The sequence below is a fragment of the Martes martes genome, assembly GCF_963455335.1.
Source record: "Martes martes genome assembly, chromosome: 10".
NCBI lineage: Eukaryota > Metazoa > Chordata > Mammalia > Carnivora > Mustelidae > Martes > Martes martes.
In genome coordinates this window covers 16,034,707-16,106,795 of record NC_137898.1, presented here as the reverse complement: position 1 = coordinate 16,106,795, position 72,089 = coordinate 16,034,707, and the positions used below count along the sequence as shown (strand labels likewise).

General features: G+C 36.2%; 4 protein-coding genes across 4 annotated transcripts in view; all 4 read right to left on the bottom strand.

Moving 5' to 3' along the window:
• Positions 1-6,582: 6,582 nt before the first annotated feature.
• On the bottom strand, positions 6,583-7,518 carry LOC308351577 (olfactory receptor 4P4-like; the record flags this gene model as incomplete). The annotated part of the gene is made up of 1 exon (XM_080817377.1): positions 6,583-7,518. One exon carries the CDS (start codon positions 7,516-7,518, stop codon positions 6,583-6,585), a length of 936 nt encoding a protein of 311 aa, XP_080673503.1.
• A 24,080-nt stretch (positions 7,519-31,598) lies between these two features.
• LOC308350747 (olfactory receptor 4P4-like) lies at positions 31,599-54,501 on the bottom strand (the record flags this gene model as incomplete). Its single annotated transcript, XM_080816251.1, has 2 exons — positions 31,599-32,379; positions 54,332-54,501. 2 exons carry the CDS (start codon positions 54,499-54,501, stop codon positions 31,599-31,601), a joined length of 951 nt encoding a protein of 316 aa, XP_080672377.1.
• Positions 43,229-44,164, bottom strand: LOC308351574 (olfactory receptor 4P4-like; the record flags this gene model as incomplete). The annotated part of the gene is made up of 1 exon (XM_080817375.1): positions 43,229-44,164. The coding sequence occupies one exon, from the start codon at positions 44,162-44,164 to the stop codon at positions 43,229-43,231; it is 936 nt and encodes a 311-aa protein (XP_080673501.1).
• A 17,562-nt stretch (positions 54,502-72,063) lies between the features above and the next one.
• Positions 72,064-72,089, bottom strand: part of LOC308351576 (olfactory receptor 4P4-like) — a gene marked incomplete at both ends in the record, with an annotated part of 936 nt that continues 910 nt past the window's right edge. The window contains one exon of the mRNA XM_080817376.1: positions 72,064-72,089. This exon is cut by the window's right edge and continues 910 nt beyond it. Coding sequence (XP_080673502.1) covers positions 72,064-72,089 — 26 coding nt within the window.

The following is a 72,089-nucleotide window of genomic DNA, read 5'->3' as shown; positions in this document are numbered from 1 at the left end:
CTTAAAGAGGATAAATCTACTCTTGAAAATTTATATGTTTCAGTTAAGATTTTGCTTAAACTTTGGGCTCTCTGCTATTGTCAAAGTTTTTAAAAACCTTGATCATAATGAACATAATAAATTTTGGGTTTGCTATGAATGATCATATGGCCTCATTTCATTACTTTACTACACTATCAGTAAGTTTAATAATTTATATATATATATATGTGTGTGTGTGTGCATATATACATATATATTTATAACATAAACTTTTTAAATTCTCCCAATAATTCTGAGAAGTAAGTATTTCTAATAACCTCACTTAAGAAAATGAAACCTAGTCATAGAGAAAATAAGCAATTAGGCCAAACCCATAGACATAATTAATAGAGTCTGACAATCTGAAGCAACATGTCTCATTTAGTAATATACTTAGCAAAACGTTATGTGCTTACCATACTTACTGATACTTAGTGTATACTCAATAGGTATTGGATACTCTAATGACTGAAAAGGGTGCCTCACTGACCCCAATATTTCCATATTTAACTTATGTCAAACTAAACCCAATATAGCCTTAAGTTTTGTGATCCTAAATTCCCAAAGGACAGAAAGAAAGTCTTATATTCCGTCTTCAAATACTAAGAGTGTTTGCACAAATTTAGCTTTCAGTTCTCGCCAGGTATCCTCGATCTGTACGATCTTTGGCATGTACCGTTTTTGTTTTTGTTTTTGTTTTTTTCTTGGATCATCGTATTGGCAATGGATAAGTACATCATTGGTGGATACATCTATCTCCTGAGACTGTTGTGAGATAAAAGGTGGAAGTCACCCAGTACATTGTAGGGACTTGATAAATATTTCTAATTATTTTATCTTTGTTCTGTATCTTGTCAAATGCAGGTTACTGATTATTTAACCAATAGTCAGCAAATGTTTGTAAATAATTAAAAGAAATAGCTTCAATGATTTCAAATGGTCTGTAAATAAAATACTCCATAATTGAAATTATTGTCCTAAGGCTTATTCCCAGAAACAAGGGCAGGCAACAAAATAAACAGAGAAAAGATAAATAGAGACTCAAGTTTTGAGATATTTTCATCTGAATTTTTTTGGTGACCTGTGTAGGGTCTTAGGTTAACCTAATTCTCTAATTCTTGGAGCTTCTTTGTTTGTTTGTTTGTTTGTTTGTTTTGAGGAAGGAGTTATCAATACTCATGATAGGGTTAGTGCAGGAAGTTTATTTGTCCTTTCAATTTGGGCTTCATCACTTTCCTAGCAACCTGTGAATCATTTTTCTTAATCAATGCTTTTTCAGCTTCCCCACTCTCCCACAAGTTCTAAAAATGTTTTGGGTTTCTTTTTAATTTGAAATTTGTTATCCACCTAAGCATTACTTCCCTTTTGCTGTCTGCCTGTCTCTTTAGAATGTCATATGGCACTTTCAATGGGCAGCACTTTGAATTTATCACTGCCTCAACCTCAAAACAAGCTAGTCTATAAAATTCAGAGAAGATGCCTGTATTCAACTTTAACTGAAAGTCAGCTAGCTGTACAGTGGAGGCAAAAGTATACTTAGCTGATCTCACACAGTCAAGCAGGATAATGGGAAGGGAAGAGAAATAATTCACCTCATGTTCTTTCACTTTTTGTGGATCCATTCCTACTTCTTCCTTCTGGTGTCCCCCCTTTCTTCACTGAAATTCTGGTCATTCACCTACTGTTCAGAGCATTTCATGTCAGCTTCTTGAATTCACGTTTCACTCAGTGCAACTCATCAGCCATTCACAGAAAGAAAACTGGTATTATTTTAGAGACAACTGATACCATTCAACCAACATTCCCAGAATGAGTCATATGTTCAGAGCGACAGTTGGAAGTCAAATAGAATAATTTTATATCCAAAGGAATCAAATCACAATCTATATTTTCATCATTAAAATTAGCCCTAGAAATGCCCAAGCTCACATGATTAATTAATGCTTTATAGAGAGTACATTATAAATTATGTTTCTCTTATTCTAGAGCACTATTATTTCTAAGAAGTTTGGATTTACCTTCCCAAATAGAAGTTCACCAGGTTGATTTCCTGTAGATCTAAGTTGACAAAGTGCAGCTAGGATAGGATCCGGATTATAAACAGTGTGCAAGCCACAATTAATGTTGCATGCCATTTAGGAATTTGTCATTAGAAATTGCTCCTGGGCCCCAGGGACCATATTCTCCTGCACTTAAGGAATTCTGTGATGAAAACAAACTTGAGGGCCTAATCCCTTCTCTGATCTTCATAAACTGACAGAAGTTTAGACGGCCTTGGCCCTCATGGTAGCTAATGGTCTTCATCTCTTCTCAAAAACCGTCTTTATTGTAGTCTCTAAGAGAATGACAATGAGTTATAGAGCACTTCCAGGTATATAGGTAAATTTCTGGGAAAATTATACACTAATAAAGCTTAGTATCATTTTGTATTATTTTGGGTTTAAAGAAAAATAAAGATTTATTTTTAGAGAAAGACTGAAAAAGAGCACGATAAGGGAAATGGGCAGAGGGAGAGGGAGAGAAACCTCCAGCAGGCTCCCCACTGATACAGGGCTTGATCCCAGGACCCTGAGATCATGAACTGAGTAGAAATCAAGAGTTGGATGCTTAAGGGACTAAACCACTGAAGTGCCCCTGATTTAGAACATTTTTGAAAAGTTATTTGAAAAAGAAAATTTGCATTTGAACAAAACTTGCATTTGAAATACTTTAAATGAAGATTTGCTGGGTGTCATACACTAAGTACTCCTGTTTAATCTTCATAAAGACTCACTGTGTTCTTATTTGACCCACAAGAAAACTCTGTAACAGCTAAGATAAATACTTGACTAAGGTCACTAGGCACGGAGGGGATTGCAGATCAATGTCAAGAGAATAGTTAGTTCTTAGGAAGGGGAGCAGTGAGGACAGGATGGTTGACTGTGGAGATGATGGCAGTGTTCTAGTTTTTGATTCATATGGAGATTACAGGGGTATTTCCTGTCCAGTCCTCTACCCCAACTCCAGCCCTCATCTCTCTCTCTCTCTAAGTGTCTTTGTATATTCTAATTCATAAGTTAAATATGAGAAGAATACATACCAAGACAACCCTAAAACCATATCCATGGCACTGAAGTGACCCAGGGTAGAGTGTGAAGTTGAGTTTGCCTTCAAAGAATTAACTTGAAAGTGAGTCTAGGTATTTCATATTGGTTCATTCTATTCCCACTCTCCTAAGGAGATCTGCTTTTTTTTTTTTTTTTAACTTACTGAGGAATCATTGAGAAATATATTGTATATATCTATGGTGGACAGTGTGATGATTTTATATGCATATACATTGTGGAATTATTATGAATACATTATTGCCATCACTTTATATAGTTCACTAATGTTTGTGTGGGTGGCAAGAATGCTTAAAATGTTCCACTCTCAGCAGCTTTGAAGTAGACAAAACAATTATTAACTGTCATCACAATGTTGTGGTTACGTCCTCAGAACTGATTCTTCTCCTAACTGGAAGTTTCTACCCTTTGACCTAGGTCGCCCCACTGAAACCTGATTTAAGCCATTCTAATACTTCACTCAAAGAAACCTTTCCCAGTCTAGGTCATATTTTCACCATTATTCCTATTTTCAGCCCAGAACTTCCATGGATGCCCATTGAGCTCCCAGTCACCTCCAAACCATGCCGTCATCTCCAGGCTCTGCTCTGTAGCCCCTACCTCTGAGTCTTTCTAGCTTTACTTCCCCACCAAGGAAGAGCATTTGCTCCCATAGACTCACCATTCTCCAACGTGGAGGTATCATTACAAAAGTCTTAATAGTTATGGTTACACTTAAGAGGTCAATGTACCATAAATGGGTTATGAATCAGAAATGATGAATGAGTTAATATTCACTCATAAAGCACAGCAGGAAGAAAGTTGTTGAAAGAAGACTATGCTCTTGATAAACTGCTGTGATATATTGTAAAAGTCTAGCTGGGTTTATTCACACAATATGTTTTGGATACGTTAACTTTGGATAGAATCTGGGCAACTCCAAAGGTAATTAAATGTGCATTTGCTAGCTGCCTATATTGTATAGTTAAACCTCAATTTTAGCAGTCTGGAAGAATTTATTATAAATTATGTTTCTCTAAATTAACATAATGTCTTCTCTGTGGGTTCCTTTCTTCTAGAAGATGCTTGAGAAGAGAGCATCATGAAGACAGCACCATTGAGAAAAAATATGGAAATAGTCATAGGACTTCTGTTGTAGATGATTAATGTCTTAAGTAATAGCTATCCCATGTCCCCTAGCCACTAATCAATTTCTCAAATGCAATTTCAATTTATCATTTCATATTTAAGTGACACTAATAACTTTACTTATTAGTTTTATATTGTAAATGAAGAATACAAAATGCTAGTTGTTTGCTGATTTGACCAGGAGTCAGACCATTAAAAACTGGTAGACTGACATGCAAATCAAAGTGTATGACTCCTGATTTGATGCTCATTCTTCTCCCTAAGTGCTATTCAGGTTGCTCTTGAGGATGAAGACAAAATATACCAATTATTTATATTCTGACTTTCCTTTAAGTTTTTTATATAGATTGATCACTTATGGTGTTATGAAATTTTTTAATGAAGTAAAACATTTCCTCAAAGAGAACTTGTGGGTAGTAAATATTAGGCTGATATGAAAGTATCTTTTTTTTTTTTTTTTTGCGTTAATGAAAGACAATAGGACTAAGAGTAAAACTTAGCACTCGCATTCCTTTTCTCTCCAAACCTGTAGATATTCCTACACTGTCTTTTACTATGTGGTATTGGTGATGTAGTTTAAGCCATCACAATATTCATTTTTGTCTTAATAATTTATCTACTTTGTAATTTATATGATTCTTCTCGCACATAAATGTGCTATAATTTGCATTTCTTATCATTCTCTCTCCCTTTCCTGCCTCTTCATTTTTTTAAAAAGATTTTTTGATTTACTGTAGAGAGAAGGAGAGCACAAGTGGGAGGGATGGGGGGAAAGGAGAGAGAGTTTCAAGCAGACTCCATGCAGAGTGTGGAGCCTGAAAGCAGGGTTGATTTCATGCCTCTGAGATGACGACTTGAGCCAAAATCAGGAGTTGGATGCTTAACCCACTGTGCCACCCAAGTGCCCCTTTCCCCTTCATTTTATGTTGCTGTTAATTTTTTTATAATTCTATTGCATTTCATTTTCAAATATTCTTCATGTTTTAGAAATAACTCCCCTTGATAGTATTACACCATTACCGATATTCTTTTGAATGTCAATTCTTTTTCATAAAGATCTTAATTATTTGCATTCTACTGATGATAAAAAATATGTTCATACATTGTTTTCTGGTTTTCCTGGGAAATTTTTCTCCAAAATACCTATAGGCAATATGTTCTATTCATGGATGATGGTAGTATATCTTTTAACATAAAAAAAACTGTGTTTTATTACTTCCGTTCTCACTTTAAGATGAAAAAAATAGGGGCGCCTGGGTGGCTCAGTGGGTTAAAGCCTCTGCTTTCGGCTCAGGTCATGATCCCAGGGAACTGGGATTGAGCCCCACATTGGGCTCTCTGCTGAGCGGGGAGCCTGCTTCCCTCCTCTCTCTCTCTGCCTGACTCTGTGTCTACTTGTGAGCTCTCTGTCAAATAAATAAATAAAATCTTTAAAAAAAAAAAAGATGAAAAAATGTATATATACAAGAATAATGCTGAAGGAAAATTTCTATCTTGAAAAAGTTCAACTGACCCTATTCCTTGTCCATCAAGAAAGAAATGGAATGCATTTCTCAGGTCTACGTGACAAGGCAAGCTGATATGTGCAGTTTCTCCCAAATGCACAGTTTTGAGGTCACTCAATTAATTCGGCTCCACTGGAAGGGGATATGCTCTACTACTTTTCTCATCTTGTCTTTCCACATTGGATCTGTGATGTAATAAACACAACAACAGAAATGAAAATTTCTCCCATCCCTTTGTCCCTATCTATGGCACGTTAAGGGAGATGGGATGGGAGGGGGTGTAGCAGCTCCCACAGGGCAAGTATGAGCACCTCTTTTTCTTTGCTTTTTCTTTGGTTTAGAATCAAATTATCTGCATGGATTTTTTCATCACATAATCAATTTCAGATAAGATTTAGATGAATTTCCTACAGAAAATAAAGTTCAATAACAACAAAAAAATTTCTTTTCTTTATTTCTGAAAACCACTTTTAATCTCCCTGTCTACAGAATGCCAAAATGTTGTCAAATCTTCATGTATAAATTTTATATGCAAATAAATATTAAAGTTCACAAGCAGCCTCACAGCTTCAGAAATGCTTACTGTATGTGGCATAGCCACCATCATTCCTTTAGCCTAGAATATTTTTAATATACTTATGTTCCTACCCAATCTCAGTTCTACTAGTAAAATTGTCACCTTACTCATAATTCCTCAGCTTATCATCTCCGACATTCATTAAGTGAAAGGTTTGGTTTCAATAATCTGAATGATCAGAGCTCTCTGATTTCAAGTTAATTTTTGCTCCTGCATGAAGTTTTTAGCATTGATTGAGTAGGACAAGTCAATTGTGTTTTTCTTTTGAAAATATGCTTTGACACCAAACCCTTCTCATGGCTTTTTTCATCTCTGTATTTCTCAGAGTGTAGATTAGGGGATTGAACATAGGGGCAATGATGGTGTAAAATAGAGCAAATATTTTGTCCTCAGGGAAAGTGGTAGGAGGTCGAAGGTAGACAAAGATTAAAGGTCCAAAAAATAGGATCACCACAGTGATATGAGACCCACAGGTAGAGAGAGCTTTGCGTCTTCCCTCAGCTGAGCGTTTTCCTAAACTGAATAATATAACAACATAAGACCCAAACAAGAGAACAAAGGTTACTAAAGCGACCATTCCTGAATTGGCAACCACAAGGACCCCAGTGATGTAGGTATCAGTGCAGGCAACTTTCAGCAAAGGGAAGATATCACAAAAGTAGTGATTGATTTCATTAGGACCACAAAACGGCAACTGGATTGCCATCAATAATTGAGGAAAAGAATGGAGAGCCCCCCCAGCCCAGGCAGCCAAGATTAGGAGATGGCACCTTGTCCTGTTCATGATAAGCAGGTAGCGGAGAGGTTTGCAGATGGCAGCGTAGCGATCAAAGGCCATGACTGTAAGGATGAGGATTTCAATCATTCCCAGGAAGTGTAAGGCAAAGACCTGTAACATGCAGTTATCGTAAGAGATGGTTTTTCTGGCCAGTAGCAGGTCACCAATCAGTTTGGGTGTCACACAGGAGGTGTAGCAAATGTCCATAAAGGATAAGTGGCTGAGGAAATAGTACATCGGTTGGTTAAAAAGGTCACTGCATCGAACAGAGACAAGAATTAGGAGATTTCCCACCAAGACAGAAACATAACAAAATAAGAAGAAAACAAAGCAAAATTTTTGTATGTTCTGGTTATAGGAAAGTCCCAAAAGGATGAATTCTGAGATGTTTCTCTGACTTTCCATAAATTGTCTATTATGTACAAATAACTGAGTATCTGAAAAAGAAAAAAAAAATCAAATATGAAAACATTGACAATATGAACACAATCATATAAGATCTGCTAACAAAATATAAACCTAATTCAACAAATCACAATGGCTAATTTATAAATCAATATTATTACATTTTTTTCCCTTTAGGAATCAAAACTAATTTTGTGATGATTTTTTAATTTTTTCAAATATTCTCTTCAATTAGCAATAATCGCGCCTCGGATAAACCTCATTGGCTACGATACTGCCACTGCGCAAAGCTTCAAATATTCTCTTATTTGAAATACTAAAAATACTTTTGATTAAATTTTGAAAATATAATGATTTAAAAATTACTATTTTCTAACAAAAAATTGTGCCACTATTCTTTATAACCTTTAGATAGTAAGGGCATTAATTTGATGCAGGAAGTTTATTTTACATATCGTTTTCCATTGTGTTCTTTATTCACAGCTGGCTTTTGTTGTAGGTAATGTTCCTTTTCCCCACATGATATGGAACTTCCTCCTAAACTGGCTAGAGACAGAGGATCAAGGATGGTGGATTGCATTTAAAAAAAGAGACACAAAAACACATCTGCTTAAATTGTGAGTTGGGTGATGAGGATTGCAAACAATATTCTTTGAACTATAAAGGTGGGTGTGGGGTGTATATTATAGATTGAGCTTGAGATACCTATCTTGCTAGCTATGTTATAAGGCAAAAATAGTTGAAAATACAACAGAAAATAGATTTCTCTTGCCAGTGAATTTTTGAAAAATAATTCAAAAAATATGTATATTTCTAACTTAAATTTTAGTGTAAAAGAATGTTTGAAGGTAAACTCCATAGCCATTAAACTTCATAATGTAAATAAAGAAAAAAAAAAGATTCTAATGGAAATTGAAGATATTCTAGTCTCCTTTTTTTTTTTTTTAAGATTTTATTTATTTATTAGACAGAGACAGTGAGAGGGAACACAAGTAGGGAGGGGAAGAGTAGAAGTAGACTTTCCGCCAAGCAGGGAGACTGATGCGGGGCTCCATCCCAGGACCCTGGCATTTTTTTTTTTTTAAATTTTATTTATTTATTTATTTGACAGATAGAGATCACAAGTATGCAGAGAGGCAGGCAGAGACAGAGAGAAGGAAGCAGGCTCCCTGCTGAGCAGAGAGCCCCATGCGGGGCTCGATCCCAGGACCCTGAGATCATGACCTGAGCCGAAGGCAGAGTCTTAATCCACTGAGCCACCCAGGCGCCCCAGGACCCTGGCATCTTGAAGTGAGTCGAAGACAGGTGCTTAACCGCTGAGCCACCCAGGAGCCCCACTAGTCTCCATTTTATCATGAAAGCATCAAGTTGTATCCTTAAAATTGTATACAAGTTATAGTTCTCTAATAATTTAATGATTTTCTTATATCTTCATGTATATTGTCACCATTACAGTTGCAAATAATAACTAATTTATGAATCTAAAATATTGCATTCCTTTAAATAATTATGCATAAAAATTGAAACAGATAAATTTGAAAATACTTATCAAATAGTAAGTAAGTCTAATTATGAGAATGATTTAAATACTAAAATACTCATCTACTACCACCATATTCTTTTCAGTGTAGAAGGAACAGATTAAGAGAATCTAAATGACTATCCCATATTAAAGAGCCAATAAACTGAAATATTTATAAGTTATAAGTCCTAATTCTTATTCTTTCAGTGTGGCTTCCTGCAGGAAAGGGGCATGCATCAGAGAAGATAGCAGTGGAGGAATTACCATAATTTTCATCTCTTGAGAGATAGCAGACTCCCACATCACTGGAAAATATACCACAATAGTTCTAAGGATAAATGTGTGGTGGTGTCACATATCTCTGTTTTGAAATCCCTTCACAGCATCGGACTTTCAGATTCCCCACTACAGCTATTACTATTCCAATCTGTGTACTCATGGAAGTATCATCACTCTGGGAGACACTAGTAGAATACCAATTTGACCAGCTTCCTGAGAAAAACATTTAAGCAAGGGAAATACATGACATTAAAAAAAAAAAAAAAATCTTCAAAGCGTTAAACATAAAAATGAAGAACATCATTTGTAACATCACTAAAGCAATGCAGACAGAATTAGAAATGATGGGGAAGAAAAAGTAAGGTAAAGGACAGACCACTTTTATTCAAGCATTGTTGGTACTACTTATGAAGGAGCAGAAGTCTGGCTAAGGGCAAAGCAAAAGGCTGATACCTGGCAATCTCCCTCTCACTCCATTCTTGGGTGGGACCAATGTGATATTCTTTAAGAAAGTCCCAAATATCTTAATGTTAATGGCTTGCTAAAAGGGAAAGACAACCTTGATGCAGGCAAGACCTCAAGACCTCTGTTGAAACCTCCCTTTCCCTTACCTTCCCCCAACCCCATGGTACATAACCTGCCATCCCTCAAAACCCAGGGCAGTATCTCTTCCTGCCCATGGGTCTTGTCCCTGTGCTTTAATAAACCACCTTTTTGCATCAGAGACATCTTAAGAATTCCTTCTTAGCCTTCTGCTACGGACCTCACCTCACCGAACCTCGCCTAGATTCTAGAACTTCACCACTACCACTAAACTTCTAAGGCTGTTGGTCACTTGGAAGCTGTCAACATTCAGCTGTTTGCTATCAAGTGAAATAACGTGAATGGAAATGGGGTGACTTTTGGGTTTCAATCTTCATATTTAAGATTTATTTAGAAGCAGACATCCAAATCTAAACAGATTAGAGGAGATAATCATCAAGCATGAATTTAGATAATTGCCACACCTTATTCCAAAAGTTTTCTACAGTTTACATTCTGTTACCATGTATAATGAAATTTTACCCAAAATAAGGAAGACTGCTTTGGATTTCTCCATTCACACAAGCAGTTCTCACTGGTACAAGACACTGAACCTTTCTCATCTTGAGCTTCAACCTCTGTAAACTCTGATCTAGACCCAACACCCAAGGAAACAATTAGGAGTTTATGAAACAAAATGGCCAGAAAAAATTGAGACTATGTAACAACGATAGATTTTTTTCCTTAAAATGTACAATCTCTCTCTTTGAATGACAAGATTAAGAAGTAAATTGTCCTCCAAGCAGACATACATCCTGAATCAAATCTCTGGAAATAAACAAACACAAAACTGCAACAGAGATTTTGGGAGGACAACAGAAGCAAACGTCAAATGGATAATGTTCTGGTGGCAAGATAAAATGGAACTGGTGAAATCGTTGGCTACCTGGGGGAGTTTCTTAACACTTATTTTTATTTTTTAAAAGATTTTATTTATTTATTTGACAGAGATCACAAATAGGCAAAGAGGCAGGCAGAAGAGAGAGGGGGAAGCAGGCTGCCTGCCACCCAGGTTCCCCTTAACACTTAATTTTAAGAAAATAGTCTTTTTCCATGCTACCAAAATTAAATAGAAAAGCCAGTTTGTAATTTTATAGTCTGCCTAACAGTCCTGTTCTCTCCTTATGAGTTACCACCAGCTTTGTAAAAACACATTCTCCTATAGGTCAACCAGGTAAGTATATACTAGATACATATATTTCTATTGATGTATTCAACACGTGCCTTCCCACAAACTTACTTTACCTGATACAGGTGAATATAAAAATTTGAAGAGATGCTAATTTCAAGGATGGGATTTTCTTCAAAGATTGGACTCTGGAAAGTCACTGGCCGCCTAAAGATTTTCAGTTTAACATGGATTTTTCAAAAACACAAATTCTGTTTGTAATATACAATATAAACTAAACATTGCTTTTTTATGCTCTTGCTTAAATTTCAATACACCACACCAGAAAGTATAATCCTTAAGATAACAGAATAAGTTTCAAATAGATCTAATGAGCCTAAAATAGGTTATAAGTGTGATTACCTGAGCATCAGTTGTGCATGGTCTTCAAGTTTTCAGTTAGTCGGGAATATGTATTGGTCACACATATGCCCCCTTAGTTACATGGTTTGCTAACCCTTCACTGGCATTTATATCTCCAAATGTGAGACTACAAAGCACTGATTCAAACAAATCTCAGTAAATTCTCTAAAAATATCTATTATTATATCTTTCCTTGAAATTGCAGGAAGGAAAGTCCTATCCTTTTGCAAAGGGAGGGGGGGGGAAATAAATATCACTGCAAACTATCCTGATTCACAGAGAAATATGTGTCCCCTTCACAAGAAAGTGATCTAGGATTTTAAATGCAGATATAATTCCCTGACCCCTGTTCATACTTAGAAGTAAACAAGAGCATTTTGGATTATCTGCTAAAGCATCCTACATATCTATGCCCTAGAAGTCAGGTCTTTCAAGTGTATGCATGCAAGTCATTTGCTCTCCAAGAGCCAAATACGAACTGAGAAGAGATTATAAGAACTTTTTGATTTTGAATATTATAGACATTGTGTTCCCAGAAGTAGTTCCTAAAAGATCCTCAGCCAAGAACACTAATCAATTGTCCAAGCTTATATTGCCTAGCCTCTTGGGAATTTTCAGGCTTTAAATTTACTCTCCACTTTTGCATTAGCCAAGCTCTGGGCACTGTGTCTCTAGAGGTCACTATTGTTATTCAGATCCAGAGTAGTTAAAGAACTTCTGCCTGTTCTGGCTAATTTCTTCCTCTGAAAAGCAGGAGGGAAAATTTGTAACCCTGTGAGAGCATTGGTTTGTTTTAGAGAAATCTCTATTTTCTACAGTGGAGAAGGTAAAAGAAAATCAGAGAGAGAAATGTCCAGAGTCCCAACAAGATTCATCAACAAAAGAAACATGAGATGAATAACAATGAACAAGTCAATGACCTGTCACACCACTTTTCTCCTGGACCCAATAGTAATTAACTCTCACTGCTGCAATGAATGGTTGGATTGTTAAGAAGAAAAGAAAAAGTAGCAAAATAAATTAAAAATTAAAACAAATCCCCACTCTTATTTGGAGGTTGGAGAAGGACTCATAGGTTTTGTTGAAAAATATTGGAGAGGATAACCAACAACATAGGTACAGCTCTATTCTCATTACTACCAGGCACTTTTCCTTTGTGTGGTTGCAGTGCTGCAAGGTACAGAGGCTCAGAATCCTGTGCACTGAAATTCAGGTGGCCTCCCTTCTTGGAAGGCAGCTATGCTCACCACTATATGACCAACGCAGGTGGCCTACTTTCTTGAACAGAAAATCCATATATGTGTGTATTCATATGACTTCAGAAAACCAGTGTTTTATAGCATCTCATCTAGAACAACTCACAAAATAAACTAATTATAATACTTATAAGGATTTTTAAATTCCTATATGTTAATCACTCTATTAAGTACTTCAAGCACATTATCTTATTTAATTATTAATTTTTTTTTTCATGGGAATTATTGCACTTATTCCTCAAAGGGGGGGAAAAAGGGAATCTTCTAGAGATTAAATAGCTTGCTCAAGATAACAGAGCTGGTTTCCAAAATAATAACAATATATCTGGTCTTCATAACTTTTGTAGAACTAAAAGGTATGGCAACATTACATAAAGGTTGGGCGTAGAGAAGTGGAAGGATATTATTGTAACACTATTACACTATACATAGAGTGGTATCATAAGAATGCTAAACTGATTCAAGGGAAGAGAGAGAAAAAAAAAAAGAACAAATAGAATTAAAAGAAATTTATTACAAGATGATAGACCTAGACTCCAACTTATCAATAATCGCATTACATGGAAATGGTCTAAGCAGTAAAGTTAAAAGGCCAAATAGGATATACAAACAAAACAAAGCAAAACAAAAACAAACAAAAAAAAACCCATGCAACCTAACTATACTCTGGAAACAGAAAATTATGTATTTTACATATGAAGATACAAATAATAGATAGAGGTAAAGGGATGGAAAAGATAAATAATCCTAATGCTTATGAAAGATGGAAAGGCTTTTCAATTATTGAGAAAATTTAAGAGCAAAAAATATTATGAAAGATTAAAAAAAAATTTGTGTCATAGGATAAAGGGGCCAACAAATCAAGGAGACATAGCTACCTAAATCTTTATGACCCTCATAACAGGGCTATCAATTCATAAAACAACAACTTAGAGAATCTCAAGGAAAAATAGACAAATTCACAATATGGTTGAATATTTCAGAAAACATCTACTAATAATTAATGGAACAAGTAGTCGGAAAATCAGCAAAGAGATTAGTAGACTTGAGCAGAACCATCAACTGGCTTGACTTGATTGTCTCTATGAAATTCTTTATCTGACTCTCGCAGAATACATATTCTTGTCAAGTTAGCTCAGAGCATTGACTAGGATACATCATTTTTCTGATCCATCAAGTAAGTCTCAATAATAAAAGGACTCTAACCTTTCTAAGGATGTTCTTTGACCACAGTGGAATCAAATGAAATATATTAAAAAGAAATCTAGGAGATTTCCAAATATCTGGAAATTATATAAGGCACTTACTTCTAAGTAACCTCCTGGATCAAGAAGAAATCAAAAGGGAAATTAGAAAGTAGCTTTATATGAATGAAAATGAAAACAAAATATATCAGAGTTTGGGGATCCTGCTAATACAGAACTTGGAGGGAAATTTATTGCACTAAACATCTAGACTGGAAAAGAATAAAGGGTTCAGATTAATGTCCTCAGCCTCCAGGTTGAAATGAGAAAAAACAAAAGTGAGTTAAGCCAGCATGAAAAGAAGGAAGTAATGAAGATCAAAGTGAAAATCCATGAAAAACAAAAGAGAAAAAACAATAAGGAAAATTGAAAGCAAAAAAATCTGTTTGAGAAATTCAATAATGTTGATAAACCTCTGGCCAGAGTAATTGAGAGCAAAGGGAAGAGGACACAAATTACCAATATCAAGAATGAGAGAAGTGACATCACTACAAATTTTGCAAATACTGAAAGATAAATCAGAGAACAGTATAAGCAATTTTATGTCTAAAAATTCAACAGCTCAGGGGTGCCTAGGTGGCTCAGTCTGTTAAAAGTCTGCCTTTGGCTCGGGTCATGATCCCGGGGTCCTGGGATCAAGCCCCGCATCAGGCTCCCTGCTCAGCAGAGAGTCTGCTTCTCTCTCCCTCTGCCTGCCTCTCTGCCTGCTTGTGCTCTCTCTCTCTCTGTCAAATAAATAAATGAAATCTTTAAAAACATAAAAATAAAAGTAAAAATTCAACATCTTAGATGAAAATCTTTAAGATGGGCAAAAGATTGAAAAGACGTTTCCCCATAAGACATTGCACTCTTTTCACCATATCAAGTAAGTGCATGGAAATCTGCTCAATATCATTAGTTATTTATGAAATGCAAATTAAAGCTGCAATGAAAAACCAGTTCACACCTTGTAGGATGGCTAAAAATAAGAAAATTTGTATAGGAAGAGTGGAAGAGAAGTGGGAACACTCATAAACTTCCTGTGGGGATATAACTTTGAAAAGACAGTTTGGTAGTTTCTTCACATGTGAAACATACAGCTGCATATGACCAACCATTCCACACCTAAGGATTTACCTGACAGAAGAGAAGCCTACGGTTCACACAGAAACTTGTGCATGAATGTCTACAAGTAGGTTGGTTTGTAGTAGCCCAAACTGGAAACCAGTTTCTGTTCCCAAGAGCAGAACTGTGGAATTTGCAGGGTAGAATCTGTTCAGCAATGAACAGGGAATGCACAACTGATGCATGCAACCATATGGATTAATCTCCAAATAACCATACGGAAAGAAGCTAGTGAACATAGGCTATATACTGCATGATAAATTTATGTGAAAATCTAGAGAACACAAACTAATCTATAAAGACCCAAAGCAGATCACCAGGTATCAGGGAAAACTTTTCAGAGGGCTGGATACTCTCCCAGGCTTGATTATGGTGATGGAGTCACAGCTTTCTACTTATGTCCCAACTGAATCAGATTGTACTTTTTAAATATGTGCAGTGTATTGTAGAGCATTTATACTTCAATGGGAGTTTTAGAAGCAACCTAGGACTGAAGAAGAATACCCAAACGATGAACATGGAAGAGGGGAGCCCTCCCCAAAGTTAGGATTGGAAGAGTTGAGGTTGTAGGTGTGGCCAGAACAGTCACCCAGCCAAATGGGAAGTGCTTTGGGAAGTCAAGAGCACAAACCTTTGTTTTTCTGATTGTTTTCTTCCAACCACAACCCACGTGATGTTGTGGACGGGATCTTTCTTTTGTTTTTCTATGCTTTATCTCACATGTTAGATAAGATGGCCTAATTTAATGCAATTTTAGGCTTACAAATAAGCCTACTTCTCTAATTCTCCGTTCTTCCCGGAATCTATCTCTTTCTCAGACTTCCTCCCTTTTTAATGAAAACATTCTGCACAACTTCTTTTAGTGAGCATAGATTTGTATTCAGATCTTGGTTATTTTTCATTGTTGTTGCATTGCACTGAAAACTCCTCATTTTACTCTCCTTGAAAAATTCAGAAGTCAAGGGTAACATTTTCCTTTTAGTGCTTTCATGAGGCAATTCCATTTTCTTCTGTTTTCTACTCTTACTATGATTTAAATATTGACTGCACATAGGGTTTTCTATGATTCTTCTTAAGAGCAAATCTTTTTGTGGGTGCCTGGATGGCTCAGTTGGTTAAAGATCTGCCTTCGGCTCAGGTCCTCTTGGTCCCAGTGTCCTGGGATCAAGCCCTGCATCAGGCTCTCCCTGCTCAGCAGATAGTCTGCCTCTCCTCCATCTTCCTCTGCTACCACTCATGCCATCTCTCACTCTCTTTCTCTCAAATAAATGAATAAAGTCTTTAAAAAGAGAGCAAATATATTTCTTTCTTGTGATTTTGTAAAGATTATTTTCAACAGTTTTCAAAAATTTCCAGTAATTATCTTTTTTTTTCCTGTTACCAAAATCCTAGAATCTGATAGATAGATGTTGTTTTCTCTTACTTCATTCATAATGTCTCTTAATGTATCTACTTTTTTCTATAATTTCTTTTTTCTAATTCAGTGTTCTGGTAAATTGCTAATATTAAGATTCCATCCACCTTATTTTTCTTAAAATATAGCTACTCCTTTTTATCCATCCAATTTCTAATTAGAATATCCTATATTTGTTTCTTAAAATATTTTGTCTTTTAACACCTTAGACAACTTTCAGATTCCTGTTCCGATAAATTGTATTTATTTATTTGAGCAGAGGATGTGGGGATAGAGGGAGAAGGAGGCTCCCCACGGAGCAGGAAGACTGATGCAGGGCTCCATCCCAGGACCTGAGATCATGACATGAGCTAAAGTTAGATGCTTAAACATCTTAGCAAAACAGGCACCCCTACAACATACTTTTAAAATTATTTCTTACTTTTTATAATAAACATACTCATTCTGTCTGTGTCTGAGAACAACACTCAAAGCTGCCATTGTAGGACATATTCTGCTATAGCTGTTTTCAACATAATTTCCTCTTTTCTCTGTAATTTTTGCTGTGTGATCATATGCTTTGCACAGAAATTAAATATTTTCTCTCTCATTCTTCATTGTCTACTCAAGTCTGTTTATTCTGATTATAGCAGAGATATAAGCTCTAGGAAGATCTTATTTCCTATACTGTTTACTTCTGCACATGTGTGTGGATGTGTGGCAATCCAATGTTGAACGTATAGCATTCCTTCTTCACCTAAAACCACTACCCTTATTTGAAGCCTACCAAACTCTATTTTTTTTTCTTCTTCTTCTTAGGAGCTAAATAAAGAATTTTCTTTGTTTTGCTTATTAGGAAAAAAAATCTTCATATAGTCAAGTGAATATCCTATGTATTAAAATTTCCCAATTGTGATCATCAAAGTGTTCATCTTGCTAACATAACCTATGCTCTGTTCTGGGAAGTTTTTCTGAGCTGTGCTGTAGGGACTATCTTCTTTCATTTTTTTTTTATATATAAATTTTTAACCTATTTACCATCACAGTGAGATGTCCAATATATCAAATTCCATAATAACCTTTTAACCTGAACTTTTTGATACATATACTGGTATATTTCTTTTGCTTTTCTATTTTTTTAACTTTTTTAAATTTTATTTTATTTCATTTTAGTTTATTCTTTTTTTTTTTTTTTATTCATATAGAGATAAGCTTCAAGGTAGTCCCCTTTTCCCAATCCATGCTACCACTATAGGTAAACCAGTTTTTAATCCCCCTTTATCTTAGGAAACTTGAGTCCTTTAACAAAGATATCAAGATACATGCAGGAAGACTCAAAATAACCTTCCTCACCCACTCTGAGAATTTATAACCACTCTCCATCTTTTTCTTCTGTCAGTGTTTTTGTGCATTTTTTTTTTTTTTTTTTTGTCCTGGTAGTATATAAATCTTATACGTGGCGTTCTTTTTGACAAAGTTCATTTTTTTGGTTTCATTAATTAATTTTTTTTTTCTGTTGTCATTTACTTTTGCTGGTCTTTTTGTTTGTCTGCTTTTGTTTGTGTACTTCATAAATCTTATCTTGGGGCCTATGTGGGCTTGGCCTTCTCTTTTTTTTTTTTCCTCATCTTTCTTTCTTTCTTTTTTTTTTTTTTCCCTGTCTTTCTTTCACTTTTTTTTTTTTCTTTATTCTTTCTTTTGGGTGGGGACTCTTGATTGCTCAGAAGCAATCCAGAGTCCACCTTGCCTGCACCATTGTCGATACATTCAGCTACACATCCAGTCAGCCATCTCTCAACAAAATGACAAGGAGGAAGGATGCCCAAGACAAGAAAAATTCAGAGACTGGGCCTTCTGCATCAGAGCTATTGGATATGGACATAGACATTATGTCAGAAGGGGAGTTCAGGATAACAATTATCCAGGCAATAGCTAGGGGGGGAGAAAGCCATGGATGACAAAATGGAATTGATTAGGGCAGAAGTGAAAGCCATCAGGGACGATATTCACAATGTTCTCAAAGAGTTCCAATCTAATCTAAATTTTCTAAAAGCTAGGGTAACTGAGGCAGAAGATAGAATTAGTGATCTGGAGGACAAACAGACAGAAAAAAGGACCAAGAGGAAGCCTGGAACAAACAGCATAGAAGCCACAAAAACAGAATTAGGGAAAGAAAAGTGAGGCCATGAAACATTCCAACATCAGAATTATTGGAATACCTGAGGGGGAAGAGAAAGAAAGAAGACTAGAAGATATAGTTGAACAAATTCTCCATGAAAACTTTCACAATCTTGCGAATGGGACCAGCATTTGTGTCCTAGAGGCAGAAAGTTCTGCCCCCAAGATCATAGAATCTAGAAAGATCTCAAGACAACTGATAGTGAAAATGATGAATCATAATTGTAGACAGGAGCTCTTGAAAGCAGCTAGGGCAAAGAAATTCCTTCCATATAGAGGAAAGCCCATCAAAATAATGTCAGACCTGTCCACAGAGACCTGGCAAGCCAGAAAGGGCTGGCAAGATGTATTCAGGGCACTAAATGAGAAGAACATGCAGCCAAGAATACTTTATCCAGCAAGACTGACATTCAAAATGGATAGAGAGATAAAGAGCTTCCAAGACCAGCAAGGTTTAAAAGAGTATGCGACCACCAAGCCAACACTGCAAGAAATAGTAAGGGGAGTTCTATAAAAGAGGAAAAATCCTAAGAATATCATTGAACAGAAATATACGGAGACAATCTATAGAAACAAAGACTTCACAGGTAACACAATGTCAATAAAAACATATCTATCAATAATCACTCTCAATGTGAGTGGCCTAAATGCTCCCATAAAACCACAAAGGGTTGCAGATTAGATAAAATGACAGGAATCATCCATATGTTGTCTAAAAGAGACCCATTTTGAACATTTGTATACACCCAGACTGAAAGTGAAGGGATGGAGAAGAATCTTTCATGCCAATGAGCCTCAAAAGAAGGCTGGGGTAGTGATTCTCATATCAGATAAATTAGATTTTAAACTGAAGACTGTACTCAGAGATACAGAAGGACACTACATAATTCTTAAAGGGACGATCCACCAAGAAGAGCTAACAATTGTAAATATTTATGCCCCCAATATGGGAGCAGCCAATTACATAAGAAAACTGTTAATCAAGATAAAGACTCATATTGATATGAATGCATTAATAGTAGGAGATCTTAACACGCCATTCTCAGTAATAGACAGATCGTCCAAGCAGAAAATCAATAAAGAAACAAGAGCATTGAAGACACCCCAGACCAGATGGACCTCATAGACATATACAGAATATTCTACCCTAAAACAACAGAATACTCATTCTTCTTGAGTGCACATAGAACCTTCTCCAGAACAGACCACATACTGGGTTACAAATCAGGGCTCAACTGATATCAAAAAATTGAGATTATTCCCTACATATTCTCACATCACAATGCTTTGAAACTGGAGTTCAACCACAAGGAAAACTTTGAAAGGAACTCAAACACCTGGAAGCTAAAGACCACCTTGCTTAAGAATCCTTGGATCAACCTGGAAACCAAAGAACTTAAACAATTCACGGAAACCAAAGAGAATGAAGACATTTCAGTCCAAAACCTATGGAATACAGCAAAGGTGGTCCTAAGGGGGAAATACACAGCCATCCAAGCCTCCCTCAAAAAAACTGAAAAATCCAGAATACACCAGCTGTCTCTTCACCATAAAGACCTGGAGAAACAACAACAAATTAAGCCAACTCCACACATAAGAAGGGAAATAATCGAGATTAGAGCAGAGATCAAGAGATAGAAACTAGAGATACAGTAGAATGCATCAATGAAACTAGAAGCTGTTTTTTTGGAAGAATCAATGAGATCGATAAACCATCAGCCACACTAATCCAAAAGAAAAGAGAGAGGACCCAAATTAATAAAATTAGGAACGAAAAGGGAGAGATCACAACTAACACCAAGGAAATAGAAAGAATCATCAGAAATTATTATAAACAGTTATATGCTAATAAGTTAAGCAACCTAGATGAAATGGATGCATTCCTGGAAAATGACAAACTCCCAAAATTGAACCAGGAAGAAACTGACAACCTGAATAGACCAATATCTAGTAACAAAATTGAAGCAGTGATCAAAAACCTCCCAAAAAACAAGAGCCCAGGACCTGACAGATTCCATGGGGAATTCTACCAAACTTTCAAATAAGAAATAACACCTATTCTCCTGAAGCTGTTTCAAAAAATTGAAGCAGAAGGAAAATATCCAGTCTATTTTCATGAAGCCAGCATTACCCTGATCCCCAAACCAGGCAAACACCCCACCAAAAAGGAGAATTTCAGAGCAGTATCCCTGATGAATATGGTTACTAAGATTCTCAACCAGATCCTAGCAAATAGGATCCAACAGCACTTTAAAAAGATTATCTACCATGACCAAGTGGGATTCATCCATGGGTTGCAAGGATGGTTCAACATTCACAAATCAATCAATGTGATAGAACAAATCAATAAGAGAAGAGAAAAGAACCACATGGTCTTCTCAATTGATGCAGAAAATGCATTTGACAAAATCCATCATCCATTTCTGAATAAAATACTTCAATGTATAGGGATAGAGGAACATTCCTGAACTTCATCAAATCTATCTATGAAAGACCCACAGAAAATATCATCCTCAATGGGAAAAAGCTCACAGCCTTCCCATTAAGATCAGGAACATGACAAGGATGCCCACTCTCACCACTCTTGTTCAACATAGTATTAGAAGTCCTAGCAACAGCAATCAGACAACAAAGAGAAATAAAAGGTATCCAAATTGGCAATGAAGAAGTCAAACTCTCTCTCTTCGCAGATGACATGATACTTTATATGGAAAATGCAAAAGACTCCACCCCTAAACTACTAGAACTCATCCTTCTATTCAGTAATGTGGCAGGATACAAAATCAATGCACAGAAATCAGTTTCTTTGTTATACACTAACAATGAAAACACAGAAAGGAAAATTAGGGAATCGATTCCATTTACTATAGCACCAAGAAGCATAAGATACCTGGGAATAAACCTAACCAAAGAGGTAAAGGATCTGTACTCGAGGAACTACAGAGCACTCATGAAAGAAATCGAAGAAGACACAAAAAGATGGAAGACCATTCCATGCTCATGGATCAGAAGAATAAACATTGTTAAAATGTCTCTACTGCCTAGAGCAATCTATACTTTTAATGCCATTCTGATCAATTTCCACCGGTATTTTTCAGAGCTGAAGCAAATAATCCTAAAATTTGTATGGAATTGGAAGAGACCCTGAATTGCCAAGGAAGTATTTAAAAAAAAAAAAAATGGTGGCATCACGTTGCCTGATTTCAAGCTTTACTACAAAGCTGTGATCACCAAGACAGCATGGTACTGGCATAAAAACAAACGCATAGACCAGTGAAACAGAGTAGAGAGCCCAGATATGGACCCTCAATTCCATGGTCAAATAATCTTTGACAAAGCAGGAAAAAATATCCAGTGGAAAAAAGACAGTCTCTTCAATAAATGGTACTGGGAATATCAAACAGCTGTATATAGAAGAATGAAACTCGACCATTCTCTTACACCATACACAAAGATAAACTCGAAATGGATAAAAGACCTCAACGTGAGGCAGGAATCCATCAGAATCATAGAGGAGAACATAGGCAGAAACCTCTTTGCTATGAGCCACAGCAACTTCTTTCAAGATATGTCTCCAAAGGCAAAAGAAACAAAAGTGATAATGAACCTTTGGGACTCAAGATCAAAACGTTTGGGATACAAGATCAAAACTGACTAAAGATCAAAAGCTTCTGCACAGCAAAGGAAACAGTCAACAAAACAAAGAGGCAACGCACAGAATGGGAGAAGATATTTGCAAATGGCAGTACAGACAAAAGGTTGATATCCAGGATCCACAAAGAACTTCTTAAACTCAACACACACAAAACAGATAATCATGTCAAAAAATGGGCAGAAGACATGAACAGACACTTCTCCAATGAGGACATTCAAGTGGCTATCAGACACATGAAAACATGTTCATCATCGCTAGCCATCAGGGAGATTCAAATGAAAACCACATTGAGATACCACCTTACACCAGTTAGAATGGCCAAAATTAACAAGTCAATAAACAATGTGTGTTGGGGAGGATATGGAGAAAGGGGAATACTCTTACACTGTTGTTAAGAATGCAAGTTGGTACAACCACTTTCAAAAACAGTTGTGGAGACTCCTTAAGAAATTAAAAATAGAGCTTCCCTATGACCCTGCAATTGCACTACTGAGTATTTACCCCAAAGATACGGACGTAGTGAAAAGAAGGGCCATCTGTATCCCAATGTTCATAGCAGCAATGGCCACGGTCGCCAAACTGTAGAAAGAACCAAGATGCCCTTCAATGGATGAATGGATAAGGAAGATGTGGTCCATATACACTATGGAGTATTATGCCTCCGTCAGAAAGGATGAATACCCAACTTTTGTATCAACACAGATGGGACTGGAAGAGATTATGCCGCGTGAAATAAGTCAAGCAGAGAGAGTCAATTATCATATGGTTTCACTTATTTGTGGAACAAAAGAAATAACATGGAGGACACGGGGAGATGGAGAGGAAAAGAGAGTTGAGGGAAATTGGAGGGGGAGATGAACCATGAGAGACTATGGACTCTGAAAAACAGCCTGAGGATTTTGAAGGGGCAGGGGGGTGGGAAGTTGTGCCAGCCTGGTGGTGGGTATTGTGGAGGACACGTATTGCATGGAACACTGGGTATGGAGCATAAACAATAAATTCTAATACAGTAAAAAGTAATTAAAAAATAAAAAAAAATTAAAAATTGCATTATTGTATTTTAAAGGATCAAATCATAATTTTTTCTTTGTATTTGTAAAATTTTGATGACATTATTATATTGAGAATAAAACATTATTTTGGACATCAAAAAAAACATGGATCCAGGGGCGCCTGGGTGGTTCAGTCGGTAAGTGTCTGACTTCGGTTCAGGTCGTGATCCCAGGTTCATTGGATCAAGCCCCATATTGCACTCTCTGCTGGCATGATGACTACTTCTCCCTCTCCCTCTCCCACTCCCCTTGCTTGTGTTCCCTCTCTCACTTTGTCCCTCTCTGTCAAATAAATAAATAAAATCTTTAAACAATAAAAATAAAAACATAAAAACATAAAAAAATTCAAGTGGCAAAATTTTATTAATTAACAAGCAGGATAGTTTGAAACTCTTTGTCTCTTGCTCCTTCTCTCATGTTATCTAGATCCCATACTAGCAAGATAAGCAAATATTACAATGACTTCCCTTGTTACCCTCAGCTGAATATTCCTCTTGGTAATTCTCCAAAGTATCATCAGATACCCGAAGAATTCATAATCACGCTATTTAAATTAGAACATTTCCAAACCTTCACATTATTTACAATTTCTCCTTTGTTAATGTTAAAGTTACTGAATTTGAGATTTACAAAATCCTGATTTCATGTCTGTGTCATTTAAAGACAGAACTTACCAGAAGCTACAAGGACTAATTCCGGTATTAAGGAGGATAGCAATGAGGCCATATGGCCTGTAGTAAGGTAATTAACTTGTCTGACAATCAGTTTCTTCCATTTTAACATGGGCATTCCTAAGATTGATATTCCATAGTTGTGTGGATTGAATAATATGGTGCAAAGTATACAATAGGCACTAATTAGTTTCTTTTTCACATTGCTCTTCCTCATATCATTTGGTATAAATTAGGTACCGCATATATAAAAGGAAAACTAAGCAAAAGTACACTAAAGTGTTAATAAATAAAAATGCAGGCTATTAAATGTATATAAAATAGGTTGCTATTATCAGCAGTCTTGCACAGACATGAGAGAAATAATGGTAATTTCTAATATTATTTAGTGCTCACCATCCTCTGCAGATAGTTCTAAAACTTCTACATGTATTAAGTTGTGAATCCTAAAGAGCCCAATGATTCTTTGATTATCTCTATTTTGCAAAAAGGAAACCGAGTCTCTTTAAAATTTGGATAAAATACTGATGTTCTAAACACTAATTTTAGGCACGTTTTAATTATTTTTTATTATGTGATACTGATAAATTTGGTTGGTAAGTCCAGATTATTCTTAGAATTATTCTAGGGGCATATTACCTTTTTCTGTTTTTTCTTTCTGTAACCAAGTTACCTCTCCCCAAGTCAAGGTCCAGATAAATCTTTGCCGACAACGTCCAAGTTTTCTCCCAGGCTTGACTGAACTAATTCTATTTCCTTTCTTTCTTACTGTTTACCCTTTTCTCCTTCCTGATCAGATTTGCCCCACACTGACGTGCAGGATCCTCTGATTGAGGTTTTCCAAATCACAATGCATCATACTCTTAATTATTCACTGTACTTACAGAGTAGCAAAGGAAGTAGAGTAGGAATGTATTTCTACTCTAGTGCATTCCTTTCATTATATTTAATTTGTACCTCTTTCCTCTTTATTTTTCTTTCTCCTGCTTAAAATTCAGGTTGCTCACTTGATTTATCTACCAATTCATTTTCAGATACACCCTATATAGGCCATGAATAATATTAATATTTCCTTTATGAATTTCCCAAAATCAAGCCAAAAAATGATTTATTTCATTTTGACATCTGTGGAGGGACATAATATTAATCTGTCATTGAATTGTACTAATATAATGGACTGTTATGTTATAAAATATTTGCAAAACTTGAAGAGGGAAATGCACCTATAATATCAACAGACTTATATATAAAAATTTAATTTATATATATATAAACTTATTATATATGTGTGTATATATACACATATATATACTTTTTAATATATATAGCTTTTTTAAATTTGAAAGTCATGTTGTTTACTATGTGTTGGTTGGGTTTTTACTTACCAGGTGATTATCTCATTAGATAAATTTCATTATCTCAGAGTAAAAGGTGGAATCTGGTGTTTTCAATACAGTCAAAATAAATGCTTAATTTTGCTGCTGAAGATTACTGAATTTCACCGTGAACGTAGCCCATGTAAGTCCTGGTTCTGGGTCTTCATATTTCCCTTACAAAGAGAAGCATTCTCTCCTAATTTTTAAAACTAGAAGGAAATAAAATCATCATTGGCATTTATGTTAAAAAATGCTTTGGTTTGTTTTCTACCCAAAAGTTGCATATTCATTGGTTTTAGTGTTGGAAATATATACAAGTTTTCTGTTTAAATTCCAAGTGTCATTTAAAGTACATGACCTGGGAGAATATAACCCCAAACCTCCCTCTCACTCTTTCTATGGGATAAGACATTTACCAAAAGAAAAGTTGGCCAGTGTATAGCTGAACAAGGCTTAGTTCCTTTCCAGTCTTAAAAAAAAAAAAAAAATAGCTATGCCATGGTTAATAACCTTTTATACCCTGAGGAGTTGGAGCACAAACTAAGAGTGCACTTCCACTCACTATTGATAGGCCATAAACCATGTGCTTACTGTTGAAAAGATTCTGAGGAACAGTAGGGAACAATGTCTCAGCAGAGGTTAAACTAGAAAATGCCAAAGATGCCTAAGGCCAGGTTTTGAAGTCTGCTTTAACACAGAATAAATGAATTGAACAGTGTGTGGCAAATTTCTGTGTGCAACTTCATACCCCAATAGCCCTACTTCCTCCTCCATCCCCCACATTGGCAACCGGTTTCCACAGACTTAACTCTGAGAACTGGTACAAATTTATACACTTCCTCCTACAAATACCACAATGAGGATTTTGTTCAAAAAAAAATGAAGAAAATGTTCCCCTTAAAGAAATAAGATGTTTTTGTAATCCAGGGAATCCAATTTAAAAAGATACACAGTGCTAAATGTGGTTAAAATAGCTAGAAAGGGGCACATAACTGAGGGAAGCTTGAGTAGCACATGATGATACCATTGACCCTTGAACAGCATTGGCCTGAACTGTGAGTTGTGTTACATGTGGAATTTTTTCAATAAATACTGTAGAGTACTGTATTTTCTTTTCCTTATGAGTTTCCTACTAACTATTTTTGTTATAAAAATACAGTATATAACACATATATCATGCACGACATACAAAACATGTGTTAATCAACTGCTCATGTTATCGGTACGGCTTCTAGTCAACAGTAGACGATTAGTAGTTAAGTTTGGGGCAGGGCTCAAAAGTTATACATGCCCCTAATCCCCACATGTTCAAGGGTCGACTGTAGATTATGAAAGGTACGACTGAGATACTTTCTGACCTGAGTGAACAATATGAACAAAGACTTGAGGCAGGCTGAGAATGTCTGAAAATGATGTATCAGTTATGATCAGTACTAGATAAGGACAGTATGCGGACTCATTTGGGAGAGAAGTGAAGAATTTGGTTGTTACTAGGGCAACCATGGTCTAAATAACATTGAAAAACATAGAGCTGGTTATTCCTCTACGCAAGACAAAAATATGTGTTATATGGAAAAACACATAAGTTAGTAATTTGAGAGAAAACTCTTATAATGCTTGTCTATAAACAATTTGAGGGACGCCTGGGTGGCTCAGTTGGTTAAGCGGCTGCCTTCGGCTCAGGTCATGATCCCAGCGTCCTGGGATCGAGTCCCACATCAGGCTCCTTGCTCAGCAGGGAGCCTGCTTCTCCCTCTGCCTCTGCCTGCCACTCTGTCTGCCTGTGCTCGCTCGCTCTCTCTCCCTCTCTCTCTCTCTGACAAATAAATAAAATATTAAAAAAAAAAAAAAAAAAAAAAAAAAAAAACAATTTGACCTTATGTTTGAAAGAACATTTTTCCTATTTTCCACACAAAAAATTTACTGATTTTCCACAAACAACATTGATGTGCTGGGATTTACAATGACTGTGGAGCTTGAATGGTGTGTGGGTAAGACGCAGTTATAAGGATTGTGAAGTAGACTCACTTCTGTTGATGGCGTCCATAGGCTAACATAAAGGATAAGGTAGTTACTACTTGGTCTACACACCTTCAGGCAGACCATCAGGATGAGAGCTTTTCTGTTGCACTTCAGTCTCCAGAAGCCCAAACACAGACCCTGATGAAAATGAAGTCATGGATTTGATCATAGGCATGGGAGGGCTGTAAAGGGAACAGAAAATGCAGCCTCGGTGGTCTCTTATGTCAACAACAGAACCACAAAAAGAAAAAAAAAAAGAATAAAAGATAGAAACAAATCTAAGATAGTGAGGTTTGGGAATGAATCTGAGTATTTTGGGAACCCAACTTCCCTGAAATCTCTGCACAAACAGAATCCCCTTCCTCCATATTTCTAGAGGAGAACAGATTCTCACGGCCTGGGATGATATAATAATATCACCTGAGTTATTTCCTTACAAAACCATGCTTATTTTCTGATAGGCTCAGATAGGCTAGGTCTGATAGGCTCAAGAGATTTTGACGAAATTCCTGCAAAATCATCTCCTTCGTCTCAGTCATCTCCTGTTCCTTTATAGGAAGTTGGCTAAAGTGGAAATATATGATCATATCTGTTTATATTTAGTTCTTTCTGGCACCAATGGAAATGGAATGTTGTAGTATTAAAAACCCAAATACAAAAGCACTAAAAAAGATGGGGGTTAAGGAAAATCTTGTTAACAAACCTCAACCAGTGCATTGATTGTCTGCTTTGCACAGAACAAGAGATAACTACAGGCTTAGATCTATTCCAATTCATGAGAGTTGCTAAAAGTTTTACTTGTGTTTAGGGACTTTGTGTGGGTAGAAGGTGTGACTATACAGGTAGACCACATGGGCAAAATATAAGTCATACAAATGCTCACTACATGTTGTACACTATAGCGGAAATTCTCAGTAGTGGTAGATGAGATGAAATGTTTCATGGATATCAGCCATCCTCTTTTCCCAGCTACCCAAGTTCTAACTAATTTGGTCTAGGGCTAAAGCAGCCGTGGATGGGGCACCTGGGTGGCTCAGGAATTTAAGCATCTGACTTTTGGTTTCAGCTGAGGTCATGATCTCAGGATTGTGAGATCAAGCCTGGCATTTGGCTCCACTGTCAGTATGGAGTTTGCTTGAAAATCTCTTGCCCTCTCCCTCCAACCCTCCCCTGCTTTCTCTAAAATAAATAAATAAATAATCTCAAAAAAAAAAAAAATAAAGTGGTCAAGGTGGCTTAGGAAGTTTCCCTACGAAGGCTATTGCTAGGGTTGAACAATATGAAATTCCCTCTAAAATTTCATCTGGCTTCTGTGACTACCAAGTATCAAATGTTTGTAGTTATTATGACTGCAAGAGATAACCCCAAATTTCATGTGTAAAACCACTAATTTACTATGCACTTGGGCTCCATGGATCAGGAATTTAGACATAGTGAGGATGGCTTGTCTATGCCATTTAATGTCTGAGGTCTCAACTGAAAAAAATGAAAAGACTAGGAATGCCCACTAGCTAGCAACTGAAAACATCTGGGGTCATCTGGACTTACATGTCTGGCAGTTGCCGCTGGTTGCAGGCCCAGACATCAGATGAACTGTTGGCCATAAAACTCTATGTCTGGTCTCTACATACAGTACCTCCATATAGGCCAGTTAGGAAATATTGCTATGGCCATGTTTGGAAGCTACTTTCTGTCACACCAGCATTGAATGCCCAACATATTCGCTCCTCAGGGAGTCCACGCACTCCTGAGATAGCAAGTTGATTACACTGAAAACCTTCCATCATGGAGGAAACCAAATTTGTCTTCACAGAAATAGACACTTATTCTGGATATAGATTTGTCTTTCCTGCTTATACTTGTACCAGCAGCACAATGCATTGACTTATGGAATGCCTTATTCACCATCATACTATTTCACTTAGGATTGATTCTGATAAAGTAATATATTTCTTCCAGTAAAGAAGCTTGCTAGTGGACATACACAATGAAATTCGTAGATCCTACCACGTACTCTATTCTAGGCTGAATTGAGTTCCTGAAAATTCATATATTGAATACCTAGATCCAAGAAACTCAGAAGAGTTTCTTGAGATAGGGCCATTAAAGAGGCAATTAAGTTAAAATGAGGGCTTTAGGGTGGGCCCTAATCCAATGTGGTAGGCATCCTTATAAGAGAGAATTTGGACACACAGAAAAAAACACCAGGAATGAGTGTTCACAGAGAAGACCATGTGAGGACATATGGAGAAGGCAGCCTTCTGTTAAGCCAAGGAGACAGACCTTTGAGGAAATTACACCTGCCAGTACTTTGATCATGGGCTTTCAGACTCCAGAAGTGACAGAAAATATATTTTTGTTGTTGTTGTTTAAACCATCCTATCTATGGTATTATTGTATGGCACCCTCAGTGAACTCATCCATACCCCATTTATCCTATGTAACTGCTTAGATACAGTGAAGAAAGGGCTTACCAAACAGACCACCAATCGAGAAATAGCACCCTAAAAAGCGTGAGTTATATTTTCAAGGGCGTGTTGACCAACAGATGGTTATATTTCTCCCAGAGCCATCATAAACAGTTATAGAATCCTATGGAACTGAAGGATGTATATGCAAGTGCCTCCTTTATTATTAGACTAAAGTCCTTTATAATTCTGCTTCCTGTATCAACAGTTTTCAGCTCATCTGGCTTTTAGGTTTTAGTTATAGATGTTATGATTTCATGAGGGGCGACAACAATTATTTTATTGAACTGGAAATTGAAGTCACCTGGACACCATTTGGGGTCTTCATGCCTCTACTAAACCAAAAGATAAAATGGGGCTGGAAGGGGTGCCTGGGTGGCTCAGTGGGTTAAAGCCTCTGCCTTCGGCTCAGGTCATGATCCCAGGATCCTGGGTTTGAGCCCCACATTGGGCTCTCAGTGGGATCCTGCTTCCCTTCATCTCTTTCTCTGCCTGGCTCTCTGCCTACTTGTGATCTCTGTCTGTCAAATAAATAATAAATGAAATCCTAAAAAAAAAAAAAAAAGGAGGGGTGGTGGAGGAATTGGTATTGATGATGAGATGACATGTGTTTGTTGGACACAATGGGGCATGAATGATCACTATTTGGAATCCAGCCCATCTCTTAAAATTTCTATAACTAATACTAAGTGTTAATTTAAAAAAAAAGTGAAAAGAAAAACAAGAAAAAATGGCAGGACCATTAAGATTCAGAATGTCAAGAACGAAGATTTGGTACACATTAGTAGATGAGCCCCAATATTAAATATTTAACCCTTTGATTTAAGATTAAATCAAAGGGAAGAGTGAGTAGGCAGTGCAAGGAAGAAAGGTATAAATGTTAACTTAAATCTAATGACCAATCATAGAAACAAGGACCCTTGCAGCAATGTAACAGTGTATTGAGTAATTTCAAAGCCTGTTCTTAATGTTACAGATATTTCAGGAAGGATTATAACCTGAACCAGAAGAGAAACTAACACAAAATTAACTTTGTCCAAATGTTGAGGATATTATGTTTCCTTTCTGGAAGGGAGAGAGGGAGACTAGGCTCAAATATCATACAGAAGGGTGTTTATGAATGCTGAATAGCTCATGTACCTATTGCCCTCAGCTCAAAAACCTACTTTATGTGCTCTCCTCTGAGATGCTGGAAGTAAAAACTACCTATATTTCTAATCTACCAGATGATTTCCTATTGTTTCTATCAACAGGAGTGCACACTGTAGTGACAGGGGAAGTCAAGAGGAGGAGAAAAAAGACTTCATTCCATGTTCAAGATAAAGTATTAAATCAAGGAGTACTTTGGATTGGCATGTGAGAAGATTAGAAGCAGAATGAAATGAAAAAAATAAATGAAAATTGTCTAATCATCAATAATATTATAATTATGTTGTATGGTGACAGATGATAATTAGACTTATTGTGAGGATAATTTCAAATAAAAATGTTGAATCACTGTGATGTATACCTGAAATGGACAGATGCTCTATGTCAATAATACTTCAATAAAAAGGAAGAAAAAAAATCTTTAAAAAATAATAAATTTATCCAGTCAGGAGAGGTCTGAGGAAATGCTAAAGATTCTGAGCTCCAACCTGTGGCTGGCTTTTGCAATGATGATATACTCTGTGTATATCATTTCTTCTTACTTCTAAGGCTCAAGATAGAATCCTAAAATGAAATTCTAGAATGTTCTTAATATAAGTTACTTCCCTCCCCGAAACAAATGATGATACCACATTTTCTTCATGGCATTCTTCATCTCCATGTTTCTCAGTGTGTAGATCAGAGGGTTGAACATGGGGGCAATGATGGTGTAGAAAAGAGCAAACACTTTGTCTTCTGGGAAAGTTGTGGCCGGCCGAATGTAAATGAAGAGAATAGGCACAAAAAACAGAACCACAACTGTGACGTGGGAACTGCAAGTGGAAAGAGCTTTGGAGCGGCTCTCTGCAGGGTAAGCCCTAAGGGTGTATAATATCAGAAAATAGGACACCATCAAAATCACAAAAGTCATCAGAGCAATCAGTCCTGAATTAACAACGACCAAGAGACCAATTCTGTCCGTGTCCGTGCAGGCCAGCTTCAGTAAAGGATACACGTCGCAGAAGTAGTGATCTATCTCATTGGGGCCACAGAAAGGTAGGAAGATGGTGAGGAGGAACTGACTGGCAGAGTGGATTAAAGCCCCAGTACAGCTGGCTGTGATGATAGCGTGACACCTCTCTCTGCTCATGATGACGGTGTAGTGCAGGGGCTTACAGATGGCCACGTAGCGGTCATAGGCCATCCCTGTGAGGATGAAGATCTCCACGCCTCCAAATAAATGTGTGGTAAAAAGCTGTGTCATGCAGTTGCTGTAGGAAATGGTCTTCCTTTCTGCCAGTAAATCAGCCATTAGTTTAGGTGTCACTGTTGAGGTGTAGCAAAGGTCGGAGAGTGAGAGGCAATTAAGGAAGAAATACATGGGTTGGTTCATTAGTGGACTGCACGTGATAGAAATAATTATGAGCAAGTTTCCCACCCAAATAGCAATGTAGCAAAATAAAAATAATACAAAGCAGAGGATTTCAATGTTCTCGTTTTGAGACAGTCCCAAGAAAATAAACACAGTGACGTTATTCTTATTTTCCATGATCCAGTGCCGTAAAAATGCTTAACAGTCTCCTGAAAAGACATAATGCACAAGTCAGTGCCGGACATGTGCATGGAGAATATAGATGATGACCCTGACATCATGAAGCTCTATTTAATGGGTATGATATGATATGATATAATTTTTTTTTCTGATTAGTTTCATGAAGATTTCCATAAATCAGTTTTTCAGGACATTATGTTCGATCTTGACATTATGTTTTATGAATGAATTCAATCAGTACATTTAAAAAATGTTTAATAATTATTATTAGTTGCCAAATGTTTTTCTATTCTAAAAAAATATACAACAAAGTCCTCAAAAAGGACATTTTTCTGGATCCTTCCAAACACACATTTTTTTTTGTTTTTTTGGTTTTTTTTAAAGATTTTATTTATTTATTTGACAGACAGAGATCACAAGTAGGCAGAGAGGCAGGCAGAGACAGAGAGAGGAGGAAGCAGTCTCCCTGCTGAGCAGAGAGCCCCATGCGGGGCTCGATCCCAAGACCCTGGGATCAGGACCCAGGCTGAAGGCAGAGGCTTTAACCCACTGAGCCACCCAGGCGCCCCCAAACACACATTTGTTAAAGGGGCAAGTGTAAGTCATTAAAGTTGCTGTTAAATGATATAGAAGCAAATGTTAAGCTTGACGATGGTCACTAGTGGACTTACATGCTTCCCCAAAATAGTTTCAGGATGAGGTAGAAAATGAAACTAAACATTTATATGATACAAATTTATTTACAAAGTGGAAGATATAAAATCTCTGCTGGAGGCCTCTGAGTTGGTTTGAATAATTTTTTGATTGCTTATTTATCTTTATTTAGTGATTTAGGGCAGTAGGATGCTGATCTTTTATATCAAATGTTTATTTTTATATCGGATATCAATACAAATCCTATATTTAAATGAACCACAGAATAAAGAGAGAGTTAAAACTAAAATGATCAGGTGCCTGGGTGGCTCAGTGGGTTAAGCCTCTGCCTTCGGCTCAGGTCATGGTCTCAGTGTCCTGGGATCTAATCCCCTGTTGGGCTCTCTGCTCAGTAGGGAGCCTGCTTCTCTCTCCACTTCTGCCTGTCTTTCAGCCTACTTGTGCTCTCTCTCTCTGGCAAATAAATAAAATCTTCACAAAAAATAAAAGTAAAAGGAAGAACTGAAGGCAGTTTACCTTTGTGGTTTTTCTCCGATTCAGTGTACCATAATTCGCAAGTCAATTTCTTCCCATCCGTCTAAATTATAGTATGAATTTCCTTTCGATATTCATCCAAAGCATATCTTTTGTCAAACCCTTAAAGAATATTGACACTTCATAATTCAAAGAAAAAATGTATAGGAAAATATTTATATGAAGACAAACATTTGGGACCAAGCCTCCATTACTAATTATACCAGTGTGTGACTTTGGGTACCAATTTTTTGTTTTTTTAATTTAAATCATGTTGTTTGGGGTGCCTGGATGGCTCAGTGGGTTAAAACCTCTGCCTTCAGCTCCGGTCATGATCCTAGGGTCCTGGGATCGAGCCCTGCATCGGGCTCTCTGCTCAGCGGGGAGGCTGCTTCCTCCTCTCTCTCTGCCTGCTTCTCTGCCTATTTGTGATCTCTGTCAAATAAATAAATAAAATCTTTAAAAAAAATTAAATCATCTTGTTTGTAAAATAAAAAAAACTGACTGAACTTTGCCACAAAATGGTCGAGAAACTCAAAAAAATCAAGAAATGACCCTTGCTTTATTAACCATAAGAATATAAGTGCTAGTGTTGCCAAATCAGTAAGGCAGTCAATAATGAAGTCTAGTAAATATGACTCCATGTAGAAAATAAAATTTTAATGCCATTAAAATTATTTTGAGCAGGAAGGTAACTTTGAGATCGGCACTAACCTAATCTCCTAGTTCTAAATAGAAGGGATTTTAATTAAAAGTATATAGAAAATACAGGGACACCTGGCTGGCTTACTGGAATGTGAAACTCCTAATCTTGTTTTGTGAGTTTGAGCCCCATGTAGGGTATAGAGATTACTTAAAGAAAATCTTAAAAAAAAATAAAAATAAAAATAAAAAAATAAAAAAATTAAAAAGTATGTAGAAAATACATAGAATAAACGAAGATAGCTTCAATCTCTTCATGATTCACCAATTATATTAAACCTACAGGATTAGATATGTGAAGAGACATGCAATTTAGTTGCAGTTGACCATAGCTTCTGCTAACTTAGACTCTCAGTGCTAATGAAAAAATAACATTGAATTGGTAACCCGCGATCCAATTGTTTTTCTATAAATTTTGACCTCAAAAGGCATCATTAATATTTACCATCTTCCTTTAGAAGTTGTGATACATCTTCTACCCTAATCTTGTTGCTACAGTTTCTCATCAATTAATTTTTAAATTCTCCCCTCATCACCCTCTTTTAGAGATTAAGTTAACTGTATCACACACCAAATATAAAATTCCTTTGTAATGGGGCCTTAAAACAAATAAATTTATTTCTTTGGTGCAATTTTAAGATTTAGAATTAGCTTAGCAAGAATCATTGAAAAGTTAGGTTTCATGCCTCCAATGAAGCCATGAAATTTTCTTCTTACCTATAAATAAGCACATCCTATTTTAAAAATAATATTTAAAACACTTGTTTGGTCATTTTTTAAAGTAATTGCTTGTTCCTTTGGATGGACATAAATAAAACCATTATCTTAATCTTAATCATGTGCATTATCTTAATCATGTGCATAGAAATAAACAACCACCTGAATTCTTTTTCTTTTTCCTCTACCCCAAAATTAAAGAAAAAATTACTACAACCTGAAATTAATCCCCTATACAAATTAGTTGTCAGAATATGTAAGTAAAGCCCATCATTCTGTCTTCATCTGATACAAAATTAATTTTCCAACTGATGAAATGTGGTTTAACCTCGTAACAAAACAGTAATGCTAAATATGTGGTTCAGTTTTCTATTTTCTCCAAACTCCAGTCCACAGATAATGCTTCATTTCACTCTTTTCCTTTTTTTTTTCATTTCACTGTTCTGCAAACTTCCGTAGTTCATCAAGTATGAACCACCACATATATTTCTAGCTTCTCAATATTATTTTATTAAAGATTTATCTATTCATTTATTTATTTAAGGAAGAGCACAGGAGCAGAGGAGGGGAAAAGAGAGAGGGAGGGAATCCTCAAGCTGACTTCCCACTGAGCACAGAGCCTGATCCCAGAAGCTGAGATCATGACTTGAAGCCAAAACCAAGGAGTTGATGCTTAGCACTCTGAACCACCAGGCACCACTCTGGCTTCTCAATTTTAGAGTGCAAGAGGACCTCTGATTTCTATTGTCAACTTAGTCATCAACTTTTCGTGTGATCCCCAAACTTCATTTCCTTCAACACATTTGTTTGTCTAAAATAGAGGCAAATTGTTTGTTCCCTAAATAAATTAGAGAGTTGTGAGTTTCAAATTTAGAAATAGATGTATGAGAACTTTGAAAAAAATACTATCTAAATGAATATGGTATTAAGATCAGTTTGATGCACACACAAGAGTAGTAATACCTTACGGAGATAACAATTAGTTGAAAATTTCCTGATAAAGTATACATAGATCACCTAACTAGTATTTAGCAAAAGAGAATTTGAAATCAGAGTTTTCTGAATCTAGAGCCTGAGTCCATACTTGGAACAGAAGAAATTTAATGTTAATGACCCCTTTCCTCCAATTACCTAATTATTTCATACAAAACCAGATAACCTCCAAAATCGTGATCCTTAAACCATTTCAGCCATTCTAATCTTGATATGCAGATGACAAAATGAGATAATAAATTACAACACACTATCTTAGTCTATAAAATGCAGAAAATACTGAAACAAAACTGCAATCTCAATCTGTTCCTCTCTCCTGCATATGTAGCCCAATTACAAAGAGTAAGAATAGAGAATAAAAATCTGTTATTTTAGAGAATGCAATTTATTCTTAGAGAATGCAATGCACTGAATCTTGTCATGTCCTTGGATATGCTTCTCCAGCCACAAATAGTCCCTCTGTAAGAGCAGTGGTTAGAAGAAAGAGGTCATCATTTACTCCCTGCTATAGTTCTTCCCTCACTGTAGGAACTTGTGTTCACTTGTTCTAGAGGGTAAATCTAGTCTTGAAAATTTCTATGGTTCAGTTAAGATTTTGTTTAAACTTTGGGCTCTCTGCTATTGTCAAAGTTTTGAAAAACCTTAATCATAATGTACATAATAAATTTTGGGTTTGCTATGAATGATCAGATCGCCTCATTTCATCACTTTACTACACTATCAGTAGGTTTAATAATTTGCATATATATATAACATAAACTTTTTAAATTCTCCCAATAATTCTGAGAAGTAAATATTTCTAATAAGCTCACTTAAGAAAATGAAACCGAGTTATAGAGAAAATAGATAATTAGCCCAAACCCATAGACATAATTAGTAGAGCATGACAATCTGAAACAACATGTCTCATTTAGTAATACACTTAGCAAAACGTTGTGTACTTACCATACTAACTTGATACTTAGTGTATACTCAATAAGTATTGGATACTCTAATAACTTAAAAGAGTGCCTTACTGACCCCAATATTTCCATTTTTAACTTATGCCAAACTAAACCCAATATAGCCTTAAGTTTTATGATCCTAAATTCCCAAAGGACAGAGAAAAAGTCTCATATTCCTTCTTGAAATACTAAGAGTGTTTGCGCAAATTTAGCTCTCAGTTCTCATCAGGTAGCCCCGATCTGTATAATCTTTGGCATGTACTGTTTTTTTTTTTTTTTTTTTCTCGGATCATCGTATTGGCAATGGATAAGTACATCATTGGTGGATACATCTATCTCCTGAGACTGTTTTGAGATTAAATGTGGCAGTCACCCAGTATATTGAAGGGACTTGATAAATATTTCTAATTATTTTATCTTTGTTCTATATCTTGTCAAATACAGGTTACTGATTATTTAACCAATAGTCAGCAAATATTTGTAAATAATTAAAAGAAATAGCTTCAATGATTTCAAGTGGTCTGTAAATAAAATACTCCATAATTGAAATTATTGTCCTAAGGCTTATTCCCAGAAACAAGGGCAGGCAACAAAATAAACAGAGATAAGATAAACAGAAATAAGATAAACAGAGACTCAAGTTTTGAGATATTTTCATCCGATTTTTTTGTTGACCTGTGTAGGGTCTTAGGTTAACGTAATTATCTAATTCTTGGAGCTTCTTTGTTTGTTTGTTTGTTTGTTTTGAGGAAGGAGTTATCAATACTCGTGATAGGGTTAGTGCAGGGAGTTTATTTGTCCTTTCAATTTGGGCTTTATCACTTTCCTAGCAACCTGTGAATCACTTTTTCTTAATCAATGCTTTTTCAGCTTCCCCCCCACAGCTTCTAATTTTTTTTTTAATTTGAAATTTGTTATCCACCTAAGCATCACTTCCCATTTGCTGTCTGCCTGTCTCCTTAGAATGTCATATGGCACTTTCAATGGGCAGCACTTTGAATTTATCACTGCATCGACCTCAAAACAAGCTAGTCTATAAAATTCAGAGAAGATGCCTGTATTCAACTTTAACTGAAAGTCAGTCAGCTAGCTATACAGTGGAGGCAAAAATACATTTAGCGGATCTCACACAGTCAGGCTGGATAATGGGAAGGGAAGAGAAATAATTCACCTCATGTTCTTTTACATTTTGTGGATCCATTCCTACTTCTTCCTTCTGGTGTCTCCCCTTTCTTCACTGAAATTCTGGTCATTCACCTACTGTCCAGAGCATTTCATGTCAGCTTCTTGAATTCACATTTCACTCAGTGCAACTCATCAGCCATTCACAGAAAGAAAACTGGTATTATTTTAGAGACAACTGACACCATTCAACCAACATTCCCAGAATGAGTCATATATTCAGAGCAACAGTTAGAAGTCAAATGGAATAATTTTATATCCAAAGGAATCAAATCACAGTCTATATATTCATCATTAAAATTAGCCCTAGAAATGCCCAAGCTCACATGATTAATTAATGCTTTATAGAGAGTGCATTATAAATTACATTTATCTTATTCTAGAGCACTATTATTTCTAAGAAGTTTGGATTTACCTTCCCAAATAGAAGTTCACCAGGTTGATTTCCTTTAGATCTAAGTTGACAAAGTGCATCTAGGATAGGATCCGGATTATAAACAGTGTGCAAGCCACAATTAATGTTGCATGCCATTTAGGAATTTGTCATTAGAAATTGCTCCTGGGCCCCAGGGACCATATTCTCCTGCACTTAAGGAATTCTGTGATGAAAACAAGCTTGAGGGCCTAATCCTTTCTCTGATCTTCGTAAACTGACAGAAGTTTAGACGGTCTTGGCCCTCATGGTAGCTCATGGTCTCCACCTCTGCTCAAAAACCATCTTTATTATAGTCTCTACGAGAATGACAATGAGTTATAGAGTACTTCCAAGTATGTAGGTAAATTTCTGGGAAAATTATACACTAATAAAGCTTAGTATCATTTTGTATTATTTTGGGTTTAAAGAAAAATAAAGATTTATTTTTAGAGAAAGACTGAAAAAGAGCACGAGCAGGGAAACGGGCAGAGGGAGAGGGAGAGAAACCTCCAGCAGGCTCCCTACTGATACAGGGCTTGATCCCAGGACCCTGAGATCATGAGCTGAGTAGAAATCAAGAGTTGGACGCTTAAGGGACTAAACCACTGAAGTGCCCCTGATTTAGAACACTTTCAAAAAGTTATTTGAAAAAGAAAATTTGCATTTGAACAAAATTTGCATTTGAAAATCTTTAAATGAGGGTTTGCTGGGTGTCATACACTAAGTATTCCTGTTTAATTTTCACAAAGACTCACTGGGTTTTTTTGACCCACAAGAAAACTCTGTAACAGCTAAGATAAATACTTGACTGACTAAGGTCGCTAGACAAGGAGGAGATTGCATATCAGTGTCAAGAGAATAGTTAGTTCTTGGGAAGGGGAGAGGTGAGGACAGGATGGTTGACTGTGGAGATGATGGCAGTGTTCTACTTTTTGATTCATATGGAGATTTATAGGGCTATTTCCTGCCCAGTTCTCTACCCCAACCCCAGCCCTCATCTCTCTCTCTCTACCCTCATCTCTCTCTAAGTGTCTTTATGTATTCTATTTCATAACTTAAATATGAAAAGAATACATAGCAATACAACCCTAAAACCATATTCAAGGCACTGAAGTGACCCAGGGTAGAGTGTGAGGTTGGATTTGCCTTCAAAGAATTAACTTGAAAGCAAGTCTAGGTGTTTCATTTTGGTTCAGTCTATTGCCACTCTCCTCAGGAGATCTGGTTTTTGTGTTTGTTTGTTTGTTTGTTTTTGATATTTTTTTAACCTCATTGAGGAATCATTGACAAATATATTGTATATGAGGTGGACAGTGTGATGATTTCATATGCATATACATTGTGGAATTATTATGAATACATTATTACCATCACTTTATATACTTCACTATTGTTTGTAGGTGTGGCAAGAATTCTCCACTCTCAGCAGCTTTGAAGTAGACAAAACTGTATTATTAACTGTTGTCACCATATTGTGGTTACCTCTTCAGAACTGACTCTTCTCCTAACTGGAAGCATTCTAACACTTTACTCAAAGAAAACTTCCCCAGTCTATGTCATGTTTTCACCAGTATTCTGTTCTTAGCCTAGAACTTCCATGGATGCCCAGTCCTCCCAGTCCTCTCCAAACCATGCCATCATCTCCAGGCTCTGCTCTGTAGCCCCTACCCCTGAATCTTTCTAGCTTTACTTCCCCACCAAGGAAGAGCATTTGCTCCCTTAGACTCACTGTCCTCCAACGTGGAGGTGTCATTATAAAAGTCTTAATAATTATGGTAGCACTTAAGAGGTCAATGTACCAAAAAAGGGCTATGACTTAGAAATGATGAATGAGTTAATATTCACTCATAAAGGGACACCTGTGTGGCTCAGTGGGTTAAAGCCTCTGCCTTCGTCTAGGGTCATGATCCCAGGGTCCTGGGATTGAGCCCCGCATTGGGTTCTCTGCTTGGCAGGGAGCCTGCTTCCTCCTCTGTCTCTCTCTGTCTGCCTCTCTGCCTACTTGTGATCTCTGTCTGTCAAATAAATAAATAAAATCTTAAAAAAAAAAATTCACTCATAAAGCACAGCAGGAAGAAAGCTGTTGAAAGAAGATTATGCTCTTGATATAGGCTGCTGTGATGTATTGTAAAAAGTCTAGCTGGGCTTATTCACAACATACATTTTGGATACATTAAGGTTGGATAGAATCTGGGCAACTCCAAAGATAATTAAATGTGCATTTGCTAGCTGCCTATATTGTATAGTTAAACCTCAATTTTAGCAGTCTGGGAGAATTTATTATAAATTATGTTTCTCTAAATTAACATAATGTCTTCTCTGTGGGTTCCTTTCTTCTAGAAGATGCTTGAGAAGAGAGCATCATGAAGACAGCACCATTGAGAAAAAATATGGAAATAGTCATAGGACTTCTGTTGTAGATGATTAATGTCTTAAGTAATAGCTATCCCATGTCCCCTAGCCACTAATCAATTTCTCAAATGCAATTTCAATTTATCATTTCATATTTATGTGACACTAATAACTTTACTTATTAGTTTTATATTGCAAATGAAGAATACAAGATGCTAGTTGTTTGCTGATTTGACCAGGAGTCAGACCATTAAAAACTGATAGACTGACATGCAAATCAAAGTGTAGGACTCCTGGTTTGATGCTCATTCTTCTCCCTAAGTGCTATTCAGGTTGCTCTTGAGGATGAAGACAAAATATACCAATTATTTATATTCTGACTTTCCTTTAAGTTTTTTATACAGATTGATCACTTATGGTGTTATGAAATTTTTTAATGAAGTAAAACATTTCCTCAAAGAGAACTTGTGGGTAGTAAATATTAGGCTGATATGAAAGTATCTTTTTTTTTTTTTTTTTTTTTTTTTTTTTTTGCGTTAATGAAAGAAAATAGGACTAAGAGTAAGACTTAGCACTCGCATTCTTTTTCTCTCCAAACCTGTAGATAGTCCTACACTGTCTTTTACTATGTGGTACTAGTGATGTAGTTTAAGCCACCACAATATTCGTTTTTTTCTTAATAATTTGTCTAAGTTGTAACTTATGTGATTCTTCTCACACATAAATGTGCTACAATTTGCATCTCTTATCATTTTCTCTCCCTTTCCTGCCCCTTCATTTTTTTTTAAAGATTTATTGATTTATTTTAGAGAGAAAGAGAGCACAAGTGGGAGGGATAGGGTGAAAGGAGAGAGACTTTCAAGCAGACTCCATGCAGAGTGTGGAGCCTGAAAGAGGATTGATTTCATGCCCCTGAGATGACGACCTGAGCCAAAATCAGGAGGTGGATGCTTAACCCACTGTGCCACCCAAGTGCCCCACTTTCCCCTTCATTTTATGTACCTGTTGAAATTATTTTTTTTAATTCTATTGCATTTTGTTTTCAAATATTCGTGTTTTAGAAATAACTCCCCTTGATAGCATTATACCATTATTGATCTTCTTTTGAATTCAATTCTTTTTCATAAAGATACTAATTATTTGCATTCTATTGATGATAAAAAATACTTTCTTACATTGTTTTCTGATTTTCTTGGGAAAATTTTTCCAAAATACCTACAGACAATATGTTCTATTCATGGGTGATGTTAGTATATCTTTTAATATCAAAAAATAACCTGTGTTTTATTACTTCCTTTCTCATTTTAAGCTGAAAATACATATTTTATATATATATATGTATACACACACACACACACACACACACAAGAATTATGCTGAAGGAAAATTTCTATCTTGAAAAAGTTCAGTTGGCCCTATTCCTTGTCCATCAGGATGGAAATGGAATGCATTTCTCAGGTCTACGTGTCAAGGCAAGCTGATATGTGCAGTTTCTACCAAATGCACCATTTTGAGGTCACTCAACAAATCCTACTCTACTGGAAGTGGATATGCTCTACTACTTTTCTCATCTTGTCATTCCACATTGTGAGTATCTGTGATGTAATAAACATGACAACAGATATGAAAATTCCCCCCATCCCTTTGTCCCTATCTATGATACTTTAGGGGAGATGGGTTGGGAAAGGGTGTGGCAGCTTCCACAGGGCAAGTATGAGCACCTCTTTTTCTTTGCTTTTTCCATGGTTCAGAATAAAATTATCTGCATGGATTTTGTCATCACATAATTTATTTCACATAAGATTTAGATGAATATCCTACAGAAAATAAAGTTCAATAACAAAAAAAATTCTTTTTGTAATTTCTGAAAACCATTTTTAATCTCCATTTCTACAGAATAACAAAATGTTGTCAAATCTATAAATTTCATATGCAAATAAATATTAAAGTTCTCAAGCAGCCTCACAGCTTCAGAAATGCTTACTGTACGTGACATGGCCACCATCATTCCTTTAACCTAGAATATTTTTAATATACTCAAGTTCCTACCCAATCTCAGGTCCAATAGCAAAATTGTCACTGTACTCATAATTATTCAGCTTATCAACTCCAACATTCATTAAGTGAACAGTTTGGTGTCAATGATCTGAATGATCAGAGCTCTCTGACTTCAAGTTCATTTTTCCTCCTGCATGAAGTTTTTAGCATTTATTGAGTAGGACAAGTCAATTGTGTTTTTCTTCTGAAAATATCCTTTGACACCAAACTCTTCTCATGGCTTTTTTCATCTCTGTGTTTCTCAGAGTGTAGATTAGGGGATTGAACATAGGGGCAATGATGGTGTAAAATAGTGCAAATATTTTGTCCTCAGGGAAAGTGGTAGGAGGTCGAAGGTAGGCGAAGATTAAAGGTCCAAAAAATAGGATCACCACAGTGATATGAGACCCACAGGTAGAGAGAGCTTTGCGTCTTCCCTCAGCTGAGCGTTTTCCTAAACTGAATAATATAACAACATAAGACCCAAACAAGAGAACAAAGGTTACTAAAGTGACCATTCCTGAATTGGCAACCACAAGGACCCCAGTGATGTAGGTATCAGTGCAGGCAACTTTCAGCAAAGGGAAGATATCACAATAGTAGTGATTGATTTCATTGGGGCCACAGAAGGGCAACCCGATTATCAGAGAAAACTGAGAAAAAGAATGGAGAGCCCCCCCAGCCCAGGCAGCCAAGATTAGGAGATGGCACTTTGTTCTGTTCATGATAAGCAGGTAGTGGAGAGGTTTGCAGATGGCAGCGTAGCGATCAAAGGCCATGACTGTAAGGATGAGGATTTCAATCATTCCCAGGAAGTGTAAGGCAAAGACCTGTAACATGCAGTTATCATAAGAGATGGTTTTTCTGGCCAGTAGCAGGTCACCAATCAGTTTGGGTGTCACACAGGAGGTGTAGCAAATGTCCATAAAGGATAAGTGGCTGAGGAAATAGTACATCGGTTGGTTAAAAAGGTCACTGCATCGAACAGAGACAAGAATTAGGAGATTTCCCACCAAGACAGAAACATAACAAAATAAGAAGAAAACAAAGCAAAATTTTTGTATGTTCTGGTTATAGGAAAGTCCCAAAAGGATGAATTCTGAGATGTTTCTCTGACTTTCCATAAATTGTGTGTTATGCACAAATAACTGAGTATCTGAAAAAGAAAAAAAGAAATTTGGATGACAACATTGACAATATAAACATAATCATACAAAATCTACTAATGAAATATGAACCTAATTCAACAAATCACAATGGTTATAAGATTTAGATAGTAGTGGCATTAATTTAATGCAGGAAATGTATTTTACTTATCATTTTCATTGTTTTCTTTATTCACAGCAGGCTTTTGTTCTAGGTAATGTTCCATTTCCCCACATGATATGGAACTTCCTCCTAAATTGGCTGGAGACAGAGGATGGAGGAAGGTAGTTGCATTTAAAAAAGAGAGAGAAACAAAAGCACATCTGCTTAAATTGTGAGTTGGGTGATTAGGATTGCAAATAATATTCTTTGAACTATAAGGGTGGGTGTTGGGTGTGTATTATAGATTGACCTTGAGAAACCTATCTTGCTAGCTATGTTATAAGGCAAAAATATTTGAAAATACAACAAAAAGTAGATTTCTCTTGTCAGTGAATTTTTGAAAAATAATTTTAAAAATATACATATTTCTAAGTTAAATTTTAGTGTAAAAGAATGTTTGAAGGTAAACTCCATAGCCATTAAACTTCATAATATAAATAAAGAAAGAAAAAGACACTAATGGAAATTGAAGACATTCTAGTCTGCCTTTTTTTTTTTTTTAAGATTTTATTTATTATTAGACAGAGACACAGTGAGAGGGAACATAAGTAGGGGGAGAGGGAAAGGGAGGAGTAGACTTTCTGCCAAACAGGGAACCTGATGTGGGGCTCAATCCCAGGACCCTGGCATCATGAAGTGAGTCAGAGAAAGGAGCTTAATGACTGAGCCACCCAGGAGCCCCACTAGCCTCTCTTTTTAACATGAAAGCATCAAGTTGTATCCTTAAAATTGTATACAAGTTATAGTTCTCCAATAATTTAATGTTTTTCTTTCATCTTCATGTATACTGTCACCATTACAGTTGCAAATAATAGCTAATTTATGAAAATATAATATTGCATTCCTTTAAATAAGTATGCATAAAAACTGAAACAGATAAATTTGAAAATACTCATTAAATAATAAGTAAGTCTAATTATAAGAATTAATTATGAGAATGATTTAAATATTAAAATACTCATCTATTCCCACCATAGTCTTTTCAGTGTAGAAGGAACAGATTTAAGAGAATCTAAATGACTATCCCATATTAAAGAGCTGATAAATTGAAATATTTATAAGTTATATGTCCTAATTCTTATCTTTTCAGTGTGGCTTCCTGCAGGAAAGAGGCATGCATCAGAGAAGATAGCATTGGAGGAATTACCCTAATTTTCATCTCTTGAGAGATGACAGACTCCCAGATCACTCTAAAATATACCACAATAGTTCTAAGGATAAATGTGTGGTGGTGTCACATATCTCTGTTTTGAAATCCCTTCACAGCATCGGACTTTCAGATTCCCCACTACAGCTGTTACTATTCCAATCTGTGTACTCATGGAAGTATCATCACTCTGGGAGGCACTAGTAGAATACCAATGTGACCAACTTCCTGAGAAAGAAATTTAAGCAAGGGAAATACATGACTTTAAAAAAAAAAAAATCTTCAAAGCTTAAACATAAAAATGAAGAACATCATTTGTAACATCACTAAAGCAATGCAGACAGAATTAGAAATGATGGGGAAGAAAAAGTAAGGTAGAGGACAGACCATTTTTATTCAAGCATTGTTTATACTACTGATGAGGGAGCAGAGGCTGGCTGAGGACAAAACAAAAGGCTGACACCTGGCAATCTCCCCCTCACCCCCACTCCTGGGTGGGACCAATGTGACATTCTTTAAGAATGTCCCAACTATCTTAATGTTAATGGTTTGCTAAAAGGGAAAGACAACCTTGATGCTGGCAACACTTCAGGTATCAGGTACCTTGTAGATCCTCTTTAGCATATGAAAGTTCTATTGAAACCTCCCTTTCCCTTACTTTCCCCCAACCCCATGGTTCATAACCTGCCGTCCCTCACAACCCAGGGCAGCATCTCTCTGCCCCTGGGTCCTGTCCCTGTGCTTTAATAAACTGCCTTTTTGCACCAGAGATGGCTTAAGAATTCCACACCAACTTCTTTCAAGATATGTCTCCAAAGGCAAAGGAAACAAAAGCGAAAATGAATTTTTGGGACTTCATCTAGAGCAAAAGCTTCTGCACAGCAAAGGAAACAGTCAACAAAACAAAGAGACAACACCCAGGAATGGGAGAATATATTTGCAAATGACAGTACAGACAAAAGGTTGATATCCAGGATCTATAAAGAACTCCTCAAACTCAACATACGCAAAACAGATAATCATATCAAAAAATGGGCAGAAGAACTGAACAGACACTTCTCCAATGAAGACATACAAATGGCTATCAGACACATGAAAAAACATTCATCATCACTAGCCATCAGGGAGATTCAAATGAAAACCACATTGAGATACCACCTTACACCAGTTAGAATGGCCAAAATTAGCAAGACAGGAAACAACGTGTGTTGGAGAGGATGTGGAGAAAGGGGAACCCTCTGACACTGTCGGTGAGAATGCAAGTTGGTGCAGCCACTTTGGAGAACAGTGTGGAGATTCCTCAGGAAATTAAAAATAGAGCTTCCCTATGACCCTGCAATTGCACTACTGGGTATTGACCCCAAAGATACAGATGTAGTAAAAAGAAGGGCCATCTGTACCCCAATGTTTATAGCAGCAATGGCCACGGTCACCAAACTGTGGAAAGAACCAAGATGCCCTTCAATGGATGAATGAATAAAGAAGATGTGGTCCATATACACTATGGAGTATTATGCTTCCATCAGAAAGGATGAATACCCAACTTTTGTAGCAGCACGGATGGGACTGGAAGAGATTATGCTGAGTGAAATAAGTCAGGCAGAGAGAGTCAATTATCATATAGTTTCACTTATTTGTGGAGCATAACAAATAACATGGAGGACAAGGGGAGATGGAGAGGAGAAGGGAATTGAGGGAAATTGGAAGGGGAGGTGAACCATGAGAGACTATGGACTCTGAAAAACAACCTGAGGGTTTTGAAGGGGTGGGGGGGTGGGAGGTTGGGGGAACCAGGTGGTGGATATTAGGGAGGGCACGTATTGCATGGAGCACTGGGTGTGGTGCAAAAACAATGAATACTGTTATGCTGAAAATAAAAGAAATAAAAAGAAATAAAAAGAAAGCTAGAGCTTTACTAAACAGGGGAAAAAAAAAAAAAAAAGAATTCCTTCTTAGCCTTCAGCTCTGGACCTCACCCCACCGAACCTCACCTAGATTCTAGAACTTCACCACTACCACTAAACTTCTAAGGCTGTTGGTCACTTGGAGGCTGTCTACATTCAGCTGTTTGCTATCAAGTGAAATAATGTGAACTGAAATGGGGAGACTTTTGGGTTTCAATCTTCATATTTGAGATTTATTAAGAACTGACATTCAAGCATGAATATCATCAAGCATGAATTTAGATAATTGCCACACCTTATTCCAAAAGTTTTCTACAGTTTATATTCTGTTACCATGTATAATGAAATTTTACCCAAAATAAGGAAGACTGTTTTGGATTTCTCCATTCACACAAGCAGTTCTCACTGGTACAAGACACTGAACCTTTCTCATCTTGAGCTTCAACCTCTGTAAACTCTGATCTAGACCCAACACCCAAGAAAACAATTAGGAGTTTATGAAACAAAATGGCCAGAGAAAATTGAGACTATGTAACAATGATAGATTTTTTCCTTAAGATGTACAATCTCTCTCTTTGAATGACAAGATTAAGAAGTAAATTCTCCTCCAAGCAGATGTACATCCTGAATCAAATCTCTTGAAATAAACACAAAACTGCAACAGAGATTTTGGGAGGACAACAGAAGCAAATGTCAAATGGATAATGTTTTGGTAGCAAGATAAAATGGAACTGGCGAAATCATTGGCTACCTGGGGGAGTTTCTTAACATTAATTTTATTTTTATTATTTTTTAAAGATTTTATTTATTTATTTGGCAGACAGAGATCACAAATAGGCAGAGAGGCAGGCAGAAGAGAGAGGGGGAAACAGGCTGCCTGCTGAGCAGAGAGCCAGATGCAGGGCTGGATCCTAGGACCCTGGGATCATGACCTGAGCCAAAAGCAGGGGCTTTAACCCACTGAGCCACCCAGGTTCCCCTTAACACTTAATTTTAAGAAAATAGTCTTTTTCCATGCTACCAAAATTAAATAAAAAAGCCAGTTTGTAATTTTGTAGTCTGCCTAATAGTCCTGTTCTCTCCTTATGAGTTACCACCAGCTTTGTAAAAACACATTCTCCTATAGGTCAACCAGGTAAGTATATACTAGATACATATATTTCTATTGATGTACTCAACATGTGCCTTATTACAAACTTACTTTACCTGATTCAGGTGAATCTAAAAAATTTGAAGAGATGCTAATTTCAAGGATGGGATTTTCTTCAAAGATTGGACCCTGGAAAGTCACTGGCAGCCCAAAGATGTTATTAGTTTTACATGTATTTTTCAAAAACACAAATTCTGTTTGTAATACACAATATAAGCTAAACATTGCTTTTTTATGCTCTTGCTTAAATTTCAATACACCACACCAGAAAGTATAATCCTTAAGATAACAGAATAAGTTTCAAATAGATCTAATGAGCCTAAAATAGGTTATAAGTGGATTACCTGAGCATCAGTTGTGCATGGTCTTCAAGTTTTCAGTTAGTCAGGAAAATGTCTTGGTCACACACATGCCCCCTTTAGTTACACAGTTTGCTAACCCTTCACTGGCATTTATATCTCCAAATGTGAGACTACAAAGCACTGATTCAAACAAATCTCAGTAAATTCTCTAAAAATATCTATTATTATATCTTTCCTTGAAATTGCAGGAAGGAAAGTCCTATCCTTTTGCAAAGGGAGTGGGGAGAGAATATAAATATCACTGCAAACTACCCTGATTCACAGAGAAATATGTGTCCCCTTCACAAGAAAGTGATCTAGGATTTTAAATGCAGATATAATTCCCTGACCCCTGTTCATACTTAGAAGTAAACAAGAGCATTTTGGATTATCTGCTAAAGCATCCTACATATCTATGCCCTAGAAGTCAGGTCTTTCAAGTGTATGCATGCAAGTCATTTGCTCTCCAAGAGCCAAATACGAACTGAGAAGAGATTATAAGAACTTTTTGATTTTGAATATTATAGACATTGTGTTCCCAGAAGTAGTTCCTAAAAGATCCTCAGCCAAGAACACTAATCAATTGTCCAAGCTTATATTGCCTAGCCTCTTGGGAATTTTCAGGCTTTAAATTTACTCTCCACTTTTGCATTAGCCAAGCTCTGGGCACTGTGTCTCTAGAGGTCACTATTGTTATTCAGATCCAGAGTAGTTAAAGAACTTCTGCCTGTTCTGGCTAATTTCTTCCTCTGAAAAGCAGGAGGGAAAATTTGTAACCCTGTGAGAGCATTGGTTTGTTTTAGAGAAATCTCTATTTTCTACAGTGGAGAAGGTAAAAGAAAATCAGAGAGAGAAATGTCCAGAGTCCCAACAAGTTTCATCAACAAAAGAAACATGAGATGAATAACAATGAACAAGTCAATGACCTGTCACACCACTTTTCTCCTGGACCCAATAGTAATTAACTCTCACTGCTGCAATGAATGGTTGGATTGTTAAGAAGAAAAGAAAAAGTAGCAAAATAAATTAAAAATTAAAACAAATCCCCACTCTTATTTGGAGGTTGGAGAAGGACTCATAGGTTTTGTTGAAAAATATTGGAGAGGATAACCAACAACATAGGTACAGCTCTATTCTCATTACTACCAGGCACTTTTCCTTTGTGTGGTTGCAGTGCTGCAAGGTACAGAGGCTCAGAATCCTGTGCACTGAAATTCAGGTGGCCTCCCTTCTTGGAAGGCAGCTATGCTCACCACTATATGACCAACGCAGGTGGCCTACTTTCTTGAACAGAAAATCCATATATGTGTGTATTCATATGACTTCAGAAAACCAGTGTTTTATAGCATCTCATCTAGAACAACTCACAAAATAAACTAATTATAATACTTATAAGGATTTTTAAATTCCTATATGTTAATCACTCTATTAAGTACTTCAAGCACATTATCTTATTTAATTATTAATTTTTTTTTCATGGGAATTATTGCACTTATTCCTCAAAGGGGGAAAAAAAAGGAATCTTCTAGAGATTAAATAGCTTGCTCAAGATAACAGAGCTGGTTTCCAAAATAATAACAATATATCTGGTCTTCATAACTTTTGTAGAACTAAAAGGTATGGCAACATTACATAAAGGTTGGGCGTAGAGAAGTGGAAGGATATTATTGTAACACTATTACACTATACATAGAGTGGTATCATAAGAATGCTAAACTGATTCAAGGGAAGAGAGAGAAAAAAAAAAAGAACAAATAGAATTAAAAGAAATTTATTACAAGATGATAGACCTAGACTCCAACTTATCAATAATCGCATTACATGGAAATGGTCTAAGCAGTAAAGTTAAAAGGCCAAATAGGATATACAAACAAAACAAAGCAAAACAAAAACAAACAAAAAAAAACCCATGCAACCTAACTATACTCTGGAAACAGAAAATTATGTATTTTACATATGAAGATACAAATAATAGATAGAGGTAAAGGGATGGAAAAGATAAATAATCCTAATGCTTATGAAAGATGGAAAGGCTTTTCAATTATTGAGAAAATTTAAGAGCAAAAAATATTATGAAAGATTAAAAAAAAATTTGTGTCATAGGATAAAGGGGCCAACAAATCAAGGAGACATAGCTACCTAAATCTTTATGACCCTCATAACAGGGCTATCAATTCATAAAACAACAACTTAGAGAATCTCAAGGAAAAATAGACAAATTCACAATATGGTTGAATATTTCAGAATACATCTACTAATAATTAATGGAACAAGTAGTCGGAAAATCAGCAAAGAGATTAGTAGACTTGAGCAGAACCATCAACTGGCTTGACTTGATTGTCTCTATGAAATTCTTTATCTGACTCTCGCAGAATACATATTCTTGTCAAGTTAGCTCAGAGCATTGACTAGGATACATCATTTTTCTGATCCATCAAGTAAGTCTCAATAATAAAAGGACTCTAACCTTTCTAAGGATGTTCTTTGACCACAGTGGAATTAAATGAAATATATTAAAAAGAAATCTAGGAGATTTCCAAATATCTGGAAATTATATAAGGCACTTCTAAGTAACCTCCTGGATCAAGAAGAAATCAAAAGGGAAATTAGAAAGTAGCTTTATATGAATGAAAATGAAAACAAAATATATCAGAGTTTGGGGATCCTGCTAATACAGAACTTGGAGGGAAATTTATTGCACTAAACATCTAGACTGGAAAAGAATAAAGGGTTCAGATTAATGTCCTCAGCCTCCAGGTTGAAATGAGAAAAAACAAAAGTGAGTTAAGCCAGCATGAAAAGAAGGAAGTAATGAAGATCAAAGTGAAAATCCATGAAAAACAAAAGAGAAAAAACAATAAGGAAAATTGAAAGCAAAAAAATCTGTTTGAGAAATTCAATAATGTTGATAAACCTCTGGCCAGAGTAATTGAGAGCAAAGGGAAGAGGACACAAATTACCAATATCAAGAATGAGAGAAGTGACATCACTACAAATTTTGCAAATACTGAAAGATAAATCAGAGAACAGTATAAGCAATTTTATGTCTAAAAATTCAACAGCTCAGGGGTGCCTAGGTGGCTCAGTCTGTTAAAAGTCTGCCTTTGGCTCGGGTCATGATCCCGGGGTCCTGGGATCAAGCCCCGCATCAGGCTCCCTGCTCAGCAGAGAGTCTGCTTCTCTCTCCCTCTGCCTGCCTCTCTGCCTGCTTGTGTTCTCTCTCTCTCTCTGTCAAATAAATAAATGAAATCTTTAAAAAACATAAAAATAAAAATAAAAATTCAACATCTTAGATGAAAATCTTTAAGATGGGCAAAAGATTGAAAAGACATTTCCCCATAAGACATTGCACTCTTTTCACCATATCAAGTAAGTGCATGGAAATCTGCTCAATATCATTAGTTATTTATGAAATGCAAATTAAAGCTGCAATGAAAAACCAGTTCACACCTTGTAGGATGGCTAAAAATAAGAAAATTTGTATAGGAAGAGTGGAAGAGAAGTGGGAACACTCATAAACTTCCTGTGGGGATATAACTTTGAAAAGACAGTTTGGTGGTTTCTTCACATGTTGAAACATACAGCTGCATATGACCAACCATTCCACACCTAAGGATTTACCTGACAGAAGAGAAGCCTACGGTTCACACAGAAACTTGTGCATGAATGTCTACAAGTAGGTTGGTTTGTAGTAGCCCAAACTGGAAACCAGTTTCTGTTCCCAAGAGCAGAACTGTGGAATTTGCAGGGTAGAATCTGTTCAGCAATGAACAGGGAATGCACAACTGATGCATGCAACCATATGGATTAATCTCCAAATAACCATACGGAAAGAAGCTAGTGAACATAGGCTATATACTGCATGATAAATTTATGTGAAAATCTAGAGAACACAAACTAATCTATAAAGACCCAAAGCAGATCACCTGGTATCAGGGAAAACTTTTCAGAGGGCTGGATACTCTCCCAGGCTTGATTATGGTGATGGAGTCACAGCTTTCTACTTATGTCCCAACTGAATCAGATTGTACTTTTTAAATATGTGCAGTGTATTGTAGAGCATTTATACTTCAATGGGAGTTTTAGAAGTAACCTAGGACTGAAGAAGAATACCCAAACGATGAACTTGGAAGAGGGGAGCCCTCCCCAAAGTTGGGATTGGAAGAGTTGAGGTTGTAGGTGTGGCCAGAACAGTCAGTAACCCAGCCAAATGGGAAGTGCTTTGGGAAGTCAAGAGCACAAACTGGTTTTTTTTTTTTTTTTTTCCTGATTGTTTTCTTCCAACCACAACCCACGTGATGTTGTGGACAGGATCTTTCTTTTGTTTTTCTATGCTTTATCTCACATGTTAGATAAGATGGCCTAATTTAATGCAATTTTAGGCTTACAAATAAGCCTACTACTTCTCTAATTCTCCGTTCTTCCCGGAATCTATCTCTTTCTCAGACTTCCTCCCTTTTTAATGAAAACATTCTGCACAACTTCTTTTAGTGAGCATAGATCTGTAGTCAGATCTTGGTTATTTTTCATTGTTGTTGCATTGTACTGAAAACTCCTCATTTTACTCTCCTTGAAAAATTCAGAAGTCAAGGGTAACGTTTTCCTTTTAGTGCTTTCATGAGGCAATTCCATTTTCTTCTGTTTTCTACTCTTACTATGATTTAAATATTGACTGCACATAGGGTTTTCTATGATTCTTCTTAAGAGCAAATCTTTTTGTGGGTGCCTGGATGGCTCAGTTGGTTAAAGATCTGCCTTTGGCTCAGGTTCTCTTGGTCTCAGTGTCCTGGGATCAAGCCCTGCATCAGGCTCTCCCTGCTCAGCAGATAGTCTGCCTCTCCTCCATCTTCCTCTGCTACCACTCATGCCATCTCTCACTCTCTTTCTCTCAAATAAATAAATAAAATCCTTAAAAAGAGAGCCACTCTTCAGGGTAAGCCCTAAGGGTGCATAATATCAGAAAATAGGACACCATCAAAATCACAAAAGTCATCAGAGCAATCAGCCCTGAATTAACAACGACCAAGAGACCAATTCTGTCCGTGTCCGTGCAGGCCAGCTTCAGTAAAGGATACACGTCGCAGAAGTAGTGATCTATCTCATTGGGGCCACAGAAGGGTAGGAAGATGGTGAGGAGGAACTGACTGGCAGAGTGGATTAAGGCCCCAGTACAGCAGGCTGTGATGATTGCATGACACCTCTCTCTGCTCATGATGACGGTGTAGTGCAGGGGCTTACAGATGGCCACGTAGCGGTCATAGCCCATCCCTGTGAAGATGAAGGTCTCCAAACCTCCAAATATATGTGTGGTAAAGAGTTGTGTCATGCAGTTGCTGTAGGAAATGGTCTTCTTTTCTGCCACTAAGTCCGTCATTAGTTTGGGTGTCACAGTAGACGTATAGCAAAGGTTGGATAGTGAGAGGTAATTAAGGAAAAAATACATGGGTTGCTCAGTTAGCTGACTGCACGTGATAGAAATCATGATGAGTAAGTTTCCCCCCAAAATAGCAATGTAGCAAAATAAAAATAATACAAAACAAAGGATTTCAATGTTCTTGTTTTTGGAAAGTCCCATGAGAATAAATACAGTGACATTATTGCTTTGATCCATGGTCTACTGTAGATAGAATACAATAATTGCCTGAAATACAGAATTCATGAAGCCATGTTTAGAAGGGTTTCTTGAGTAGAGTGATGATCATATCCTATTCAAGGAATTCACTAGGTTGACTATGCCTCATCCAAGAGTCTCAGAGAATAAAAACCAAATATTCAATTAAAATGACCCCTAAGAAGACTCTAGGAGAACACAAAATAATAACTTTCCATTAAATCTACCAGCAAATTGTGCCGTAGTCAACAAGAAGGCCTTTGATCAATCCCCAGTTGAATCTTAGATGTTACTCAAAACACAACACTGATTGCCTAACAATGTGTTCCACCCAATAATTTTATAATTTCAAATCAATTCTGACCAAATATCCTCATTACATCTGCATTTTCATGATGCGGGGTGATGATTCAGCCCTAATCTTATACCTGACTTCTCAATCAATTCCGATTTAAATTTCCTCTTCAGCTCTATTACTAAGTTAACATGGTCACCCATACAATGAATAATCATGCTGTAATAGAGATGGAATTTTAAAACAAAAATATTCATTTCCATAGTGGAATTTTAAGAACTTGAATCTGTTAAGAACAAATTATTGAGAAATAACTTCAGATGATTCTCCAAATCAGATTATAGTGATATTAGCCAGTAAGATAAAGAGGCTATTTTTTTTTTTTAATTTGACAGACAGAAATCACAGGTAGGCAGAGAGGCAAGCAGAGAGAGAGGGGGAAACAGGCTCCCTGCTGAGCCGAGAGCCCGATGTGGGGCTCAACCCCAGGACCCTGGGATCATGACCCAGGATGAAGGCAGAGGCTTTAACTCACTGAGCCACCCAGGCGCCCCTAAAGAGGCTATTTTAATTTAAAATAAAATATAATGCTGAGTATACTACTGGCTTGAATTATTCATTAAGCATACCTGAAATATGTTCCTTATCCTCACTAAAGCATAAAGACTTTTTGAATAATTTTAAGTCCCTCAGTAATGAAAGTCTTGGAATATTCTCAGGTGAAGCCATTTCATCAATCTGTCTGCATTTATTGGGAGTTTGCTAAAAATATTACTTGAAACTCTAGTTGTCTTAGTGCAGAAGGCTACAGCTATGCTTAATGTCCTGCCTGTCAGTCCTGTGTTCAAGCTCCTGACAGTCATAGGGTTATTGCCGTTACCTGCCACATATTTCAGTGTCTGTAAAAAAATCATGTGTAGGGCACCTGGGTGGCTCAGTAGGTTAAGCATCTGCTTTCAGCTCAGGTCATGATCTCAGGGTTCTGGGATCCAGCCCAGCATGGAGCTCCTTACTCAATGGGGAGTCTGCTTCTTCCTTTCCCTCTGCTCCCTTCTCTGCTCATGCTTTCTCTCAAATAAATAAATAATCTTTAAGAAATAAATAAAAAAATAAAAATTATTTTTAAAAAATCATGTGTATTATCCGATAATTCATTATAGTTTTGGAGGAATCCCCGGTTATACGTCTTAATTCAGCCACTAACTTCAGATATGACCTTTGCACATCAGTTAATTTCTTTTAAGAAGTTTTTTCTTCATTTGAAACCCAGAAAAATATATCCTGCTCTGTATAATTCAGACTGAGACTCAACTTTGATCATAGGTGAGAAAGACCTTAAAACAAAAACAAAAACAAAAACAAAAACAAAAACAAAAGTGCACAGATGACAGTATTATTGTATTAAAATTAATGTGCACAAGGAAAAATGAAAATACTTTAGGTTTATAGGTAAGAACTTATGCATAGTAACATGACTGGTGTATATAGCCAACTAGAATTTATAACCCGAAGTTTCTGACTCCAGTGCCTATGTTTCTAAACACTTTACTATACAGCCTCTCAAAAGGGAAATATTGAAGTTACAATATAAATTTAACATGAACTCTGGCTGTCCCAACTCTGAAATTTGCATACATTTCTGAATCTTCCCGACGAAACCAGAATCACTCCTGAATGGATCGTTGCCCTAATTTTAGTCACTCAAGTTTAAAGGGAAAATGTGTAAAAGGAAACTCAGAACTATAAGATTGACTCAAGTCTCCATGAAAAACAAAAAAACAAATCAGTTCAGGGTTCTGAAATAAATAAGCCAGCTCTAGAAAGAAAACAAACATACAGCTTATGTGCTCCTCTAGGAACCTATGTATTTCTTATTCTCACAAGCATGAGTAGTGATACTGCAACTTCAGCTATTGGCCAAGTGAGAAAAACATGTAGGAGAAAACCATCTGAGTGCATGCCCTAATACTGCCAGACCTTACATTTGGGACCTGGTATACTCCTGGCATATAAATGTCCTATCTGTAGAATGAGGGCACTAGCTTCAGTGATCCCATCATGATGTCTTTTGCAGAATTAAAATTACCTTATTTTGGGTCAGTTTTTACTGACCAGCTTCCTAAAGTTGTAATAATTTGTCCTTTTTTTAATGTTCAGGCATCTAATAAAACAGGCAAAATTTGTACACGACTTTGATCTTGTTTTTCCAGAATATGTGATCCTACCCTTAGTAGACAACCAAGATCTCTGAATTTAGTCCTCTCTGAAACCAAAAAGTCTTAGACTGTAGAATTTACAGTAAAACCTACTTTAAAATGAGCTTCTAATTAATGTTTTCCTAACATATTAGTTAAAAATATTTTTTTCAAAAGCTAACATTATAGATTTGTGTAAATAATGGTAAAAAAAATTACTCACATTTTTTTCCTCTGCACTTATTTTGAATGTGTTCTTCTTTTATTGTTTTTTTTTTTTTAAGTCCTACCTTCATTGAAATCACAGGCATTCTTTAAATATTTTAATTTTTTTAATTTTTTTTTTTTTTTAGGTTCCTGACTTAAAATTTGTGTCGACTCAGTGAGTGCTACTGGTGAGTTCCACTTTCTAATTTCCCCTAACGTATAGATAAAAATAATACAAAATTCATGCATTTTTTTAAAACTACTGTCACCTGTCATACCTTCAGTTCAAATAAATGATAGGAGGTCACTTGCAGAAAAAAAGTTTGAAGTCAAGAAGTGGACTTTGTTTTCCAAATTTAGACAAATCATTATTTATATGCTCCGTATTTGTACCACCACATTATTCTTGAGGGTTTCAAGCCTCAAATGCTAAGTTAAATTTTAGGTAACGTTTATATCCTAAAAGTACATTTGTTTCCTCCCAACGTGTTGCTTTTTTAGTTTGAGTTAATTATTTTCTGTCCCCAAGTAATCAATTCGCCAGTTAGTATCCTCTTAGATCCAAGTTACCTGGGCAACTCTACAGCTGGATGACTAATGCCCTACACAAAAGGTCACGGCAGCATGTTGTTAGAATCCCACTCATTAAAAGGTCCTTGGTGACTGAGACCTGCTGTTAATGCCCATTTGAGTTTCCTTCTCCCTTTGCTATAATCTGGGGATTGACCCTTAGTTCTGGTCCTTATGTTAAGAAATGATATCCCTACATTCCCACATAGAGAGTTTTTATTATTCTCCGGGGGAAAAAAAAAATGTGTTTGTGTGTGTGTGTGTGCGCGCGTGTGTGTGTGTTCTTTAATGTATTTCATTTAAGATATATTTTCTACTTCCCGTTAAGGTAAAAATTTGACGGTGTATTTCTATTAAGGGAAATTTCCATCTAAGGTAAATTAATTTCCATTAAGGTAAATCTTAAGGCAATTTACAGACATAAAGGACTTCTTTCAGGTCTTTTTAGGTTTACAAAATGCTCATTAAAAGATTTTGTCAACGGTGGAGTTGAACATTCTGTGAATTTGCTCTGGTCTTACATCACTTTCAATAATCTCTCCTCTTCTTACACTTCTATTCAAAACTCATACTTGATTCTGCTTTGCCTTGAGCTCCACCAACGATAGCAGGTATTTAGTGAGCATGTGCTCTTCGTCAGACCTGAACCACTGATGGGTTTAGCTTCTTTCTCTATACAACAAGTCTGTGCAATAGATAATATCACCAGCCTCATTTCACAGGTGAACAAACCAGGGCAGTGAAAAGTGACAGTGCAAACGAGTGATTCCCATGAAACAGAGGTGGCACTTGTGGGGAGAAAGAGCATGAGCCTCTGGAAGGGTAAAGATGCTTTTTTTTTTTTTTTTTTTTGGTCTTGAGTAAAAGTTAATGGGTTTATAATCATTCAATATTCTGTACATGAATACTTGTTTGGGTGCCTTATTTAATGGTTAAAAAAGCATAAAAATAGCTCAAGGTCATAGCCTTTGAGAATTAGCACAAGCTGTTTGATTTGCATCTAAACTAGAAATTATCAAAGGGAGATCGCATTATGATCAATCTATTTCTTATAATCCACCTAAACCATTGTTTTTCTCTCCCCAAACCTCTTCTCTTGCTATTAGATGTTTCCCTTAATCTTGATTTAGTAGTTGTTTTTTTTTTTTAAGATTTTATTTCTTTATTTGACAGAGGGAGAGATCACAAATAGGCAGAGAGGCAGGCAGAGAGAGAGGGGGAAGCATGCTTCTTCTTGAGAAGAGAGCCCGATGCAGGACTTGATCCCAGAACCCTGGGATCAATGACCTGAGCTGAAGGCAGAGGCTTTAACCCCCTGAGCCACCCAGGCGCCCTGATTTAGTAGGTGTTTTTACGTCTCTTTCAGACCTCAGACTTTTCTCCGTGGAACCCCTCTATTCCTCTTCTCCTTCCTCGCCTACTTTTGACTTCACCGTCTCACCCCTTCCAGCTCTACTTGTTTACTCACAAGCTCATCTACTTCATGGATTCTCTCCCCTTTAGAAAAGGTTAAAAATATATCTTCCAGTATCAACGTATATCTTCCTGAGTTCCATACAGTGCTTTCATATCTATGATGCATTTTGAGCTATTGTGTGTAAACTGTGTCATGGGTCTAAGTTCACTTTCTGCATGTGGACAGCCAGTTGTTCTAGCACTGTTTGTTAAAAACACTATCTTTTCTCCACCAAAGTACCTTTTCATTTTTGTTCCATTGACCTCTGCGTGTATGCTTTTTACCAATACCCTACTGTCTAGTAATAGCATATAATCTTGATTATTCTAACTATATACTAAGTCTACTTTGTGTAATATGAGTCCTACAACATTGTGAGGTTTTTAAAAAGTTATTCTGGCTATCGTAGTTGTTTGCTTTTTCATATGAGTTTGAGAATCATCTTGCTGCTATTCTAAAAACAAAACAAAACAAAACAAAACAACAAGTTGCTGGGATTGGGAAAATTGACATTTTCACAGTATTGAATCTTCTTCTTTTTTTTTTTTTAAGATTTTATTTATTTATTTGACAGAGACAGAGAGCTCACAAGTAGGCAGAGAGGCAGGCAGAGAGGGGGGGAAGCAGACTCCCTGTCGAGCAGAGAGCCCAATGTGGGGCTCGATCCCAGGACCCTGAGATCATGACCTGAGCCAAAGGCAGAGGCTTTAACCCACTGAGCCGCCCAGGCGCCCCCACGGTATTGAATCTTCTAATTAACAAGCTATGTATACTCTCCATTTGCTCAGCTCTTCTTTGATTTATTTCATTATTGTTTTATTACTTTCTGAATGTAGATCTTGCACATATTTCATTAAATTTATATGGAAATAGGTTTTATTTTTTAATTTTATATTTCATTTTTCAATTGCAGGCAATCGATTATGCATGTGAACAGTGTGTCCTATGAACTTGCTAAACTCACTAGTCTCAAGAGGTATTCATAGATTCTTTGGGATTTTAACATAGGCAGTTGTGTTGCCTAGAAATAAGGACAGTTTTATTTGTTCTTCTACTATGTATGACTTTTGGGAGGGTCTATTACATTAGCTAGGACTTTCAGAACAATGTTGAATAATTAGTGGTGAAAAAAAGACATTTTTGCTTTGTTCTAAAATAAGTTAGTCCCTTACCATTAAGTATTGTATTAGCTATTGTTATTCATAGATTTTTTATTAGCCTAATGAAATTCATTTTGTTCCTAGATTGCTGAGGATTTTGATCTTAAAAAAGATGTTGAATTCTGTTGAATTTTTTTTTTTTTTTTTTTTTTTGTTTACATCTGTTGAAATGATCATACAGTTCTCTTACTTTGGTCTATAAATATGGTGAATTGCATTGTTTTTCAATTGTTGAACAAGGCTTGCAGATGAACCCCACGTGGTTGTGATGTATTGGTTTTTATTGTATCTGATTCAATAATGTTTTGTTAAAAAATTTTATGTCTGAGGCACCTGGGTGGCTCAGTGGGTTAAGCCTCTGTCTTAGGCTCAGGTCAGGATCTCAGCTCCTGGGATTGAGCCCTGCTTCTGGCTCTCTGCTCAGCAGGCAGCCTGCTTCCCCCTCTCTCTCTCTGCCTGCCTCCCTGCCTACTTGTGATCTCTCTTTCTCTCTGTCAAATAAACAATAAAATCTTTAAAAAATTTTTTTTAAGTCTGTGTTCATGGGAAATAATGGTCTTTCATTTTCAATTCTTACAGTATTTTTTTTAATAAATAGAGCCCTGTTGTTATCAGAAATATATTATTTGTTATGTTTGCATTTTTTAATGAAAAAGTTTAATGCTGAGTGCTGCTTTTATATTAGCCTGTAATCTCATGACAGTGAGGCACAGTGAAAAGTGCAGAGATGAGCAAGATAGGCAGGTAGATCTGGGTTCAAAGCCCAGCTCTGCAAGAAACTGTAGGTCATCTTGAGGAAGTCACTTTACTTCTTCAGACCTCAGCTTTCAACTCTGTAAGATGGAGATAATTACATCTACCTTTTAAAGTTACCATTAGGATGCAACAAGAAAATAAGACTCGCGGGCATCACACAGTATGAACCACTAGAGCGAGCTGACAATCACTATTAGGCTACCCATAACAGGCACTACCGATATTATTGTCTCTCTTTACAAAAGATATGACACTTCATTAAGCATTCTATCACAGCAAACTTTGTTCTTTCTTTTATTATTCAATGGTGAGAGGTAGTACAGCCTCACACTTAAGAGCTCTGGCAAACCAGTGATGAGATTTGAGTTCGAAACTTAGCTGTATGGCATGCCAGTGAGTAGATCTGGACTGAATTTCTAACCTCCCAAATTCAGTCTCCTTACCTTTAAAATAGAGATAAGAAATTCATGAAAGTTGTGTAACAAAACACTTCATACATATAAGCGATTATTGTTGTCACTTATCAAATTTTTTAACTGAATTCCTTTAGGTGTATATCAGCTGATTCTCCATCAGTTTACACAAAAGCAATGTCATGGCAGAAACCCCAGCAGATATCTGCCTTCTTCCTCCTGAACCTGACCTTTGCAGCCAAACAAGTGAAGTCTGCCTGTGGTGTGAATAATCGTAACTGTAACAAGAATAAGCATTCATTGTAGGTTATGTGCGTTCTCTAAGTCATGCCGAGAATCTAAAAAGGACGCCTGGCTTCAACACAGTGCACAGCCATGTCTGAGCCACTGGTTCTCCACTGTGAACAAGGTCTTCAGCTGGCCCTCTTAGTGAGGTTGTAAAATTCTGGTCCACCCCCAGCAAGAATACCAACATAACAGAAATGCTGAAGTAAGCACAATTTAGAAACCCTCAGATAGAAGAAGAGGAAGATGCAGACTCCCCGCTGAGCAGGGACTTCCCCCTCCCCAATGTGGGACTTGGGATCATGAGGTAAGCTAAGAGAGATGCTTAACCTACTGAGCCAAACAGGTGACGCTGTAGTAGTCATTTCACAATGTATACGTGGACCAAGTAATTGCATTTTGTACTTTAAGCTGACACAATGTTGTAGGTCAGTTCTGTCTCAGTAAAAGTTGGGGAGAAAACTGATGAAATCAAAATAAAGTCTAGGGTTTAGTTAATAGTAATGAATCAATGTTGGTTTCTAAATATTGAAAAATGCATAATTGCAATATAAGATATTAACAATGGGAAAACAGGAACTGTACTACCCTTATAGAAGTTCTAATCGACTAAAATTATTCAAAATTTTCTTTTTTTCATTTTTAAATTTCAAGATTTTATTTAAATTCTAGTTAGTCAATATTTCAATTTACATCATACAGAAATGCTTTCAATGCTATAGTCCAAATGTTTTTTTATTATGCATATAACTCTGCTCACATCAGCTCAAGAATCCACACAATTAACTACATTTCTAAACTCATTTTTGTAAGGTAGAATGTGTCTTTGACCAGCAGGTACTTGTAATCCATAAATCCTATTTCTGGCATCCATAAATGATACTAATGGAACAATTACTCTGTGAGATATTTTCCTATCTCCCTCATCCACATTTAGCTATTCCTCCTTTTTAAATACAGATGTTTAGATATGATGTTTGGCACCAGATTTTTCTCATAGGATTTTTCATCTCTGAATTTCTCAGAGGATACACCAAGGGATTGAACATAGGAGAAATGTGGTATAAAATAGAGCAAATACTTTATCCTCAGGAGAAGTGGTCAGAGGTCAAAAGTAGGCAAAGATTGAAGACCCAAAAAACAAGATTATCACAGTAATCTGAGCCCCACAAGTAGAGAGGACTTTGTGTCTTCCTTCAGCTGAGTGGTTTCTTAAAGTGAATAATGACATAGGAAAAAAATAACAACCACAAATGTCACCAAGGTAACCAATCCTGAATTTGCAACTACAAAGACACCACCAAAGTGGGTATCAGTACAGGTAACTTTCAGTAAAGGGAAAATTCATGAAAGTAGTGATCGATTTCATTAGGACCACAGAAGGGCCACTGGGTTGCCATAAGAAACTGAGTTTAGGAGTGGAGATCCCCACCAACCCAAGCAGCTAAGACTAGAAGATTGCACCTTGTTGTGTTCATGATAAATATGTAGTGAAATTTGTAGAGGGCAACATAGTGATCAAAGGCCATGATGGTAAGTGTAGAGACCTCAATGCTTCTAGAGAAGTACATGGTAAAGAGTTATCACATGCAATTATGATAGAAGACGGATTTTCTTCCCTCTAGCAGGTCACCAGTCAGTTTGGGTGTCATACAAGAGGTGTAGCAGCTGTCCATAAAGGATAACTGACTGAAGAAATAGTACACTGGTTGGAGAGAGAGAGGGCTGCAATAAATAGAGATAAGTTTTCCTACCAACGAGGTAGGGACATAACAGAGTAAGAAAAGAACATGAGAAAATATTATGTTATAATTGTAAGAAAATCTCAAAGGGATAAATTCTGAGACATTCCTCTGTTTCTCCATACATTTTAGTTTGCAAATATCTGAAAAGAAAAAAAAAACATTAATTTGTGTAAAAAATATCAACATGATAATAATATAAAATTTGCCAAAAAAAGGTTGGTCATTATGGAATATTCACATAGATTATTCTTGTTATTTAGAATTAACTTTCCTTTTGTATTATGTAGTGTATTTTACAAATCAGTTGTGAAATCTAATGTGAAATGGGTATAATAATATAATTGTTCAACTTTATATTAATAAGACAAATGATTATTTGAAGTGTTAGATTACCTTAAAGCGACCAAATATAATGGCTAGTTATATTATTTAGGTAACAAAAGTTTAATTTATTAAAGTTTCAGAAAAAGCAAAATCTTTTGCACATTTGAAACTATGGTTTAGGGTTAAAAAATGGCATTGCCAAAACATATCTGAGTCTATTGTATTTTATGACTTTTCCTAAAAATTTCATGGGTTTTATATACAGTCTAGACAATGAAAGTCAGTAAAAGAAGATGATACAGAACGTGGTTTTAAAAGAATTTTGTTGTCAGCACTCAGTGACTATTTGTTACATTGATGAATGTACAAAAACGTCACAAATTTGCGTGTTTTGTACCATCTTAATACTTTAGGGAATAGAGTATAAAATAGAGAGAATGCATTCTGGGAACTGTTTTATCCAGTGGACAAATTGATGCCCAATGTGAATGCAAACATTTCCAAGCCTAGCTAAAATGTAGGTATAGATGACTTTAAAAAGCAGAAGGCTTTTAAAGCAAAGTTTATTAGAAGCTACTAAATCCCAGGATTCACAATTTCAAAACTTATGCCTTCAACACATTTTAGTTAGTGAATAGGTCATTTGTATAGCATTTAATAATAGCCCGTATTCTGAGAATTCTACTCTAAATTATTATAAAATTCTAATTTCATCGAGGAAAAAATAAAGTCAACTTGTTCATACTATGACTTGAATTACTATAATCACTATAAGGCCTCCTACCCCTTATTGTTAACAAAGCAAAAATTATTATCAGGCTCCTAGTGTTCAACAGTGAACAGTAGTTAAGCGGAGGTCAATAAATTTTGGGATCATTGATCAGTCTTCTCATCTTATTACATCTAATGTGGATTCTTTCTTTTTTATTTTATAAATAGATTTAATTACCCAAAACAAATTAATTTATGCTCTTAAATAAGTAGGTTGGTAAGCAACTTAAATGTGATACCATAGGATATATCTAAACACTTAATTTTCAATCAATGAGACACAGATCAATACAATCTAAGTAATTCCTTGTCATCAGAAAATGATACCCTGTGGATATTGGAGGACAGAGATGCTGATTCCCACTCAGTCTAGGACTGCATCCCATGTTTGAGAGAAGAGCAAAATGGGGGGTCCTGGAGGCCAGCAGGGAGGGGAAGCATTTTGAATCCTAATCCCAACAGAAAGAGCTTGCATCCCTCAGTTTGTTCTCCATAGTTAAGTCCCTTATGGTTTGCTTTCCTCTCTTTTACACCTGAAAAGAACTGAAGGAAGAAGTCATAGACTATGTTCTTTTTAAATGCACATCTCCCTCCCATTTCTGCTTCTCTGATCTGTTCCATGAATGTGGGGTTTAGGGGACTACAACCATGATCTGATCCTACACTGACTTCCAGAGGACACCCCATAGGAAGTCACCAAAGATCTAAAATGTTAAAGCTAAAAAGTTTATTCATGAAAATATGAACTATGAAGTTTATCTCTCCCAATTCTACAGAGGGTCTGAGTGCTGTAAGAATTGCTTTTCAAAAACTAGAGAAAGAAAACCAGAAATAGGGATATGTGAGCGTGCCTGGGTGGCTCAGTGGGTTAAGCCTCTACCTTTGGCTCAGATCATGATCTCAGGGTGCTGGGATTGAGCCCCGCATTGGGCTCCCTTCCCCGCCTCTCTCTCTGCCTGCTTGTGATTTCTCTCTCTGTAAAACAAACAAACAAACAAACAAAAAACAAAAAAAGAAAGAAAGAGATAGGGATATGTGAGATATTACCAAACATGAAAGAACATTCATTTCTGTTCATTCATACTTATGAAGTCCTAAATATCACAAGTGTGCTCAAAGATCGATGCATATTATTATTGAAAAGTTGTATTTCTTGTTTCTCCTTTAAAGCTGCTCTAAGAGAATATGCGTGAGAAGCAGAAGACTATGTATTGACAAATAACATACATTTATAAAGATATGTGTGACAAATATGTGATATATAAATATATATGTGTACGAAAGACTTTTCTTGTAGGGTTGGGAGTAACATTTGATGTTGCATTAATATTCCTGAACCTTTGAGAGCAGTCAAATATATCCTATAGGCCAGGTGATGTACTATACAAAACAGGACCCCAATATTTATTAAATATAAAAAGATGAGGGAAATAATAGAATAAAGCAACATATCTTAATTTTATATCATTGAATTGGCAAAATTAGTCAGAATCATGTCAAATCTAGAGAGAGGTATATTTGAAGAGTGCTGAAGGAAGGTATCACATTAGTAAGATACTGTGGGACTCACAGCACTCAAGGTCATTAAGAATTGAGAACACAATATTGCAGTGACATGAAAAAAAAACAGAATGTAGCTGATGAGGCATATTTATTTCTGCTAAAATATCCCACAATATCACATAATACCATGAATTAAATTGCTCAAATTATTCCATAACATTGCATAGAACACTGTAAATTAATTACTATTTTTTGCAGATAAATCTTTTCACACCTTTCCTTCTCCTCCTTCATGATCATGCAGCTGAATAATATGAATATATTTTTCTGCTTGGGTTGATCCAGGATCCTGTTAGGAAGAAAATACTTTGTCCCTTTCTTGTGCTTTTATTTGGGGATGATGTTGAGTAACTTTCTGATTATTACTACTATCAAGAAGAGCTGGACACTCGGGAGTCCAATATACTTCTTCCTTTTCTACCTAACCAAATCTGACACCTGCTTCTGTACTTCCATAACCCCTAGAATGATTGTGGATGCCCTTTTGAAGAAGACCACTATCGCTTTCAGTGAGTGCTTGGTACATGTCTTTTCATTTCATTTCTTTGGCTACCTGGGGATCTTCATCCTTATCCTCATGGCTGCTGACCACTACGTGTCCATCTGTAAGCCCCAGCGCTACACAACCATCATGAGGCGACAGGTCTGTTCTGTGCTGGTGGCTGTGTCCTGGGTGGAGTCCTCTGTGCATTCTTTAGCTCAGATGTTTCTGGCCTTCAGTTCACCCTTCTGTGGTACCATTGACCAAAGTTTTTGTGACTTTGCAGTCCTTTTTGAAACTTGCCTGAGCAGACACCTATGTGATCAACCTACTCCTGGTGTCCAAATTGGGGCCATTTACCCATTGAGTTCTATCTGCTGATGTGCTCCTATGTTACCATCTTGCATTCACTGAACACCACAGTGCTGAAGGGAGGAGAAAAGCCCTCTTCCACTTCATCGCGGTCATCCTGTATATTTATATACACACGTCCTGCAACCACCTTCCCCATGGATAAGATGATAGCAGTGTTTTATACACTGGGAACAGCTTGCTCAACCCTCTGATTGACACTCTGAGGAATGCAGAAGGGAAAGTCACCATAGGAAATTATGCAGCAAGAAGTGGACTTCAGATGACTAAAGAAAGGGAGTTTCAAATCTTTCCTCACAGTTTGGATTTACCTAGAACTCCATAAAGAATATGATCTTAACGTGGTAGTGCTAGTATAATCCCGTCTTTGGACATGAGCACTACTTCCTCCAGGAAAATATCAATATGGACACACACACTGGTTGGGGTTAAGTCAGGTTTATGTAGGGGAAGAGACAGCATAAGCTACAAACAGGTACATAAGGTCTACAGCCTTAGATGTGCTCCACCATTCTGTCTCTGCCTGTCTTGCCTGCCCTATCGCTTGTGGTTTTGATCTGGAGCTTGCCCTGTCCATCTTCATGTGGACTCCTGGTGTTCTCTGCTGCTCTGTACCACCCTGGATGTTTGTACCCACAGACTGGAGGCTTTTCCTCTTCCAGTTTCCATTATTAGGCACTTCCGTGTCATCGCAGCTGACCATGAACCTTCAACGTAGTTGTTCTTCCTGACTTAGTAGAACGTATCAGATTCAAATAATTATAGGAGTTTTATGTTGTAGAAGACACTATGTAATCTAATAATCTCCATTCCAATTCTTGGAGTTATATTCTGAAATCCCTTCTTTTAAAGATTTTTTTTTTTTTTAATTTTAGAAAGACAGAGAAAGAGAGAGAGTGAGATAGACAGCAATCTCATGAGCAGGAGTGGGACAGAGGGAGACTCTCAAGCAGACTTGCATTGATCACGGAGCCTGAGATGGGGATCCCTTGTCACTGAGATCATGATCTGAGCTGAAATAGAGTGTCAGATACCCAACTGGCTGAGCCACCCAGGCACCCTTATATTCTGAAATCTTAGGATCTTTACCTACATTCTTCTAGAACAGTAACTGAACTCGGTGAGAAAATTCATGTTTCTGAGGTAGTTCTTTGATATTAAGAAGGCCTTAGTGGTTGGGTTTATATGCCTAGTAGTATTCTTTTGGTAAAATCTACATTATGCTCCTATACTGGGCCCTTCTAATTCTGGGGGTGCTAGGTTTCTTTTGAATCATACCAATTGTAGTAATTTGCCTATAATATTAATTATTATAATTATAGCTTGATGACCTAAATTAAGGATGATATATTTATGTGGCAGAAGTAGAGTGGGTAAGCAGTAGATAATAGTGAATATTAGAATATTAATTACTAAGACAATAAGGTAGTCCCAAAGATGATATTTAGTCTTTGAAACAGAAATTTTACATCACAAACATAAATTATGAATTCCTTTTCCTGATAACGAAAAACAGGTTATTGTAAAAAAAAAATCACTGGTTTGCAGAAATTCGAGGATAAAGGAGAAGGGGTAAATAGGCAGAACATGGGATTTTTAGGGAAGGGAAACTATTCTGTATGATACTGTAATGGTGGATACATGACATAATGCATATGTCAAAAATCCATAAAACTTGATAACACCAAGAGTAATTCCTAATGTAAGCTGTGGACCTTAAGAATACTGTACCCATATAGGTTCAGTAGTGGTGAGAAATATACGACCCCACTACAAGATATCAGAGAACAGAAATTGTGAGGAGCATAGAATGGATATGGAAAATCACTGTACTTTTTGTGTAATGCTCCTGCAAATCTAAATCTGCTTTAAAAAATAAAATCTATTAAAAAACATGTTAGTGAGAATGTGCCATTCTGCCATTACAGTGCTTAAAAATATTTTATTTGAATTTTTAAACAAATTTATTATGTGAGCCACACATATTGATGTTCCGAAATCCTTTACAGTTTATGCTTGTATGCTATGCTAATCTTATTAATGAATATAAAACATTATATTATCTGTGGTTACCTCTTAAAAATTGAGATATTCTAACACTGCAAGCATGAATTTGAATGCTGTTATACCTCATGAAGAATTTGCAGCAAAAGGCATTAGCTACATTACATAGGATAGTCTTTAATACTTTGAAGCTTGTATGCTTTTTAATTTTCCATTTATGTTTCCATTTCTTATTACATGCAAACTTTCTCAACATTTTCACATCAATAAACATATATGCAGAATTGCATATATTTTTTTGAAAATAGTTTAAGTGTCAACTAATAGCAAAATATGCTTTTTTTTCCATTAAAATATCTATATATATTTTAGATTCTGATATGGAGTGATTCTGTAATCTACATCTTCAAATCCTCAGGCAGGATTTTGTGTAATAAAAATGACTGGCATCTAAGAAGTTCTTGTTACAAGAAAATAATTTGTAAGTATGTGTGGTGATGGAAGTTAGCTAGACTTATTGCAGTGACTATTTTTCAATATATACTCGTATCAAATCATTATGTTACATACAAGAAACTAATATAATGTTATACATCATTTATATCTCAATTAAAATAAAGACTATATTCTCAACTTATTAAACATGAAAGCCACAGTAAGAAGTCTGAAGTCGTTTCTGTGAAAGTTGTTGATTTTATAGAATGCTAAAGCCTGGTTAATTTATGTGTGTCTAGATTTGTAGCAGAAAATGTCCTTAGGCATAGGTCAACATTGTGTGCAAATAATAGTTTCAATCACTAATAATGTTCTAAAAGAGAAATTCATATTATTAAGAAAGGATGATAATGAAAACAAATAATAACTACTATACAAAGAGGTCTTTAAATGAATCTATTGTTTAATTTTCTGAACTTCTAGTTCATGTTCAGAGATGGCTTTCTTAGGTCCAGCTAGGTAATGAAACAGTATAGAACATGCCTAGGAGAAAAAGTTTAATCTGGCAACAGTTGTGTTTCTTTGTGTATAACTGCAGAAACCATCTGTCTACTTCCTCTCTGCTCTAATAGCTCTGGTGAATTTCACCTTCCTCATTATTATTATTATTATTTTTTTCCTGCTCTTTATACCTGGTTGTTCTGGGCCTACAGACTGATTGCAGCTCTTGCATTTTACTTACATATTCTAAAACGTTTTCCATGTTTTTAGCATCTTCCTTTTAATAAAATCCTGCTATCAAACATCTTCTCTATAATGACATTTGCTGTGTTTCTTAAGCAACCTTTATTTAAATCCTATCATGCATGCAAAAAAGGCCTTTCATTCATTCATATATATATACATATATATATATATATTTTTTTTTTTTTTTTTCCTTGTAGAAAACCTTTTTCAGATGTCTCTTGTTCAGTCCACTTACAAATTCTGGTATATTTGTCATGCCATAATATATACTAGTAATTAATAACATTTATTTTTTAAAGGAGCATTAGGTTCACAGCAAAACTGAGCAGAAAGTACGAAGATTTCCCATAATACCCCTGTCCTCACACACAGACAGCCTCTCCCATCAGAGCGATGCATCTGTTACCATCAAAGGAACCTACACTCACAAGTCATTATCTCCCCAAATATTCTTTTCATTAGGTTTCACCCTTGATGTAGTACATTTTATGGGTTTCAATATGCATAAGGACATGTATCCACAACTATACTAACATACAAACTTGCTTCCTGCTCTAAAAAATCCTCTGAGTTCTGTCTATTCATTCTACCCTCCACACTGACCCTTGGCAAACACTGATGGTGTCAAGGTCTCCATTGTTTTGCCTTTCCCAGGATTCATATAGTTGCAAATCACATAATAAGTACCCTTTTCAGATTGCTTTCTTTTCCTTAGTAATACACATTTAATTTTCCTGTATATCATCTTACGACTTGATAGCTCATTTTTTTTTGCGCTGAATAATAGTCCATTGTCCAGAGAAATCAAAATTTATCTGTTCACCAGTGGCGGGAGGTCTTGGTTGTTTCTGAGGTTTGACAATTATAAATAAAGCAGTTACAAACATCTATATGCAGCCAAAATGTGCTTGCAAAATGTACTTTAATTTGCTTTGGTTGGTTGACCATATCTTAATCTGTCTTTTGCTAGGCTTCATTTTATTTTATTTTTTTCCTCTCTCTCTCTTTATAGCAGAGAAAGTCTTTAGTACTGGATCCATTAACTTTCCCCTTATCAATTGGAGGCAGGTAGGGTTTGTCAACATTTACATTTATTATGCAGTCCCTTAGGTTTTATGAGAAATGTTTTATATTCTGGTCAATGGTGGAAAAACAAGTAATTATGTTTTTAGCATCCTGAATTATTGACTCTTGCTCTGTCTTAACTAAGTATTACTATTATTTTTAATATGAATTCAGGAGAACTGATGACCAGGAACTGATCTAAAACAGGTTCTCTTATACGGATTTCTTCATTGCACAGCTGATTTCTGAATGCCACTAGAGGAAGTAGAAATGAATGTGCTATCATAAAGGTACCTGTGATGATTTAAAGTCATTATTTTAATTTTAGATTTCAACCTCGTCACTAGTGCAGAATGTGTATCACTATGAGAACTGGCATATAAGCCTAGGATTTTTGATAGAGTTATCATTAAAATTGTTTTGGCTTTATAATTCACTGACCAAATAGTGTTGCTTTATTTGATTTGGCAGTTTTTTCTACTGGTGACCCTAATCACATCTCCTTAATACTCCATAAAATTAAGTTTTCAATTAATCCTGGTATGTGGGAATTAGGATTCATTTAGCTATCCCTTTAAATTTCTTTATAATTCCTCTTTCTTTCATGAATTCCATTCACAGAAGACATTGAATATAAAGATAATGAAATATTTTTTAGCTCATTCAGTCACATCAAGCTCATTTTTAAAATAAACTTGCTTAGGTATGTTTGCTCAAATTAATTGCGTACTTCTTTTGAAAATA